Source organism: Cornus florida, unplaced genomic scaffold, assembly GCF_030987335.1.
Source record: "Cornus florida cultivar Cherokee Brave unplaced genomic scaffold, ASM3098733v1 CherokeeBrave_3.0.0_Hap2_Chr03, whole genome shotgun sequence".
In the NCBI taxonomy this organism is placed as follows: domain Eukaryota; kingdom Viridiplantae; phylum Streptophyta; class Magnoliopsida; order Cornales; family Cornaceae; genus Cornus; species Cornus florida.
Window position 1 is genome coordinate 2690849 of NW_026775573.1, and position 72089 is coordinate 2762937.

The 72089-nt window shown below is 32.7% G+C and overlaps 4 protein-coding genes across 8 annotated transcripts; 3 read left to right on the forward strand and 1 right to left on the reverse strand.

The window, feature by feature from the left end:
- The first annotated feature begins 10336 nt into the window (after positions 1-10336).
- Positions 10337-16685, forward strand: LOC132299045 (digalactosyldiacylglycerol synthase 2, chloroplastic). 2 transcript variants are annotated; one of them, XM_059795478.1, is made up of 6 exons: positions 10337-10470; positions 11159-11233; positions 11440-11860; positions 12347-12613; positions 14743-15092; positions 15993-16685. In XM_059795478.1, the coding sequence occupies exons 3-6, from the start codon at positions 11576-11578 to the stop codon at positions 16462-16464; spliced, it is 1374 nt and encodes a 457-aa protein (XP_059651461.1). In that variant the 5' UTR covers positions 10337-10470; positions 11159-11233; positions 11440-11575; the 3' UTR covers positions 16465-16685. The 2 variants fall into 2 exon arrangements, with proteins under 2 accessions (XP_059651461.1, XP_059651460.1); XM_059795477.1 differs by lacking the exon at positions 11159-11233.
- Positions 16686-20391: 3706 nt separating this feature from the next.
- On the forward strand, positions 20392-25954 carry LOC132299046 (uncharacterized). 2 transcript variants are annotated; one of them, XM_059795480.1, is made up of 4 exons: positions 20392-20718; positions 21236-21382; positions 23024-23192; positions 25553-25954. In XM_059795480.1, the coding sequence occupies exons 1-3, from the start codon at positions 20455-20457 to the stop codon at positions 23165-23167; spliced, it is 555 nt and encodes a 184-aa protein (XP_059651463.1). In that variant the 5' UTR covers positions 20392-20454; the 3' UTR covers positions 23168-23192; positions 25553-25954. The 2 variants fall into 2 exon arrangements, with proteins under 2 accessions (XP_059651463.1, XP_059651462.1); XM_059795479.1 differs by lacking the exon at positions 25553-25954 and having other exon boundaries at positions 23024-23518.
- A 17436-nt stretch (positions 25955-43390) lies between these two features.
- Positions 43391-47384, forward strand: LOC132299047 (uncharacterized). The gene is made up of 4 exons (XM_059795481.1): positions 43391-43683; positions 44933-45079; positions 45682-45850; positions 47034-47384. The coding sequence occupies exons 1-3, from the start codon at positions 43414-43416 to the stop codon at positions 45823-45825; spliced, it is 561 nt and encodes a 186-aa protein (XP_059651464.1). The 5' UTR covers positions 43391-43413; the 3' UTR covers positions 45826-45850; positions 47034-47384.
- Positions 47385-58073: 10689 nt separating this feature from the next.
- On the reverse strand, positions 58074-66220 carry LOC132299048 (cell division protein FtsY homolog, chloroplastic). 3 transcript variants are annotated; one of them, XR_009480010.1, is made up of 13 exons: positions 65864-66220; positions 65292-65396; positions 65015-65088; positions 64855-64913; positions 64084-64121; positions 62851-62971; positions 62657-62725; positions 62486-62568; positions 60350-60418; positions 59741-59803; positions 59461-59587; positions 58540-58859; positions 58074-58395 (listed from the first exon to the last, which is right to left on the reverse strand). XR_009480010.1 is itself a non-coding variant. In XM_059795483.1 (12 exons), the coding sequence occupies exons 1-11, from the start codon at positions 66176-66178 to the stop codon at positions 59474-59476; spliced, it is 1110 nt and encodes a 369-aa protein (XP_059651466.1). In that variant the 5' UTR covers positions 66179-66220; the 3' UTR covers positions 58429-58859; positions 59464-59473. The 3 variants fall into 3 exon arrangements, 2 of the variants coding, with proteins under 2 accessions (XP_059651466.1, XP_059651465.1); XM_059795483.1 differs by lacking the exon at positions 58074-58395 and having other exon boundaries at positions 58429-58859; positions 59464-59587; XM_059795482.1 differs by lacking the exon at positions 58074-58395 and having other exon boundaries at positions 58429-58859.
- Positions 66221-72089: the final 5869 nt, after the last annotated feature.

Sequence of the window (72089 nt, forward strand, 5' to 3'; positions counted from 1 at the left end):
CTCAGGTCTAATTTGTTTTTTGTATTTTTTTAAAAAAGTAATACTATTCTTATTAGCCCAGTTCATATTCAATCAATTTTTAGTACAGCTCTTTCTCTTCCTATTAACCCAATTAAATTCAATCCATAGTACGACTCTTCCTCTTCCTATTAATCCAATTAGACCCAATCTATAGTACTATTCTTCCTCTTCCTATCAGCTTAATCCATACTAGGGCTGCAAGTTGGGTTAGCCCAACCTAACCCAGCCCCAACCCAACCTCAACCCGAATTGAGTTGGGTTGGGCCAACCCGAATTGTACCTAACATGGGTTGTGGTCATAACCCGAACCGAATATTTTCGAACGGGTTGAGGTTTTTTTTTTTTATAATTTCTTGTTTTTTGGAAATTTATATATATTATATTATATCTATATCTATACTATTATTAAATGTGCAAAGTGTTTCAGTGTTTTAGTATTTCAGTATTTTAGTATTTATTTATTTATATAAAAAAATATTTATTAATTGATATAAAAATAGTTTTTGTAAAAATAGCTTCTATAAAACTTTAAAAATTACCTAATAAAATCAATCACATTCTATATAAAACTCTTATTTTTAGTTATTTTTTATGGATAATTATAATTTCTGTAAAACTCTAAAAATTACCTAATAAAATCAATCACATTTTATATAAAACTCTTATTTTTAGTTATTTTTTATAGATAATTATCACAATATAACCGGCCCGACCCGGCCCAATTATGATTATGTCATTATCAGAAAAGGACACATGTCATCATCCTATTCATTCAAGAAGCCTATAAATTGAAGCATGGAAGAAGGAGGAAGGGGTACAAAAATTGAGAATTCTAGAAATCCAAAATTCCAGAGTAAAATACAGAAGCTCTGCCAAAAAGTATCAGTATTTATTTATTTATTTATATAAAAAAATATTTCTTAATTGAGTTGAATTTCAGAGTAAAATACATTTCAGTATTTATTTATTTATATAAAAAAATATTTATTAATTAATATAAAAAGAGTTTTTATCTATATTATTATTAGATGTGTAAAGAGTTTCATTATTTATTTATATAAAAAAATATTTATTAAATGATATGAAAAGAGTTTTTACTAAAAAAAAAAAATCTATAAAACAGTAAAATCTACATAATAAAATTTAAATTAACCTATTTATCTGTTTATTATTATCCATTTTTAATAAAAGAAAATCTAATTAGACAAGATTTATTAATATATAAAATATTTAGTAATTGATATATAAAATAAAATAATTTTTATAAAACTCTACCACAAATTAGCTTTTATTATGAGTATCTTAATAAAATTAAAACTAATTAGACAAGGATATATTTAAAGAAAATAAAATAATTTCAATAAAACTCTATCAACAAAGATATATTTAAAGAGTTTGTATAAAACTCTAACACAAATTACCAATTTATCAATTTATCATGAGTTTTTTAATAAAAGGAAACCTAATTAGATAAGTATTATTAATATAAAAAATTATTTATTAACTGATACAAAATGAGGTTTTTAAAGAGTTTTTAAAACACAAATTACCTATTTATCTATTTATTTTGAATTTTTTTTACTAAAAGTAAATCTAATTAGACAAGAATTATTAAAATAAAAAATATTTATTAATTGATATAAAAAGAGTTTTTAAAAGAGTTTATATTAAACTCTAACACAAATTACCTATTTATTTATTTATTACAAGTTTTTTAATAAAAGAAAATCTAATTTACCTAATAAAACCAATCACATTCTATATAAAACTCTTATTTTTAGTTTTTTTTTTATGGATAATTATAATTTTATAAAAATTTAAATATTACCTAATAAAATCAATCATATGCTATATAAAACTCTTATTTTTAGTTATTTTTTATGGATAATTATCACAATATAACCGGTTCGGCTCAGTTATGATTATGTCATTATCAGACAAGGACACAAGTCATTATCCTATTCATCCAAGAAGCCTATAAATAGAGGCATGGAGGGAGGGGTACAGAAATTGAGAATTTTAGAAATCTAAAATTTCAGAGTAAAATACAGAAATTCTGTCAAAGAGTTTCAGTATTTATTTATTTATATAAAAATATATTTATTAATTGATATAAAAAGAGTTTAATTTCAGAGTAAAATACAGAAACTTTGTCAAAGAGTTTGAGTATTTCAATATTTATTTATTTATATACAAAAATATTTATTAATCGATATAAAAAGAGTTTTTATCTATACTATTATTAGATGTGTAAAGAGTTTTAGTATTTATTTATTTATGTAAAAAAATATTTATTAAATAAAATGATAAAACACTAAAATCTAAATAATAAAATTTAAATTAACCTATTTATCTATTTATTATTATCAATTTTTTAATAAAATAAATCTAATTAGACAAGAATTATTAATATAAAAAATATTTATTAATTGATATATAAAAGAAAATAATTTTTATATAACTCTACTATGAGTTTCTTAATAAAATTAAATCTAATTAGACAAGTATATATTGAAACAAAATAAAATAATTTCTATAAAACAGTATTACAAATGTCCTATTTTATTTTCCATAAAACTCTATCAATAGAGTTTCTATAAAACTCTTACACAAAATACATGTTTATCTATTTATTATGAGTTCTTTTAATAAAAAGTAACCTAATTAAATAAGTATTATTAATATAAAGAATTATTTATTAACTCATACAAAAAGAGGTTTTAAAAGAGTTTTTAAAAAACTCTAACACAAATTACCTACTTATCTATTTATTATTAGTTTTTTAATGAAACTAAATGTAATTAGACAATACTTATTAAAATAAAAAATATTTATTAAGTGATATAAAAAGAGTTTTTAAAATAATTTATATAAAACTCTAACACAAATTACCTAATTATTTATTATAAGTTTTTTAATAAAAGAAAATCGAAGTAGACAAGAATTATTAATATAAAAAATATTTTTAATTGATATAAAAAATAAAATAATTTTTTTAAAATTCTACCACAAATTACCTTTTATTATGAGTTTTGTTTTAATAAAAACTAATCTAATTAGATAGGAATTATTCAAATATAAAAATATTTATTAATTCATGTAAAAAGAGTTAAAAAATAATTTCTATAATATTCTAACACGTATTACAAATTATAATTTTTTTAATAAAAGAAAATCTAATTTTCAGAGTAAAATACAGAAGTTCTACCCAAGTGTTTCAGTATTTATTTAATTATATAAAAAATATTTATTAATTAATATAAAAAAAGATTTTATCTATACTATTATTAAATGTGCAAAGAGTTTCAGTATTTAAGTATCTATTTATAAAAAAATATATTTATTAATTGATATGAAAAGTATTTAAAAAAAAAAAAAAAAACTCTATCAAACTCCAAAATCTATCTAATAAAATTTAAATTAACTTATTTATCTATTTATTATTATGAATTTTTTAATAAAAGAAAATTGAATTAGATAAGAATTATTAATATAAACAATTCTTATTAATTGATATATAAAATAAAATAATTTTTCTAAAACTCTACTACAAATTAACTTTTATTATGAGTTTCTTAATAAAATTAAATTAAATCATACAAGGATATATTCAAAGAAAATAAAATATTAAATGTGCAAAGAGTTTCAGTATTTCAGTATTTATTTACTTATATAAAACAATATTTATTAATTGATATGAAAAGAGTTTTTATAAAAAAAAATTAAATAAAAGAAAAAAAAAACTCTATAAAACTTTAAAATCTACCTAATAAAATTCAAATTAACCTATTAATCTATTTATTTTTATAAATCTTTTAATAAAAGTAAATCTAAAGTTTCAGTATTTACTTATTTATTTAACAAATATTTATTAAATGTGAAAATAGTTTCAGTATTTCAGTATTTATTTGTTTATATAAAAAAAATATTTATTTTTTGATATGCAAAGAGTTTTTATAGAAAAAAAACTTTTAAAAAACTCTAAAATCTACCTAATAAAATTCAAATTAACCTATTTATTATTTTGAATTTTTTAATAAAAGAAAACCTAATTTTCTGAGTAAAATACAGAAGTTGTGCCAAGGTGTTTAAGTATATATTTATTTATATAACAAAATATTTATTAATTGATATAAAAAATGTTTTTATCTATAGTATTATTACATGTGCAAAGACTTTCAGTATTTGACTATCTATTTTTATAAAAAAAAATATTTATTAATTGATATGCAAAGAGTTTTTATAAAAAAAAATAAATAATAAAAAAAATGTCAATCAAACACTAAAATCTATCAAATAAAATTTAAGTTAATATATTTATCTATTTATAATTATGAATTTTTTAATAAAAGAAAATCTAATTAGACTAGAATTATTAATATAAAAAATATTTATTAATTGATATATAAAATAAAATAATTTTTCTAAAACTCTACCACAAATTAACTTTTATTATGAGTTTCTTAATAAAATTAAATCTAATTAAATAAAGATATATTTAAAGAAAATAAAATAATTTTTGTAAAACTCTATCAAAAATCACAAATTTTATTTTCAATAAAAGTCTATTACAGTAGACAAAGATACAATATTTAAAGAGTTTCTATAAAATTTTAACTCAAATTTTCTATTTATATATTTATTAAGTGTTTTTTAATAAAAGGAGATCTAATTAGACAAGTATTATTAATATAAACAATTATTTATTAATTGATTTAAAAAGAGTTTTTAAAAGAGTTTCTATAAAACTATATCACAAATTACCTATTTATCTATTTATTATGAGTTTTTTTAATAAAAGAAAATCTAATTAGACAAGCATTATTAAGATAAAAAAATATTTATTAATTAATATAAAAAGAGGTTTGAAAAGAGTTTCTATAAAACTCTAAATCAAATTACCTATTTATCTATTTATTATGATTTTTTTAATAAAAGGAAATCTAATTAAACAAAAATTATTAATATAAAAAAATATTTATTAATTGATATAAAAAGTGTTTTTTAAAGAATTTCTATTAAACTATACACAAATTACCTATTTATTTATTTATTATAAATAGATTTCCAGAAAATATAATAATTTCTATAAAACTCTACTACAAATTATCTATTTTATTTTCTTTAAAACTCTATCACATATAACTTGTTTTTATTTATTTATTGTGAGTTTTTTTTTATGAAGGAAATCTAATTAGACGACGATATATTTAGAGAAAATAAAATATTTTTTTAAAAGAGTTTATATAAAATTCTATAAAAATTACCTATTTATGTATTTATTATGAATTTTTTAATAAAATATAATATAACTAGACAAGAATTATTATTATAAAAAATATTTGATAATTGGTATAAAAAATAAATAAATTTTTCTAAAACTCTACTGCAAATTATCTTTTATTATGAGTTTTTTAATAAATAAAAAAAACTAATTATACAAGGATATATATATTTAAAGAAAATAAATAATTTATATAAAATTCTAACACAAATTACCTATTTTATTTGCATTGAAACTCTATCACATTAGATAAGAATATATTTAAATAGTTTTTATAAAACTCTAACACAAATTAGCAAAACTTTACTACAAATTAAGTATTCACCACGTGCACCGCACATGCCTTTTTCTAGTATATATATATGTATATTATATATTTTTGATTATATTGTTATTAAAGATATATATATATTTCGGGCAAATCGATTCAGCCTCCCCAATCGCCGCCTCCAACTCTCTTCTCGTTCCTAACTCTGAATTTGCCTTCTCTCTCTCTCTCTGCAACTACAAAGTACTAAATCTACAAGAATCAGAATTTCAAAACCTATATATTTCAGTTTATTTATCTGCTGCAATAATCAAAAGTTCAAAACCGAATATTCTCAGTGTTAATTTTATTTATTTATTTAAAACCCAGATGTGGTTCCTCCAAATCACCACCACCACTCGCCGGAATCTGATGCCAACTGCAGAGCTCCTCCTCCGCCGCCACTCGAAGAAGAAACTGTCAAAGAAGTGCCCTGCGAAGTTCTCAAAGAGACGGCCGTCCTCTGGCGAAATCGCCAGAGCGAGGGAGAAGAAACCCAGATCTTCGGCGAGGAGGCAGGTGCCATCGCCTGAAAGAAGAAGCAACATCACATCGAGGCCAGCTCAGGATCAGACAAACAAGACCAGACGACTCAAGAAGAATCAACCCAGATCTCCGGCAGAGAGAGAAAGAGAAAGAAGAGAGAGGAGAGAAAAAGGAGGGAAAAAAAAATAATAATAATTTTGGGTTTTGGGTTAAACTCTTTAAAAAAACACTTTTTATATCAATTAATAAATATTTTATATTTGATATAAAAAGTATTATCTATTTATTTATTTATTATAAATAGATTTCCAGAAAATATAATAATTTCTATAAAACTCTACCACAAATTATCTATTTTATTTTCTTTAAAACTCTATCACATATAACTTGTTTTTATCTATTTATTGTGAGTTTTTTGATAAAGGAAATCTAATTAGACAACGATATATTTAAAGAAAATAAAATATTTTTTTAAAAGAGTTTATATAAAATTCTAATAAAAATTACCTATTTATGTATTTATTATGAATTTTTTAATAAAATATAATATAACTATACAAGAATTATTAATATAAAAAATATTTAATAATTGGTATAAAAAATAAAATATTTTTTCTAAAACTCTACCGCAAATTATCTTTTATTATGAGTTTTTTAATAAAAAAAAATTTAATTAGACAAGGATATATATATATTTAAAGAAAATAAATAATTTATATAAAATTTTATTACAAATTACCTATTTTATTTGCATTGAAACTCTATCACATTAGATAAGGATATATTTAAATAGTTTTTATAAAACTCTAACACAAATTACCAAAACTTTACCACAAATTAAGTATTCACCACGTGCATCGCACGTGCCTTTCCTTAGTATATATATATGTATATTATATATTTTTGATTATATTATTATAAAATAAATATATATATATATATATATATATAGGGAAAATCGATTCAGCCTCCCCAATCGCCGCCTCCAACTCTTTTCTCGTTCCCAACTCTGAACTTGCCTTCTCTCTCTCTCTGCAACTGCAAAGTACTAAATCTACAAGAATCAGAATTTCAAAACCTATATATTTCAGTTTATCTATCTGCTGCAATAATCAAAAGTTTAAAACCGAATATTCTCAGTGTTAATTTTATTTATTTATTTTAAAATGCAGATGTGGTTCCTCCAAATCACCACCACCACTCGCCGGAATCTGATGCCAACTGCAGAGCTCCTCCTCTGCCGCCACCCGAAGAAGAAACCGTCAAAGAAGTGCCTTGCGAAGGTCTCAAAGAGACGGCCGTCCTCTGGCGAAATCGCCGGAGCGAGGGAGAGGAAACCCAGATCTCTGGCGAGGAGGCAGGTGCTATCACCGGAAAGAAGAAGCAACATCACATCGAGGCCGGCTCAGGATCAAACAACCACGACCAGACGACTTAAGAAGAAGCAACTTAAGAAGAAGCAACCCAGATCTCCGACAGAGAGAAAAAGAGAAAGAAGAGAGAGGAGAAAAAAAAAAAATTTAATTTTGGGTTAAACTCTTTAAAAAACACTTTTTATATCAATTAATAAATATTTTTTATTTGATATAAAAAGTATTACCTATTTATTTATTTATTATAAATAGATTTCCAGAAAATATAATAATTTCTATAAAACTCTACCACAAATTATCTATTTTATTTTCTTTAAAACTCTATCACATATAACTTGTTTTTATCTATTTATTGTGAGTTTGTTGATGAAGGAAATCTAATTAGACAACGATCTATTTAAAGAAAATAAAATATTTTTTAAAAAGAGTTTATATAAAATTCTAATAAAAATTACCTATTTATGTATTTATTATGAATTTTTTAATAAAATATAATATAACTAGACAAGAATTATTAATATAAAAAATATTTAATAATTGGTATAAAATTCTACCGCAAATTATCTTTTATTAATAAAACAAAATCTAATTAGACAAGGATATATATATTTAAAGAAAATAAATAATTTATATAAAATTATACCACAAATTACCTATTTATTTGCATTGAAACTCTATCACATTAGATAAGGATATATTTAAATAGTTTTTATAAAACTCTAACACAAATTAACAAAACTTTACCACAAATTAAGTATTCACCACGTGCATCGCATGTGCCTTTTCCTAATATATATATATATGTATATTATATATTTTTGATTATATTATTATATATATATATATATTTAGGGCAAATCGATTCAGCCTCCCTAATCGCCGTCGCCTCTAACTCTCTTCTCGTTCCTAACTCTGAACTTGCCTTCTCTCTCTCTCTGCAACTGCAAAGTACTAAATCTACAAGAATCAGAATTTCAAAACCTATATATTTCAGTTTATCTATCTGTTGCAATAATCAAAAGTTCAAAACCGAATATTCTCGGTGTTAATTTTATTTATTTATTTTAAAACGCAAATGTGGTTCCTCCAAATCACCACCACCACTTGCCGGAATCTGATGCCAACTGCAGAGCTCCTCCTCCGCCGCCACCCGAAGAAGAAACCGTCAAAGAAGTGCCCTGCGAAGGTCTCAAAGAGACGGCCGTCGTTTCGACGAGGAAACCCATATCTCCGGCGAGGAGGCAGGTGCCATCGTCGGGAAGAAGAAGCAACATCACATCGAGGCCGACTCAGGATCAGACAACCACGACCAGACCAGACGACTCAAGAAGAAGCAACCCAGATCTCCGGCAGAGAGAGAAAGAGAGAGAAGAGAGAGAAAGGAGAAAAGAAAAAAAAAATTAATTTTGGGTTTTGGGTTGGGTTCGGGCTAACCTGCCCAAGTTGCAACCTTAATTCATACGTGATATGTAATCAATTTTTACTACTCTTTAGTCAATTCCTCTCAACACGCGGTGGTATTTGGTTTGGCCTGTTTGGGGGTCTAGCAAGGAAATTGCAGTGACTCGAGAGGGTCCAATTTCTAATCTTTTCTAACAAATATAGATAAAAAATCAGTGAAGAGAATACCTAGAAAAAAAATAATCTTTCTGTGATAAGGAAACTCTAGTTACGGGTAATTTTTAATTTTTATCCCCTAAAAAACTTGATTTGATATATGAGACCATTATCATTTTTTTGGTTTATTTTTAAATATATATAGCATATCTTTATTATAAAAATTATTGTGTTAAATCTTTAATTTTTTTTATTATCATTACCTCTCCTACTTTGCAATCTTGACTCCACCCCTAATCACAAACATGCTTGTGAACCTAAGAAGCTAGGTTAAGGATTAGTCATTAGAGAAGTTTGTTCCTCCAAACAAGCAAATAAATCTTGCACTCAACGTGCATAACTGCATATTCTGATCCACACCGGACGTTTAATGCAAGATAGGAGTCTCTTATCCAATCAAACACGTTTCTCTAGACGGAAAGAAAAGGGTAAGGGCAAAGGAAAAGTAAGAGAAAGGAAAAGGAAAATGTTCCATGATGCTAATTTCTATTTTTATTCGAACCACCAGAAAAACAAAGGAAGAAAATGAATTACTATAATAACGATATCTCACACGTATATATCTCACACGTATATAAAAAGGTAGTAAAAAGAATGAAAAAATAGGAATAATACGACCAATCAAAAGAAAAAGAACAAACCGAATCCGGTTCGAACAACTCTTCTACTACCAAAAGTAGCTCAACTCGAATCGGGCTTTGGACACATCGTTGAGTAATCCAAGTTCATCACTAAAAATTCGGCTTATTATATTATCATATTTAGTAGTAATATCATTTTTATATATTCCACGAGAACAAACATAAGAAAAATGAAATAAATGTGGATTCAGGTTTCTATTTACTCATGTGATTTATATAGTTAATGAATTTTATACAATTAACTTTCAAATAATTAGATATGCCTCCTAATATTTATGCGTAACTACAACAAAAATAATGATTTATGAACAAAATTTAAAAGTTATTGAACTCAATTTATGTGACCATCACATCAGATCTGATCAAGGTGACTTCATTATAACGAGCCGGCCACCATACTCACATTTTGCCAAATTCCATCCTTAATCACTATTAAGATAATATATCCCACTTAGGTTAATATAGATCATTTGCAGCTAACTACTAACTACTCTGTCGTTAACACAAGGAACAAACGGCACGCGCTACGTCTGCGCGTCGTTCTTGGCAAATCAAATGTGTTCTACAGCTCTCAAAGTTAAATGTTTTCGTTCTTTTCGATTTGTTATTCTCTATTTCTATTTTTGTTTTTTTTTTTCTTCGTTAAAGACTAATTGCAAGACCAGAGCTACAACTTGGAAAGGAAAAAAAGACCAGAGCTACAATTCATCGACCTTCTCTTTGGTTACCGAGAAAATCTAGGTAAGCAGCGCTAAAACCTCGTTTGCGATTATATCTATCTGTTGTTTACTTGCTTGGAGATTGAAACAGTACAACTTTGCTTTTTTTTTTTTTTCATCGACGAAAAATAGTAGTGTAATCTAATGGGATGATCTTCGGATTTATGCGTTGATTGTCATTATTGTGTGCTTTCTATGGAAATTTTGTTTTAATTTATCATTATTATATTTGCGATAACTTGGTATTTTGTTGTACGAGCTGTGATTGTTGAATTTGAAACTGTGGTTTTTGGTTCTTATATTATCGTCTTGTGGATCACTGTGAATTTTTTTTTTGTTTATTTGTCTGTTTTGTGTTTTTTTCCCCATTCAGTATGTTACTTGCGGCCTACAATTTTAATTATTGTGAAAAACTTGATGTTGCTTTCTTAATTTTGTGCTGGTCTTTGTTGAAGTATGATGCCATTTACAATTTATCAACTTACTGCTAAAGTTATAACCTTTTTTTATTTTTATTTTTCTGTAGATGAGTAAAATCGAGCTGTCTTGCCCCTTTTTTTTGTTGCACACAAATTGTTACTTTTTCAAAAACATTGTAGTTTAATTAATTGCAGTATGAGAAGATGAGCAAAATTGAAAATTTTGATTTTCCTTTATTTTAACAGGTTAATTATTATTGTTTTTAATGTTCCTAATTTCTGGGATACTAGGAAAGATCCTTGAAATTGTAGCAGTTATGGAATTAATCATTACTTGGGCATAAGGAGGTTGTGAGCGCTTCAAAAGTATGCGTTTCATTGTTGTCTTTTCTATACATGTTTTAAAAATGGAATAACGAGATAGTAGTTTATCTTCTTCTTTTTCATAATCATAACAGAGAATATTTAATGAATTAAAGATGCAGGAATAGTATCTGGTTTGGGGGAGAGTTGTTTATATTTATTTATTCACACCAAGTGCACTAATATTTGATTCTTTGTTTTGGTTACAGTTAGTTGGGATGTCTATATAGGCCTTAGCTGGTTGGAGTGATTTCTTACTTTTGCAGTTCAAATCGTCACTTGTGGGTCTCCAGTTCCATAAGTGGTATTGCTAAAAGCAGTTATTACTGTTGAACCTGATCTTGAATGGATAAGGAAGAGAATGTTTCAATATTTACTACTGCAAGCCTTCCATGGATGACTGGAACAGCTGTCAATCCTCTCTTTCGTGCTGCCTATCTTGCAAAAGATGCGAAGAGAAAGGTTACTTTGGTAGTTCCTTGGTTGTCTCTGAAAGATCAACAACATGTTTATCCTGAAAATATCACATTTAAATCACCTTCAGAACAAGAGACGTATGTTCGGCAGTGGATTGAGGATAGGACGGGTTTTGTATCCACCAGTTTCAGTATACGTTTTTATCCAGGAAAGGTAGATTTTTGCTTGAACTCCTCGTTCTTAAAAACATGATTCAGCATGCATCTTCTTCCGTTTAGATCTTATCTTATCCACTTAAATTGTGCCCAGAAGTGGACAACATGTTTTATTAATTGATGGAAAGTACCTGTTTGGCTTTCTGATTGATTCGTTATTAATTTATTATTCAATGTCATTTTTCTTTGGTAAGATTTTGGATCCGATTAGATGAATGGTATTGGTGTTCCTTGGTGCCTGTATAATGTGATTGAGTAATGAAAGTCATTAGCACGAGATCCAACAATGCCCCTTCACTGCTTTGACATAAGGAACTGCTGGCTTAGTGCAATTACCAAAGTAGAGAGTCCTAGAATAGTATGTGTGTGTGCGCGTATAGATATATAGATTCTAATATTAATAAATTCCAAATTCTGAAAAAAGAAATAATAAAATTCTAGTTTGCAACATCACTTATATCATAATTTCATACTTATACTGCAGTTTTCTATAGATAAAAGAAGCATTCTCGGCGTTGGGGATATTACAGCAATCATTCCTGATGAAGACGCAGACATTGCTGTCCTTGAGGAACCAGAACATCTGACATGGTATCATCATGGCAAGAGATGGAAAAGGAAATTCCGCCTGGTTATAGGAGTTGTTCACACCAATTATTTGGAATATGTGAGAAGAGAGAAGAATGGACGAGTTCAAGCTTTTTTTCTGAAATACATGAATAGTTGGGTTGTTGATATATATTGCCACAAGGTATTTTTCTTGAATTTTATTTTTCTTTCTAATGGAATGACCTATCTGCTACTTGTGAAGATGTTAGATTATATTGGTGTGACAACTTTTTCTTTCCAAAAAGCAACTAAATCTCATGTATGCTTATTGCAAGTGAAATATAATCTTCTGATGGTGGTCTCATCTTAATAGTTCTGAATGTACTCATAAAAGGATCGGGGTAGGGTGCTATGCTCATATTAATAGTAATGAACCTTCTGGCAATTGATATTCCTTCAAAGCTAGTTGACATGATGATATAGGCTAGTTGTCATCAAAGAGCCTGAATTTCGGGGCGGGTCACATCCTCTTACAATGTATTTTTCCAAACTACCATGAGCATTTACATGACCAATTCTGTTCCCTGAAAAATATATCTTGGAACATTTTGACTCATTTAATGCATTGCATTGCTTAATGAAGGAGTTTGGATTGCAGGTGAGAATTGGAGCCACTTGACTACACAAGATCTAACAGGAAATGTGAACTAAACCTCAATGTCAGCATTTAAGTTACGAATTAGAAAACAATGAAACAAAATTTTTGAAGTACTAAATTCTTAATGTTTTAAGTATCTGCTATTTTATTTATTTATTTATTTTTATTTGTTTGGTTTCTATTGTCGTTTCTTATTTATATAAAATCCTGTTGGATATATGTGGCTATGTCTGGACAGTTGGTTCTAATTTATCTCCCCATTCGAATGTCTAAAACCATCAACCCAGGTTGCTACACCATTATCCCATTGTTGGAAGAACTTTGCCCATAAATGCTGATACTAATTTACATTCCTACTCTTTTTCTTAAGAACACAGTATAAGCCACTCTCTCTAAATATTTTTTAAATATTGTTATGAGGTATTCCTCTCTATATTTCTTGGAATTTGAATCTCTTTTATATGCTCATCTAGAGCAGGAACACAATGCACCACTTACCCTAGAATAGTACAATATAATTAGGCCTTTTCAGATTGATTGGTTACAAGCTAGAATGTAATGAACTTTTCAATTAGCAGAGGAGAATATATAGGAAACAGCATCAGGTGACGTAGGCCTTTCACTTTCAAATGCCTTTTCAGATTTGTTTGAACAATAAAAGTGTGTTCTTTTTGTTCTTTCTTAATGTCACTATCAATATTTGTTGAAGTTGCAAAGTGTTTATGGAGAACATGGTGCTTGCCGTTTGTAGTGTTGCAACCGGTGGGAATGGGAAAGGGCAGCTCTCTGTCCCCTCACTTAAAATTTCGGTCTCTTATTAAATCCTCCCAAGCCTGGGAAAGGATAGCAGAGGGGGGAATATTTGCCGGGACATACCAAAATTCAGAGTTGACTGGGGTGTGCTAGTTCTGCTATACATGTTTAACAAACCAATCGAGCATTACTCAAATGTTAGATAAAGAGTGCAGTGAGGGGCCTCTATTGAGAGGCTGAACCTATCTCCTTTTGATACATTCGCCATGTGGTACTGTAATATTCTCACGTGTTTTGGGCAAATTTTCCACTTACTATGAGTGATGTTTAAGACCAAAGTGAATATGATTGGCTTAGTGCGTTTTTACTAGATTGGGATATGGGAATATACTCTTTTGGAAGTATTATTCGTTTCTTTCGTTTGTAGTCTCTTTTGATAGGGAGTTTTGCATTTAATTTATCCTCAATGTGTTTCTCTTCTACTGCCTCGTGCAACTACATGGTTTAGATGATTAGTACAAAAAGCAAGATCAATAATGTTGTTAGTAGGAAGTAGGAGATATTGCGCATCTGTATTTCTTGTTCTTCGTGTAGGTGTTACTTTCTTTTACAAGAAAATGATGGAAGGTCTGAAAGATCATAGAGAGGGTTTGAGTAACATCTACAGAAAAAGAAAATATATTAAATGAGAGCCCGAGTGTCTTATAGTTTACTGCTTCTGAATTAATAGTATGATGTCATACTTCCCCATGGATGATAATCATTTTAAAAGTATGTAGGAACAAATAAGACTCTCTCTGACACACAAACACCACACAAACTCGTATCTTTCTTTCGCTTGTTCCCATGCTATCTGTTAATACCTATTTATTCCAGAAAGATGTCTTGTTCACAAGATCTTAGTTGTCATGAAATGGCAGGTGATAAGGCTATCTGCTGCCACACAGGATTTTCCGAGATCTGTTATCTGCAATGTTCATGGAGTTAATCCCAAGTTCCTTGAGATTGGAAAGAAAAAGAAAGAGCAAAAGAAAAATGGACGCCAGGCCTTCAGCAAAGGTGCCTACTTCATCGGTAAAATGGTGTGGGGCAAAGGCTACAAAGAGCTACTTCAACTTCTCCATGATCATGAGAAGGAACTAACTGGACTTGAGGTTGATTTATATGGTAGCGGGGAGGACTCTGCTCAAATTCAGGAAGCCGCCAGAGACTTGGAAATAGCTGTTAGAATTCATCCTGGGCGTGATCATGCTGATCCTCTATTTCATGAGTAAGCTCTCGATCATTCCCTATTTCCTTGTAATATCAATTTGATTTATTTTTCCTGGGAAGACGAAACTAAGAACGCTACAGCTGCAAATAAAGCAATGCACTGCGCAGATGCCAGAGGGTTCTGGTGATATTAGTTATTGCTGCATTAGTAACTCTCAGTTCATGTTATGCTTTTAGATTGGGACCCTGGCTAAAAGTTAAACACCTGCATAATACTTTCTTGTTCTTTGTTTTTCTTTTCTTTCATGTTTTCCAATTTCTAAATACCCATAAAGATTGATAGATCAGATTGTTCTTCTAATTTATTTTATATGAACAGATTGGAATTCTCCTGATTTATTTGATATCTAATCCTGGAATATGAAGGAAATGTGCGGTGTGCTAAAATCTAACCCTACTACTGGTTTCACTTGTCCTGAGAAAAAAGAAAAAGAAAAATGATTTGATTTATTAGGATTTATCAGATGCTACTTCATGGTTAATGACTTCTGAGTAGATGATTGCAATGGTTTTGCGATACATGTTATCAAGAAGCGCTTCTTTTTAGCTCTTAAATGTGCAGTTCTTTTATACCAACACAACATTAAAACTATTATTTATCTTTACCAGAAACCTTCTCCTGCACTTCCCCTTGTTCAGTATATATATATATGTTAAGTAAATACTCACTCCCCCACCCACAAATGCCCACTATGGGGCTCAAACCCCTCACCTCTCCTTTGAGAGAGGAGAGGTTATACCAGCTGGGCTAATGGTCCAGCGGTTTGTTCAATAGATATTGATTGTCAGGGACTTCATTCTTTCATCTTTTTCTTTTATGCTTATAACATTATGCTTGGAAGTTCAAGTTGTAGTGTATTGCCGATTATTAAATTTTCTTTTCTTATTCCTTTTCCAGCTATAAAGTTTTCCTAAATCCAAGCACCACGGATGTGGTCTGTACAACCACAGCTGAAGCACTGGCAATGGGCAAAATAGTTGTTTGTGCCGATCATCCCTCAAATGAATTCTTCAAGCAGTTCCCGAACTGTCGAACATATGAGAATGACGATGGGTTTGTTAGAGCTACATGCAAGGCATTGACTGAAGAGCCTGCTCCGCTAACAGATGCACACATGCACAATCTGTCATGGGAAGCTGCCACGGAACGGTTTGTAAAGGTTGCTGAGCTTGACCGGTCACCAGAAGAGAAACCAGTAACAACCCGTTCAAAGCTTTTTATGTCGACATCTTTGAATTTGCAGAGGAAATTTGAAGCTGCATCTGCATTAGTGCACTACGTGGGAACCGGGCTCGTGGGGTTGCAACCGGATGAACAGCAACGCAGAGAGCTTGGCTTACCACCCCCTCCACCAATTTGGGATTCTTGACGGTTTATTGTGCTGATGCTGCTTTGGGAGTAAATTTGGTAACTATTTGTTATCATATGATGAATGCTGCCATAGGTGCAGTGTATACTGTTGTGTGTTGTTGTCTGTAATTGGAATTCTACAAATTAAGGATGGGACTTGGGTACAAACTTATTGTGGAACGTGGATCATGACGATAGTAATGAAGGAATTGTATATGTAATATAATGTTTGTACTGCAAGCTTGTAGGTGATGTCATGATCATATGTTACATGCACCTAAGTGTCTACATATGCGTATAATATATGTGTGTAATATGTATATATGTGTGCATATATATATATATATATTCGAGTATATATTTAGAGTATATTACTCCTAGAGTCCTACGTTTATTTGAGTAGTGATCCTAAAACTTGTAGTTAAGATGGGGGACGATAAACGATTTAAGACTTATCCTAGTTGATTTCATATATAAAAATTGATCTTATTAACATAATATTGACCTATATAATTTCATTATTTAGGTCTGCATTTTTGTCATCTTTTTAGAAAATTTCTAATTTTTAGGAATTTTAGTTCTAGTTTGAGTTGTATTCGAATTTCCATAATTTTTGGGAGGTCATTTGGTTTATTGACTTGGGACTAATCCCTAATTTTTGATAATTTTTAGATGTTTCTTACTATAAGTCAATTTTAGGTCATCTATACCTATTACATAGTTGTAATGATGTTTGAAAAATATTGTAGTGTATGAGTACGTCATGACAAATTGACAATGATATGACAATGTATTCATATTTTGTATATTGTGTACCTAACTCTAAATATATAGAACAACAAAATGAAAAATTAATCTGATTTTAATAAAAATAGTGGAATAAATTGAAGAGAAAAAAAATAATATCGTAGATATATTTCAGGGATATGATAGCTGCAAAGTTGGACTAAACAATCAATTTTTCATTCAACACTCTCAATCTCTAAATTAAATTTATTCTTTTATTTAAGGGAGAATTAAATTTATTCTTGAATTTAAGGGAGAGAATGGGATCATTTGGTTTCCTCCATGATCTCAATTATCAAATCGAGATTCTACAACTCAACAAATATAGAAAGCACATTTATGTGATTTGCATTAGCAAACGCATATATGAGAGGAGTAATCACAATGTTCACCATTTTTTTGATTTAAAAAATATATAATATAAAAACATAGATTACATGAATGATCACATTGTTCAAACTTTTCTCATTAGGAGAATTTATATATTAACAAGTTTGAAGAATATACGATAGAGTGGTTTAGAGATGAAAAAAAAAAAGAAAGGGTAATTGCACTTATACCTTAAGTTTGTAATAAAGACATGTAGATATAACTTAGGAAGAGTGTGATCTAATTGTCTTCGTAAGTTTGAAAACTTGAACAATAATACCCCAAGCATGATAAGTGTACATAATCATTTAAATCATTAAAGTACAATAATTAGTCCTTTTATTTGACCAAAATGACCCTTAACAAAAAAAAGAAAAAAAAACACCAAACTCCACCACTGTGGCCACTAACGCCAGGGGCGGAGCGAGGAAGAATTTTTAATTGGGAGGCCAAACTTGTAATGTAAAATTAAAATTTTAGAATAATATAAAACCATTATAAGAATTTTTTTTTTTTGTGCATGTTTAATACTCTAGTTGAAATAGATAGATTAGTAATAATATCTAATACTTAAACAAAATTCTAATACAAAACATTGACTTTCCATCTCAAGCGGTAAGAAATATGATTTTTAAATATATATATTTTTTATTATAAGATCATTTTTAATATTCAAATATTAAATATCACCTTCAAGTAATCACACACAAGCTAATATTTTTATTTTTTAGTGTTTACTGAAACATTACTTACACAACATGTCACATTTTTCTTCCACAAAAACAAAGAAAAAATAAAAAGAAATTATATTTGTTTTTTTCATTCTTGAGGGCAATTTTGGTGAATTAATAGCAGGTTATAAAAGTAATTCAATGATTCACATAGGTCAATTCAAAAATCAAATGGCAAGTAAGTATTTTTATCATGGTTGGGCAAACCTAACGAGTGTTAGCGCAATTTATCCTAAAAAATAAAAAATAAAAAAAGAACTAAAATTTTCATAACCGAAATATGAATACACACATATGCATAATACCTTGAAGGACAAGAAAAAGATTTTTGATCTCTTGACAATGCTACGAGAATAATTATCTCAAATGGAAGATTGAAATTTAGATGCTAGCATTGTTCGTGTAAAGTAAATATATATAATAAAATTAATTGTATTTTTTTTTTTTTTTCTTAGTTGATACTCACACACACATGCCTTCACCGAGGATTGAACTGACATTTCTTTGGAAAGTAAGAGCCTGTGATTGAACTATTGGTTATTTTATTGTATTTTATTTAGATTCATTATTCTCTCAAACTGAATTTGATTTTTATAGTTTAAAACTATACAATTATCCTTAAAAAATGTGAAATGTAAATACCAATATTTCTAATAGTTGTGAAGTATGAGAATACTTTCACTGAAAAATAGGCCCTTCTATTTTTCTTTTTAAAAAGGATAAAATGTAAAAGAATCTGAACCATTCGTATAAAAATGACAAGGTTAGTCCAATAGTACAATTATACTCATAATAATAAATTATTTATGATAATTTGTTATTTTTCTGTACAAGTGGAAAATCTTATTGATAAAACAATATTGTACAAGTATACAAATAAGCGAAATCAGAATCTTAAACTACAAAAAATAAATAAATAAAAATCATAATCTTAAAAACCTAATACAATACTTGTATGTTTGGTCAAACAATTGTATGACCAAAAGGAGGAACATTGCTATGAAGTCCAACCATATTTATCCTTATCTAAAATTTACCAGTATGATAAAAAATATAAATCTTAGGAAAAAAAAAAAAAAAAGTTCAGAGGTTATGTACATCAAACAGATATAGCCTATGGGTTGAAATCATTGATGATACTTGTAATGCTCGTCTGTTGGAGAGAGAGATTTAATGGCTCAATGGCTCAATCGTACCGTTTGCCAAAGTGTACACCCCAAAATCTTCGTCTCATGTGTGGAAAGTGTACACCCCAAAATCTTCGTCTCATGTGTGGCCCTTGTGGGTACCTCCAAAGGAATAAATTGAGTTACTAAGAAAATAAATTGAGTTAGGTCTATATTTAGGATTGTTTTTAACTCGGACGAATTTTGAATCATTAAAAGACAAGAATAGAGCTTAATTGGTCCCTGAAATATTTTGAATTTGTCACCTCTTTCCATTCACCATTGCTCCGGTCTAACCTAAAAATCTCAAAGAATTTGGTTTTTATTCTTTGTTTGCCATTAAAATCTTGGTGACCTTCGAAATTCCTTCCTTTGAAATTCCTCACAATTCACCGATCACGACTCCACCAAGTACCTATTTATGTTGTTAGTACCAGTGCCATTGCATATCCTCTACTCCTCGTAATTAGAATAAGATTTATCGAACAAATAACGACGAAGCACACCAAACTTATCAACTTAGTAAAAATTACCTTGATAGAATATCATGGAAACGCATTTGGCTTAAAAAGACTTAATATGAAGATCTTCTTTCTTTATTAAAACGGCTTGTCAATTATTTGTTGTATGTGTTTATTGTATTTAATCTTGTTTTAGTATGATTTTTAATACAATTAAATTTGAAATAATGAGTTGTATTTTAACAAATGTCATGGGTATAGTATTCATTTAACTAATTTGAGTCAAAGTTAACATTGATAGGAGATGCCAATGTTATATTTGAAATTAGAAGGGAGGTTTCTATTATTTAGTTAATCTACAGCGAAGATAAGTGTAATTATTCTAATATAATATGTATATATAATAGGGGTTCTTATATAATTAATCCAACACAAGTAATTGTTGTATCTGTTCATTTGAACACTTCCCCCAAATTTGGGTGACAGGAGAGCAGAAATGGAGAGCAAGAAATCCTCCGGCCCAGACCCTGATTTTTTCTCATCTGCAACCGCCGCCGCCGCCGGTATTTCTGATGAAGACCTTTCAAAATACAAATCTGTGGTCCTTGGGTTCTTCAACAATGTCGGAGTAACGAAACACGTCCCCGAGCGTTACGATTCAAAGCACTTCTACTCCAACTTGATCGGAGGCCTCTTGAAGGTCCACCGTATCGAGCGTGGCCGGATCTCATGTCTCCTCTCCGTGAAGCCTCCCGTTGCTGTAACTCAGTCTCTTATACTTGGCTTCTTATCATTCACTCTTTTATTTATTTATTTATTTGAAGTTCTGCTTGGTTGCTGAGAAAGTTCGAGAAAATAATATCAATCAAGCTTTTAATTTAACTCCGTTTGAATAATACATAAATTTTGTAATCAATAGTAAAATTTTGAATCTTTGTGTTTGCTGTTTGGTTGCTCGGAAAGTGTAAGGAAAGTAGATAAATTAATAAGCTTTGATCCTTAGATAAAATTTTGCATCTTTGTGGTCTTTTTTTTTTTTCGTACATCTATTTTAGGTAACGGACTGAATTATTAAAACTTGGATTCTATGAAAAAAATAAATTCCTACATCTATTTTAGGTAACGGACTGAATTTTTAAAACTTGGATTCTATGAAAAAAATAAACATGTTGATTTTATTTTATTTGGTTTTTCTTTTCTCATCATATTATATATATATATATACACACACATATATATATATGGAAGTTTGATGTTACAGTTTATGAATTGTGTAGAATTTTTATGGCGGATTGCACGGAGCTGCTGTTGCAGCTGTGGCAGAGATGGTGTCAATTGCTTGTGCTAGAACCGTTGTGGGCAAAGATAAAAATCTCTTTCTTGGAGAATTGAGCATATCTTATCTCTCTGCTGCTCCAGAGAATGTGAGTCCCCCCCTTGGCCCCCAATACAATTACATTACTGTATTTGTTAAGAATTTAAAATGAATTTATTTGTTCTGCTCAACCCTAGTTTTAGAGAAATTAAATTTAGAGTAAAGTTTGACCACATTTATCGTTTAACTATATGTGAAAGTTTATTGGCAAGAGATACCCAAGTACTCTGTTTTTAGTATATTTTATGAAAATTTTATAATGAAGGAGAGCTTGATTAAGCGTTCCCATACAGTTATGGCATGATTTTTGATTTGAAGAGGTGCTCCGGATCTCTGTCTAATTATTTAACACCTATCAGGTTCAGTGAAAAATTCTAAAGGCTCAAGGCTAGTTGTGCTTCAAAGTATACTATCACGAGGCATGCATAAAAAATAGCGTTAACTGAGATATGAATATTAAGATGGATGAATGGCAATCCAAGAAAAGATGTAATAAGAAATTAATGCATTTCAGAGAGCTAGTGGTGGCATCTTGAGGATAAACAAGGAAAGTCTATTAAACTGGTTTGATTTTGCACAATGGGACCAATAAATTTGTGAACATGGATGAGTATCTTGATTCGAGTTTAAGGTGATGCAATTACAAGAAAGTACCAATTTGAGGTTGTAGGGTGCAGGTGGGGGAATAAAAAATTCATGTCTTATGATTTGTAAAGGAGATAGTCCCTTGATAAAACTGAATGGTAGGAGAAGATCCTTGTAATCAAATCCTTGGACCCAAGTAATTAAAATTTGAGGTTTTACCTTGAAATGGGAAGAACATGCTGGAAGCCCTCAGGACATTGGTCCGAAAACATGCCTGAAGTTGCTGACCTAGTGTCGGAGGAAATCATGGAATTAGCCGATGAGTTCTAAAAGGAGATCCACAAGTCCAAAAAATGTATCTTAAAAGCCTTGACCGTGATTGCTTTTTCTCAACTGTGGTGGATCGGTAGAATCAAATAGTAATGAAAAAAGTTATAAAATAAAGAAGGCCATTATCTTTACTCCTACTAGGCATATGTTTAATCCACTTGGGTGCAGAAAACTACACCTTTTGTGCCCTGGGTGTAGCCTAGTCCACCAAAGCATACACCTCATAGGGGTCTGCTTACTTTTGTTTGCCTCCAGTCATTTTATTGCATGTCTTGCCTCAAGGCATGGCTGAAAAATGCCTTCTAAAACAAAGGAGGCTGGGGATCACTATGATCCCATAATTAATATATTTACACATATGTATGTATGTATGTGTGTGTGTGTGTGTATATATATATATATATATGTATATAGGAAGGCAGTGGGAGACCAAAAAAAGAAATTACTTGTTTACAGCTGAAGTCTTGACAAATATTGAATTAGTTATCACAATTCTGTTGTGTGTTGCTTTTGCTTTGACCCCAATGACCATAATATCAATATAATATCAGTGCTCCCAGGTCATGGGCATTGACTTGGACCTCCAAGGTGAAAGTACGGAAGGCTAGAACTGAGCCGTAATGACTTAAATTTATGATGTCTAGATTTTTGTTTTGAATTCATCATATAACTGTGTAGTTATGGTTTAACCTCATATTCATTCATGGCATTGACTTCATTATTATTATTATTTCCTAACTGCTTTTCCTGAATGGGCTATTTTCTACATTCACAGGCAGAATTAATAGTTGATGGTTCTGTAGTAAGGCGTGGAAGAAACTTGACTGTAACTGCAATCGAGTTCAGACTTAAGGGATCTGAGAAGTTAACCTACACTTCTCGTGCTACCTTCTACAACATGCCTGTTGCAAGTTTGTGAAGATTCCGTTACTTTAGGCATCTTGGTATATATACTCGTCATTGTTACATGCTGGTATTTTTTTTTCCTAGTTGGTAGTCACACACCCCCTTCCAAGGAATTGTTTGCACCTAGCAGGAATCGATCCCGAGACCTGATGCTTCATGATGCACCACGGTCCAAGTCTTTTCCAACTATTGGGGTTGTTACATGCTGTTATTTCATATATTATTCGTTCAGCTTCAATGGACATCCCATTACATTATTTGATATGTTGCTTATATGTGGTGCTAACAATCTGGTATTTTAATATCCTATATACAAGTATGTATTTGTACTTGGGATGCATAATGAGAAGAAATTTCTTAAAAATTGCATTTATGTTGAAGCGGAAGATATTCGATGCAAACTAATGAATATTCTTATGTTCTATGAAACTGTCTTTATAATTTGAATCTTCTATGTGAGACATGTCAACTATAGATGATTTATGCATCCATTATTTGTTGGCATCGAATAAATACTCCCTATAATGAGGTATTAGTCCAGTTCATACCTGAAAATAAGAGGTTACAAACAAATGATATATGAAATTCAATTTCCCCTTCCCCTATATGGAGGGAAAAAAAACATGCTGTATATCTTGTGCAAAATTAGATTTACGCGATAGTCTAGTCATTTGAATGGGTCATTACCTTGAAGATAGGACATTAAAATGAGTATTCTCTAAGGTGCTATTTGCCTTTTCTTATATTGTTCTGTTTGTATGAACTTTTCATGTCTTTCTTTTCTTTCTTTTACCTTATCTTCTAAAGGGATTGTCTCTATTACAGTTTCTGGGGTCTTTTGGTTGCTTACTATGGAGTTTATGTCGAGTTTAGTATTTGAGACTACTTTCTTCATTTATCTTTGCATTTACGTTTTACTGTAATTATGCATTATGGGCTATTTGACTTACTGAAAATGATTTTCATATTCTAGAATTCCTTTATTCACACATCTAACAATAAGCACATGATAAATGTTATGCACTATTTGCAGAGTTACTATTACACTAAATTCCAGTCAAATACCAATTTTTTATGGGTCGACCTTTGTGGAAAGAAGCTATTATTCGACCGATGGGTTGAATTACCAATTGCATCAGGAGATCTATTGACCTCTTTGAAAAACATGGCTAATAAAGATTTTGGCTTCCTCGACAAGGTTACATATTCTCTATGCATTTAGCCCTCATTGCTCACAACTGGGGTAGATTGGTGGTGGTGGAGGTTGGTTTGTGTTGATGTCGACTTTAACCAAACTAAGTAAAGACCATGCATTCTGAGAACTGTGAGAAGTTAGGTCTGTCGACTCTGTCTCTAGTCTTCCCCTCCGAACAACTTGATGAGACCAATTAATAGTGCAGTCACTTTGTTTTTCCCCCCTCGCCTTGAATCAAGCTCATTGGAAAAATCATCTCGGGGGAGAAACATGCCACTACTACAGTGGTGCAAGCAACCTTCATGCAAGCACTACCTAGATGCTCTCCTAATTATATTACAGAACTTGTTAATAGAGCCATTAGACTTTAGCTTCCGATTGTTGTGGGATAGGGGTATTTATTTTGCAAAGCTTCACTACTGACAGTACCGTGCCAGAAGAGATTTTTTCGCTTTGCTGATAAATCGGGGATGGTGACCTTTGAAATTAGTTGCAAATGAGTGTTGTTTTTCATTCAAAAAATATTTCCCAAAAAAAAGAAGAAAAAGTTTGCAGTAACTGTTGTTAGGGATGGCAAATTTTCCATCCTCGCCGGGTCCCTGCCCCGCCCCTCCCCTCCCCGTTTATAGCGGGGATGGGGACCCTTTTATGTAAACGGGGATGGGGATGGGGTAAATTTTGAAAACCCGCTGGGGGCGGGGATCGAGTAAACCCGGCCCGCCCCGTCTCGTACGGTCCCGATTAAGTATTAAATTACTAATATACCTTTACATTTAATAATTTATTACTAAATTAGATTTATTATATATATGAAAATAAGAAAAATTATACTTTTTTTTTAAAAAATAATATATGTTAATCGGGGCCAGGGCGGGGATGGGGATAAGAGGTCGAGGGTGGGGGTGGTGGTGAAATTTTAAGTGGGGGCGGGGATGGGGATTGAAAAATTTAGTGGGGATGGGGACGAGGAATGAGATCCCTGACCCACCCCGCCCCATTGCCATCCGTAACTGTTGTTAATATCCTTGCTGAGCTTATCTATCGCAAGTATTTACTGTTTAAAAATCACATTTTATGGGGTAACGGGATGGATTGAAGTAACATGCTGTTGATTTTACTCAGATCATGACATAATTTCTTCAAATCTGCAGTATTAATACTAGTTTAAAGTCTCTGGTTAAAACAACTTTGTTCTTTGACCAGGTGCATTTGCAAATAAAGAGGCATGGAAGTAATGTGACCAACTGCTTTGGTTTTGAGAGGCGAAAATTTGTTTGCAGAATTATACAATGCCATTTTCTACACACTGGTTGCAAATATGTAAGATAATTATTGATCAACATATTGTTACTCCGTATATGGTATCAGTATATATATTTCAACTTCCAACGGTCAGTGATATTTATTGGTAATGGAATGTTGCTTTTGGTCTTTTGGATTTGAAGATACTTAACCCATCGTTGGATTTGAAGATACTTATGTTGGGATTTATATGTCCTGACATAGCAAATTTCTGTTTGGATTAAAGTGACATATGTTCCTGGCGTTCATAAAATATTTATGTTTTATACAATTGGTGAATTCAATGTATTATATTTCGATTCATTATAGAATTGATAGTGTCCATTTGATTACAAGAGATATTTATATATATGTTTGTGATGGCAATCAATGCATGATATATAAATAGTAATCATAAATGGTTCATAGTCGGTAATTATGGATGGACTCATAATTAATTAAGATTTGAACTGGATCCGCGTTAGGTTGAGATATATTGCGAGAGCCGTCGTATGCAATTGCTCCCTATCACCGTCATGGCATTTGACTCTTAAGTATGAGAAAATTATAGACTCTTTTATTAATTAATAATTACTTTGATTTGTTCGGCGGATTCTTCGGGATCCTTAGACCGACACTTTGGGTAGTTATGTAATTAATAGTTTGAGGGTTATATTTTCAATATTTGCATCATTGCTACTTGTATTTATTTTGTATTGATTATGGTTGATCACAAAGTAAATTCGAAGGCCTTCGTGTATTTTTAGACAAAATGATTTATTATATATTTATTTATTTAAATTATTATTTTTGTCAAACAAATATTTTATTGTGATCGAGCCAGAAATAATCAAAGGTACCAAAATAGATATATTAATTAAGTAGTCGGACTGATGGCTTTATTTATCCGATAACTAATTATGCATAGAGGGGTCAAAGTGCAATATTGACTTAGAGGTTATTTATTATTTAATTAGAGTTCAATTAATTTCTTTTAGTGGAGTAAAAATTAATTTATGAATTAATTGAATTGGGTCCATGGACCGGGCCAATTATTAGTTCATTGTAGCCAATAAAATAATAGGCCCAATGGATTCTCACTCATAGCCCAACTTGATATTGGAATCATATTAGATTTGAGACATATGAATTAGAGATGGAGAAGGATTTGTTGTTTCCTTTTCTTTATTTTTATATTGCCTATAAATATACATGGTCTATGTATATTTTAGGGGGTGATTTTTATGAGAAGGAAAAAGGAATAAATTTTCTCTCTCTAGAAAATTAGGGTTTATGTTCTCATCTAATGGAGGCTTCCACAAGCCTAGTTTTCCAAGGTAATTCATGGAGGCTTATGAGTGATTCCTAAAGGCAAAATAATTACCAAGAAGATGGAGATCCAAGGAGAAGGCATCTTGCTAAGGGATCTACAATAAGTGAGAACATTCACTTTAGAGGAAAGTTTTAAAGGTTTACTCAGACCTTTGATGTAAGTATTCAATTCATTAATTGAATGATACATCATATTTTTATTTTTGCATAAAACTTGTCTCTATGTGATGAATCAAGATCTATGAATCAAAATCCCTCGAAAAGTTTTTAAAACTTGCACGTTTCCCAACAGTGGTATCAGAGCATGGTTTGATTCATTACTAGAGATCATGTTTTTATCAAAATCATCATCATGGATCCAAATTATATATATATATATTGATGTATGATTTAATATATTGATACATGATGATGTATGTATAATTGTGAATGGATGATGATGTGTGTTTGGGCCATGGATGAAGTTTATAAGTTAATTGAATGTAATTTTATCTTTGGATGACTGTAATTAAGGCTTTGACTTAGCCGTTTGAAAGTTCAATGATGTAATTTAATTTTTCCATTGTATTTCAAATTGTAAATTTATTTAAAGCCATGTAATCTTCATCAAAGGATGCTATGAAGCTTCAAGAAGGTCAAAGAGGGTTAAATTAGGCTTCAGGAATTTTCTGGGATTTTTTAGAAATTTTCTGGAATTTTTCTGAAATTTTTAGGGCCTAAATTTAATTTCTAGAAATTTTTATTAATTTTTCTGGAATTAACGGCGGTTTTCCGGTGACCGGAGGCTCGCCGGCGGCAAGAGGCAGGACCGGAGGAAGAGATGGGATCCGGTGCAGCGTAGGACCATGCAACCGGATCCACAACCGTTGATCAAGGGCTGCAATCAAGTGCAACACCAACATAATACACCTGGCGCGTGAGGAGCACGCGCCAGGGTCATCAGTTTGCTGGCGCGTGAGAAGCACGAGCCAGCACAAGTCAACTTCTTCCACGCGTGCGTGCAGGCGCATGGAAGCGCGTGGGGGCGCGTGTCTTGACCTGGCAGCTCCTCTAGGCGCGTGGGAGCGCGTGTGGGGTCCTTCGGGCTTGTTCAAGGCACTGTTATGCTTCTTCAGGCGCGTTCTTGTCTCCTACGGGTGTTTGCAAGTGGATGGAAGACCCTCGGGCAATACGTAGAGCAATTAAATGCTAAAAGCTAAATCCATTGGCCATTTAAATTGTTTGTCTGTGGTTTAATTATTTATTGATGTATGTAATGCATGGAATAGATAATTGATTATTAATTATTATTCATGCATTGGATCCATGATATTTATTTAAATGGTTTGATTTACATTAATTAAATTATGAAAATTAATTGGATTAGATTACTAATTAATTTGAGGGCACTTATTGGGAAACGAAAAATTATTTTTGTAAATTATTTTTAAAGTGTGCTTCAAATTAAATATTAGTGAATCATTTAAAGTCCAAATAATTTCTAAATTTAATGGGATTAAAATCAAGACGTTTTGCATGCATTATATCATGTAAATTGAAAACCCTAATTATTAATGACTAAAAATTGAGTGGGAGCGGAAATTTTTATATGTTGCCCTATGGCCTTCGCTATTAAAACCATTGTAATTAGATCTTCAAAAATAAGGCCCCACGTATGATTTGAAGAGTCTTAATATTACAAGAATGGTTATCTCATGAAAATAATAATATTAAATGTTCATTGTAATTAAATCTTTAAAAATAAGGCCCTACGCATGATTTAAAGAGTCTAGATTATAATGACAAGATATTTTATATTTTATTTTTCATTAGAACTTTAATAACGTTATACACTCAATCTAAAATCAATAGTGTTAGCTCCCCAACGGAGTGGTCTACACTAAGTGATTTTAGAAAGGCTAAACATAATCGGGAATTATTTCATATAGATAGACAAGACATTGTCTTAAGAAATATGGCGATGATGGGATTTACCCGTCAATAACAATAATGAACTTCGCCAACCCAATAAGTTATTGGTGTATTGGTTATCCGATTTTTCATGCAGTGGTTAAAGGACCCATATATTATTTTAATGGAAGTTCTCACCTAATAGCAAATGAATATCTACAATAGTAATAATGAACTCCTCCAACATGATAAGTTATTGACATATTGATTGGTTGATTTATTATGCTACAGAGTTGAGGGACCCACATTAATTAAAAGGGATTGTTCACCAATAATGATAATGATCTCTTGTTCGATTGAGATTTATTATATTATGTGGTAAACAAACTCATTTTAATTTTAAATATGCATGACAGTATTAATAATTCACCTTGCATATTGTATGAATGCATTTATATTTAGACTAATTATGTCTAATCCATTTTATCTGCTTGCTAATTTCAATGTATGTGGACTTCATTTATAATGACTAGAAAAGGAATTTAGATATTTTATTCACAACGTGGTGGTACAAATGTATTTACTACTCCTAAAACCTAATCTTTTTACTTTGAGATACCCAAGAGAACATTAATGCTTTGAATAAGTGAAATAAGGCAAATGAGATGAATTGGTGCAATATTCTAGAGTTTACCTCGAATACGCTCCAAAACTAACATTTACATTATTTTATTTTCTTCAAGTATCATGTTAAATGTCAATAAGATGTTTTGGTGAGATTAGATAGAGAGTATGCTAAAGTACTATATCAGACTTGAATAGCATCAAGATAGCCTAAGGAACTCCAGTATGAAATCGAATTTTGGAAAATGATTGTTTATTATTTAAAATTAGCTGGAGATCAATAGGGCTGACTTGGGTGGTAAGTTTTAAGTTGACATGATTATTGCCTTGTTACCAAACTCGTTCGACTCTGTTAGAGTGAACTAAATAAGGAATCAGTTTGAGTTCACATTCACTGATATTCTTATAGAATTGGTAACAGATGAAGGGATAATCAAGAGTTTGGGCGTTCCTATCAATCTAACCTAGTCTATACAATCTTCTTCTAGGCCCAAGTGGACGGGCAAAGCAAAGAAGAAGGATGATAATAGGACTAGGCTAGCACAAAACATAGGTATCTAAAAGGTTAAAGGGAATAAGACAGTATATGTTGAGGGCGAAAGAAACTGTTTCTTTTGCCGTTAACTAAAACACTATAGGACGAACTGTCTAAGCAATGACGTGGCATAGGAAAATATATATTTAATCATTGAGCTATGTTATGTGGTTGCATCTATTAATTCCTGATGGATAGATTCTGGAGCCACTAAACATGTTTGCAATTCATCGTAAGGATTTCAGGAATCCAGAAGCCTTGATGATATGGATATATATTTATCTTTTGACCTGATGCCAAGGTTGTAGTTAGGTTAGTGGGAGTATTACATCTGAAATTAGAGAGTATGAGGATATTAATATTAGAAAACTATCTTTATGCACAGAAGTTAGACGCAATCTAATTTTTGTTTCACTTATGGTTTATAAAAACTGTGTTGTTATTTTGTAAAACTGGTTTTATAAAATTAAATAGATATGCTATTGCTTCTGGTGCATTGAAAGATGGTTAATATACTATAATCACAAACTCTTAAGATTTGCAGGATGTAAAAACTAATGTTACATCTTCTAGATTGAATGTTAAGAGAAAAATTGTTATTCTTGACTCATTGTATTTTTAATGTCTATTTTTGGGTTGTTATCAATCAAAATAAGATTCAAAGATTGGTCAAAGAAGGTTAATTACCTAGTGAGGCAGGGGAGCCTAAACCAAACTTGTGAACCCTATTTTGAAGGATAGATAACTCTTAGGGCTTAATCAGCCAGATGAAATAGACATAAAGGACAATTGGAGTCGGTACACACTGACACGTGTGGTCTTATGAACATCCAAGCAAGATTACTCACGTTTTGGATAAGTTTATCTGATGCAACACAAGTCTTAAACTCTTGGTATATTCTGAGAAGGTTAAGACTGATGTGGAACACATATTAGGTAAACTTATCAAGACACTTCGATCTGATCGAGGATATGAGTATTTATTGGGATAGTGCAAAGACTATATGGTCAATGAGGGTATTATGTACCAGTTTTCCGCAATTGACGCTAATGTATTTAGGTGTCAAATAGGAATAACAGAATTCCACTTAACATGGTTAGATCTATGATCAGTTATGCCACATTATCTCTTTCATTTAAGAGTTTAGCGTTAATGACATCGATGCGCATTATGAACTGCATTCCATCTTAGTCTGTCTCAAGGATACCGTTGAGCTGTGTTTTTGACTAAATCTTAGTTTGAATCACATGCACGTATGGGGTAGTCTTGCACATGTGCGTTTGATATGGGCAAGTAAGTTGGAAGCAGATCATAGGCATGCTAGATTTGATAGCTACTCTTAAGTCACTAGGATGGATTATTTTATGATCTCAAAGATAAAAGTTGATTGTTTACACTCACTGTTTATCTATAGGAGAATCATATTATGAATCGCATACCTAGTAACATAATGTTAGAGAATATGGTATGAGTACCAGAGGTACCACACGTGAACACACTTATTATAAAGATTGAGAATAATATATGAATTCTCTATTGATGCGTCAGCATCATCTAGTACACAGATTCCTGCATCGGTACATTAATGTAGTGGGAAGATTATCATCCAACCGATAGAATCATGTTTTTAGGTGAGACCATTATGGACATCTCTGTTAAACATGAGTTGGACCCAGTAAGCTACACGGAAGCGTGAACCGATATGGATACAGATCGTTTTGGCGAGTTACTATGAAATCAGAGTTGGAATCTATGTATTCTAATAAATTCTGGGATCTTGTAGAACTTTCTAATAGGGTGATACCTATGGAAGGCAAGTTAATCTACAAAAAGATATCAGAAGATTTCTTAGTGAATAAATCATGAGTGTACAAGGGAATGTCATTATTTTTCTTAATTCTATGTATTGATGACATCCTACTCATTTATAATGACGTGGAAGTTTTGTCATCAATAAAAAGGTAGTTGTTCAATTACTTTTAAATGAAGGATTTTCAAGATGTAAGCTATATTCCTAGGATCAAGCTTTTGCAAGATCAGGTTAAAAGGAAAATAGGCTTATCTTAATAATCCTACATTGATAAAGTTTTGATCAGGTTTGGTATGCATAACTCAAAGAATGAGTTCTTGATTTATTGATATGGATTGCTCTCTCTAGTAAGTAGTTTTTCAAGACTATCAAAGGAGATTGAGCAAATGAGACTGGAACAATATGCTTCGGCATATGAGAGTCTCATATATGCCATGGTCTATACCAAATAGGACATCCGCTACATAGTAGGGATAGTCAATAAAGATCAGTCCAATACTGGACTTGACAACTAGTCTGTTGTGAAAAATATCATTAAGTACCTAAGGAGAATCAATGATATCATACTCATTTATGGATGTGATGATATGGTCCTAGTCAGGTATGCTAGTTCTGATTTTCAATCAGAAGTAGATACTATGAGGTTCATGACTTAGTGTATGTTCACTTAATGGAAGGGAAATCAGTTGGTAGATTGTTAAGCAGATTTCAACTGCTGACTCAAACCTGCAGGTGGAATATATTGCAGCCTTAAAGGCAGCTAAAGAAGCCTATTGGTTTGATCTCACTGATTTAGAGGTTGTGGAGCATACTAGCCTGCCTATCGAGCTATATTGCGACAATAGTGCAGAAGTAGTCCAAACAAATGACCCAAGGTTCCATAGATGAACAAAATACATTGATATGAAGTATCATGTTCTACATGATATTGTCCGGCAAGAAAATGTACTTGTGGCTAGAACATTGCATTGGAATACAACTTTGTTGATCCATTAACAAAGGTGTCATCGATCAATAGTTTTGATCAACACCTGGATAACATTAGAGTTAGATGCAATTTGAATTGGCTACGAGGAAAATGTACTTGTGGCTAGAACATTGTATTGGAACACAACTTTGTTGATCCATTATCAAAGGTGTTATTGATCAATAATTTTGATCATCATCTGGATAACATTGGAGTTAGGTGCAATTTGAATTGGTTATGAGGGCAAGTGGGAGCTGTTGGGATTTATATGCCCTGGCATAGCAAATTCCTGTTTGGATTAAAGTGACATATGTTCCTGACGTTCATGAAATATTTATGTTTTATACAATTGGTGAATTCAATGTATTATATTTCGATTCATTATAGAATTGATAGTGTCCATTTGATTACAAGAGATATTTATATATATGTTTGTGATGGCAATCAATGCATGATATATAAATAGTAATCGTAAATGGTTCATAGTCGGTAATTATGGATGGACTCATAATTAATTAAGATTTGAACTGGATCCGCGTTAGGTTGAGATATATTGTGAGAGCCGTCGTATGCAATTGCTCCCTATCACCGTCATGGCATTTGACTCTTAAGTATGAGAAAATTATAAACTCTTTTATTAATTAATAATTACTTTGATTTGTTCGGCGGATTCTTCGGGATCCTTAGACCGACACTTTGGGTAGTTATGTAATTAATAGTTAGAGGGTTATATTTTCAATATTTGCATCATTGCTACTTGTATTTATTTTGTATTGATTATGGTTGATCACAAAGTAAATTCGAAGGCATTCGTGTATTTTTAGACAAAATGATTTATTATATATTTATTTATTTAAATTATTATTTTTGTCAAACAAATGTTTTATTGTGATCGAGTCAGAAATAATCAAAGGTACCAAAATAGATATATTAATTAAGTAGTCGGATTGATGGCTTTATTTATCCGATAACTAATTATGCATAGAGGGGTCAAAGTGCAATATTGACTTAGAGGTTATTTATTATTTAATTGGAGTTCAATTAATTTCTTTTAGTGGAGTTGAAATTAATTTATGAATTAATTGAATTGGGTCCATGGACCGGGCCAATTATTAATTCATTGTAGCCAATAAAATAATAGGCCTAATGGATTCTCACTCATAGCCCAACTTGATATTGGAATCATATTAGATTTGAGACATATGAATTAGAGATGGAGAATGATTTGTTGTTTCCTTTTCTTTATTTTTATGTTGCCTATAAATATATATGGTCTATGTATATTTTAGGGGGTGATTTTTATGAGAAGGAAAAAGGAATAAATTTTCTCTCTCTAGAAAATTAGGGTTTATGTTCTCATCTAATGGAGGCTCCCATAAGCCTAGTTTTCCTAGGTAATTCATGGAGGCTTATGAGTGATTCTTAAAGGCAAAATAATTACCAAGAAGATGGAGATCCAAGGAGAAGGCATCTTGCTAAGGGATCTACAATAAGTGAGAACATTCACTTTAGAGGAAAGTTTTAAAGGTTTACTCAGATCTTTGATGTAAGTATTCAATCCATTAATTGAATGATACATCATATTTTTATTTTTGCATAAAACTTGTCTCTATGTGATGAATCAAGATCTATGAATCAAAATCCCTCGAAAAGTTTTTAAAACTTGTACGTTTCCCAACAACTTAACCATCATAAATCATTATATTTTTCTTCTGAATCACCTTCAAATCAATTTTTAGTAAGGATCTAAGTCTCATAGAGTGAGAATCGTAGTTAGTGTGTTTGCAATGTCTGAGAGTGACATCAATTTAGAATAATTGTGTAACTTAGGGGTATGGATCAGTTCAAAATTGAAATTGCTTCAAACTGTTGTGCAACTTGAGTCGGCCAATCAGAGCCTAAAGTTATTTTTTTGGCCAACAATCTTTACAGTTAGGATTGGGTTGGGCTTGAGTTGGACCCGAACTTATTAGTCCACAGTTCAATACAGGGTATTTACAATCAAATGCACCAAATAGTGAGGGGAAAAAAAAAAAAAAAACGTTAATCAAAAGTGAGGGGGAAAAAAAATGTTAATCAAAAGTGAGGCAATTCCTAAATGATGACCTAATCTTGAAATTCAAAAAAAGGAAAAAGTTCAAAAATTCCGAAAGAATGAGTTTTTAACAACAAACTTTAAAAAGAAGAATAAAAAAAATCTAGAAAAGTTAGAAGAATTTGAAAAAAATAGATTAAAAATTTGATTCATAGAATTTAAAAATAAAGATTCATTTCATTGACACCCTTTCAGGTTTGACAAAATATTACCATCAAACATCTTTTGAAAATAATTATCACCTAAGACCATTTTTACTTTTTCGTCACCATCTCCGTTAAAAAGATATTTAAGTCATTTTATATTATGTCAGAGTTGTGCATGTAAAGATTGGGATATGAGTGAAGCAAAAGTTTGTAATATCAATATGAATGAGAGTTATTTTCAAAAGATATTTGAAAGTAATATTTAGCCAAACCTTTATAAAATTAATCCTAAAAATAAATTTAAGAAAATGTAACGTACCTAAATACTACAAATATGGTTAGACAAATACAAAAAATTTGAAGAATCAAATAGCTTGGTGATTTATATCAAATTTAATTCAAAAAAGAAAAATGTTTCATGAATATGAAAGATTATTGGTAAAACATCATTTTCGTAAAATTAGTTGCGACAGCGTAGCATAGCTGGAAAACCGAAAACTTCATATTTATATAGTTGTAACGCTTAAACATTTACGTGTATATTATATTCAGAGTTATTATATATATAACACATATTTGTCTAGACATATCCTCGGGTCTTATATTGGAGGTTTTTTATTTATGTATAAATGGATCAATTAAAGAAATAAGTCTGACAATTCATTGCAATAAATCGCATAAATAAAGAAGTGGTGTTTACACTTACATGTATTATGCATAAATAACCAATTAAAAATATTTGGTGCAACAATTCTGAGCAAATATCATTACTTCCTTATTGCATTATTTCTTTTAAAAATTATAAAATTACTCTTTCAAGTTTAAATATATATATATTTAAGTTTGAATTTTTTTAAAATTTTAAGAGTATTTTATAATTTTTAGTGTAAAGTGTATATAACCCCTTGAACTTTTAGCAAAAAACACAAAACTCCCCTAAACTAAAAAATGCCCCCTGATCTATTAAAAATTGTACAATTTAATGACAAAATGAATAGTCTCTGGCATAAGAGGTCACCGGAGATGTTTGATTACAAAATTACCCTTTTATAAAAGGACGCCGTTTTAGTGTTTGATTGGCTTCTATTGCTAATGTGTCAAACAAATTGTGAACAGCCAATAATATTTGGACAACTCATTATCACTTTACTAAAACTTCAACGCCAAACAGAGTCAGTGCCGAACCCAACCAGTGAAAGTTAAGCTTTGAAACGCTAACTCATCCATTGCAACACCAACATAGCTACTGTACGAACCTCCCCCCACCTCCTTCTCTATAACTCTTCTGTCTAACCTTCTCTTCCCCTCTCTTTCCTTTTCATGGCCGGCGATGGAGGCACTGCTCCGGCAGTGGTCATCGGCGTCGCGAAAAAGCGACCGCAAGGTCACGGCTACGTAGGTGCATCACAGCTTGGAAAGGTTGACTTCATGGCTACCCATGTCCAAAACTACTACTCGGTGACGTAGTACAGGTCTCCAAGTCACTGGACGACGAAATTAGCTGTCGTGAAGAGCAGCGACCTTGGGTCGCGATTTGAAGAGGGTGGTATCGCTGGTCAGCAACCCAATAATTTTAGAGAGGGACGGTGACCATGGGTTGCCGTCCATAGTGGTTTCCGGGTCGCGCTCCTGCGACCTGGTGATACGAGAAGATGGCAGCGCTCCGGCGTCCTATTCTGTCTCTATATATATATATATCACGATATTTACTGGAAAACGGATCTGATTGTTGTCCTAGGGTAGCATGGTACCGTTCCTCACTCGATTCCAAAATGTTTAGAGGAAAAAATGACCCGTCTTTGATATAATCGGAGTTAGAGCGATCGGAATGGAGTCGCCGGAGACGGAGAGGATGACCGGAATCGCCCGGCGACCACCACCACCATCAACGTGGAGAATTTTCCTCCTACCGAGACCTCTGCATCAACAACTTCGGATCAATAATCCGTGCTCACCACCAATCCTCACCGCTCGCAGAACCGAAAAATGGCAAACCCAGTTCGGTACTGATCTTCCCTTGTCCACCGTCGTTCTTAATCACGTCTTCTATTGTTGCTGCCCGTCAAGCACCGACATCCTCTTCACCATCATCGGTGTTCGTGGCTGAGGCGAAGGGCAATTAAGGCCGTCTGATGATCGCTCGTTCCCACTCTCTACGCTCATACCTGTTGATTTCAGCACCACCGCAAGCACCGCCGTTCATCCCGCTCGGTTGAAAGCGGCGGGTTGCTGCTCTTTGCGGTGACCATAACTCTGTACCACCGTTAATTGTCGAAGGAGGAAACAGGTCGCCGATGGTTGGAGCGACCGGTTTGGGGGTTTATTACTCACTCACTCTCTCTCTAATAAGGGCAAAATTGCCATTTAAAATTTACAGCATAGGTCACATGCCTCACGTGCCTCTTTCACAGATAAAATAAATCGGAAAAGCGATTCCTGGGCTTTTTTGCAAAAATAAAGATAGTTTAGGGAGTTTTTTGCTAAAAAAAAAAGGTTTAGGGGAATTTTTAGGAAAGGAGCGTAAACTTCAAGGGGTTATATGCACTTTACCCTAATTTTTATGAAAAGATATGAAATGTGTTATTTAAACTTGGTGGACAATTATATGAAAAGATATGAAATGTGTTATTTAAACTTGGTGGACAATTATTTCATAACAATCCGGCAATATAAATAATAATGACATACTAGCGCTCACTGCTCACTTCCCTCGAACTTTGGGTGACAGAATAAAAGATGGTGGTGGTAGGTGAATCTGCTCACTTTCCCAAACTTGTTCGGTGACAGAAGAGAGAACCAGAGAAGAGATGGAGAGAGAGAAATTCCCTGGCGCTCGAAACTCGGATAATTCCTCGTCTGCAACCACCGCCACCGCCATTTCCGATGACGTCTTTTCACAATATAAATCTCTTCTCCTTCTTTTCCTCGACGACGTCAGAGTATCCAAACACATTCCACAGCGTTTCGATACAAAACACTTCTACTCCGATTTGATCGGAGGCCTCTTGAAGGTCCAACGTCTCGAACGTGGCTGAATCTCCTGTCTCCTCGCCGTCAAGCCTCCCATTATGGTAATTCAATCTCTTCTACTTGGCTTCTTCTTATCATTCACTCTCTAATGCAAGTCAGAGTCTTTTCGTCTTTTCTTTATTTGAAGTTCTGTTTGGTTGCTGAGAAAGTTAGATAAAATAATAGCAGCAATCGAGGTTTTGATTTATCTTCATTTGAATATTGAGTAAGCTTTGTAAGGAAAATGTAAGGAAAGTAGTATTTGAATTGAACCCATGAGTTATGTCTAAAACACTAGCCGAAGGATTAGATAGGTTTCAAGTGGGACCCAAGTTAAACTACGTAAATAAAAACCCTTCACCTAAATGTTATAGGTTTGAATTATGGGCTAGACTAGAGTAGCATTGTTACTAGTTTATAAGTTTTGATCCTTAGAAGAAGGAAAGAAATTGAGGATATGAATCTGTATGCTGTTCTTAAATTATGTAACATCTAAAAGGCTTTTTGAAAACTCTATTAAGTGGTGAAAAAAATTCATTTTCAGTGGTTAAGGCACAATGATTTTGAAAGAACTGAGCTTATTAAAGCTCAGATTCTATGACTATGTGGCTTAGTTGAGTTGAGTTTGTAATTGTTTTCTTTCCAACAAGAAGAACACAACAAGAAAAAACATGTTGATTTGATTTGATTTGATTTTTTTTGGTCAAGCAAATGGAAGTTTGATGTTACAGTTTACGAGTTCTGTAGAATGGTTATGGTGGAATGCATGGAGGTGCTATTGCAGCCGTGGCAGAGATGGTGTCAATTGCTTGTGCTAGAACCGTTGTGGGCAAAGATAAGGAGCTTTTTCTTGGAGAATTAAGCGTATCTTATCTCTCTGTCGCTCCAGAGAACGTGAGTCCCTCTCCCCAATACAATTACACATTAGTTTATTTTCGGTGCTATGTGGACTTATTTGGGTTACTGGTGTGTCCGGTAGCATTGTTCTTCGCATCCACCGTGTCTCTAGCCGTTTTATTGTCTTTTTCCAATTCGTTGGAAAAGGATCTATTTCATTATTTGATATGCAAGTTGAGCATTATTTCCATACACCCTTCAGCTTGAGGGGAGTGTTAGAAGATGTTATATTTGGAAATATTATTATAGGACCCTTAAATGACTCCTTGACAGAATATTTGATATGAGAATATCATAGAAGAGATTTTAGCCTATGCTACAATATTGATTGGAGTGATTTATGGTATTGATTTTAGAAATCTTCCATTAATGTATTTTCCATATTTATCATCTCTATTCTTTCATCTATAAATAGGGTGATCATTGTATACAAAGATTAAGAGAGAATATATTATAAAGTGATGTAGCCCTTTGGGCTCTTTGTGCCATGCATGTAGGCTCTAGTGGCTGAACCACGTAATATCCTTAAGATGTAATAAGAAATTAATGCATTTCAGAGAAATTTGCGAACATGGATGAGTAGCTTGATTCGAATTTAAGGTGATGCAATTACAAGAAAGTACCAATTTGAGGTTGTAGGGTGCAGGTGGGGGAATAAAAAATTCATGTCTTATGATATGTAATGGTGATAGTCCCCTGATAAAACTGAATGGTAGGAGAAGATCCTTGTAATCAAATCCTTGAACCCAAGTAATTAAAATTTGAGGTTTTACCTTGAAATGGGAAGATCATGCTGGAAGCCCTCAGGACATTGGTCCGAAAACATGCCGGAAGTTGCTGACATAGTGTTGGAGGAAATCATGGAATTAGCCGATGAGTTCTAAAAGGAGATCCACAAGTCCAAAAAATGTATCTTAAAAATCTTGACCGTGGTTGCTTTTTCTCAACCGTGGTGGATCGGTAGAATCAAATAGTAATGAAAAAAGTTATAAAATAAAGAAGGCCATTATCTTTACTCCTACTAGGCATATGTTTAATCCACTTAGGTGCAGAAAACTACACCTTTTGTGCCCTGGGTATAGCCTAGTCCACCAAAGCATACACCTCATAGGGGTCTGCTTACTTTTGTTCGCCTCCAGTCATTTTATTGCATGTCTTGCCTCAAGGCATGGCTGAAAAATGCCTTCTAAAACAAAGGAGGCTGGGGATCACTATGATCCCATAATTAATCTATTTACACATATGTATGTATGTGTGTGTGTGTGTGTGTGTGTGTGTGTGTGTGTGTGTGTATAGGAAGGCAGTGGGAGACCAAAAAAAGAAATTACTTGTTTACAGCTGAAGTCTTGACAAATATTGAATTAGTTATCACAATTCTGTTGTGTGTTGCTTTTGCTTTGACCCCAATGACCATAATATCAATATAATAACCACGCTCCCATGTCATTGGCATTGACTTGTACCTCCAAGGTGAAAGTACGGAAGGCTAGAAGTGAGCCGTAATGACTGAAAATTATGATGTCTAGGTTTTTGTTTTGAATTCATCATATAACTGTGTAGTTATGGTTTAACCTCATATTCATTCATGGCATTGACTTCATTATTATTATTATTTCCTAACTGCTTTTCCTGAATGGGCTGTTTTCTACATTCACAGGCAGAATTAATAGTTGATGGTTCTGTAGTACGGCGTGGAAGAAACTTGACTGTAACTGCAATTGAGTTCAGACTTAAGGGATCTGAGAAGTTAACCTACACTTCTCGTGCTACCTTCTACAACATGCCTGTTGCAAGTTTGTGAAGATTCTGTTACTTTAGGCATCTTGGTATATATACTTGTCCTTGTTACATGCTGGTATTTTTTTTTCCTAGTTGGTAGTCACACACCCCCCTTCCAAGGAATTGTTTGCATCTAGCAGGAATCGATCCTGAGACCTGATGCTTCATGAGGCACCACGGCCCAAGTCTTTTCCAACCAGGCCAACCTCTTGGGGTTGTTACATGCTGTTATTTCATATATTATTCGTTCAGCTTCATTTGACATCCCATTACATTATTTGATATGTTGCTTATATGTGGTGCTAAGAATCTGGTATTTTAATGTCCTATATACAAGCATGTATTTGTAGTTAGGATGCATAATGAGAAGAAATTTCTTAAAAATTGCGTTTATGTTGAAGTGGAAGATATTCGATGAGACCAATTAATAGTGCAGTCACTTTGTTTTTCCCCCCTCGCCTTGAATCAAGCTCATTGGAAAAATCATCTCGGGGGAGAAACATGCCACTACTACAGTGGTGCAAGCAACCTTCATGCAAGCACTACCTAGATGCTCTCCTAAGAACTTGTTAATAGAGCCATTAGACTTTAGCTTCCGATTGTTGTGGGATAGGGGTATTTATTTTGCAAAGCTTCACTAGTGACAGTACCGTACCAGAATAGATTTTTTCGCTTTGCTGATAAAACGGGGATGTTGACCTTCTGAAATTAGTTGCAAATGAGTGTTGTTTTTTATTCAAAAAAAATTTCCCAGAAAAAGAAGAAAAAGTTTGCAGTAACTGTTGTTAATATCCTTGCTGAGCTTATCTGTCGCAAGTATTTACTGTTTAAAAATCACATTTTATGGGGTAACGGGATTGATTGAAGTAACATGCTGTTGATTTTACTCAGATCATGACATAATTTCTTCAAATCTGCAGTATTAATACTAGTTTAAAGTCTCTTGTTAAAACAACTTTGTTCTTTGAACAGGTGCTTTTGCAAGTTGGCGAAGCGATAAAGAGGCATGGAAGAAATGTGGCCAACTGCTTTGGTTTTGAGAGGAGAAAATTTGTTTGCAGGATTATACAATGCCATTTTCTACACACTGGTTGCAAATATGTAAGATAATTGATCAACATATTGTTACTCCGTATATCAGTATATATATTACAACTTCCAACAGTCGGTGATATTTAATGTTGCTTTTGGATTTGAAGATACTTAACCCATCATAAATCATTCTATTTTTCTTTTGAATCACCTTTAAATCATTTTTAGTAAGGATCCAAGTCACAAAATTTAAATCACATACAATGAGAATAGGAGCCAGAGCTCTTGCAAGGCAAGGTGTGAGAGTGACATCAATTTAGAAGAATTGTATGACTTCGTGTATGGATTAGTTCAAAATTGAAATTGCTTCAACTTGGGTTAGCCAATCAGAACCTAACCTGATTTTTTCGACCAACAATCTTTACAATTAGGATTGGGTTGGACTTGAGTTGAGCCTGAACTTAATTAGTCCACAGTTGAATACAGGGTATTTACAATCAAATGCACCAAATAGTCCACTCAAAAAAAAAAAAAAAAAAACGCTAATCAAAAGTGAGGCAATTCCTAATGATGACCTAATCTTGAAATTCAAAAAAAGAAAAATTCAGAAAGAATGAGTTTTTAACAACAAACTTTAAAAGGAAGAAAAAAAATCTAGAAAAGTTAGAAAATTTGAAAAAAATAGATTAAAAAATTTGATTCATAAAATTTAAAAATAAGGATTAATTTTATTGACACCCTGTCAGTTTTGATCAAATATCACCATCAAATATCTTTCGAAAATAACTATCACTTAGGTTCATTTTTACTTTTCCGTTAAAAACATTAAAAAGACAACTTTACCCTATTTATTCCTAAATACCAAGTTACTTAAATGACCATTATACCCTCATTATTAAACCCACCTATCACCACCACCTGCATAGCCGCCAGTACACGAATTCAGCGAAAAGATAACATATATATATATATATATGTATAACATAAGAAACAATAAAGATATATAATATGATTTGTAAATTTATAAAATATTTAGGAATATTTTGATCTTTTTATCTAATTATTTAAGTTAAAAGATTTGTTTTGACAAAGTCAAATGATATTTAAGTCATTTTGTATTGTGTCGGAGCTGTGCAAATAACGATTGAGGTGAGTGAAAAATAGAACAAAAATTTATAATATAAATGATAGCTATTTTTAAAAGATATTTAAAAATAATATTTAACAAAACTTGAAAGGAGTATATGTAAAATTAATCCTAAAAATAAATTTAAGAAAATGTCTCTCTAGAAAACCCAAATAAACGTACCCAATGCTACAAATATCGTTAGACAAACAAGGAAAATTTGAAGAATCAAATAGCATGGTGATTTGACGAATCTTTCATGAATATGAAAGATTATTGGTAAAACATCATATAGTACACGGCAGACAATACACTAGAACATGCACTCTTTCCAGGCACCATGATGACCATCGGTACAATATTTGACAGGTGAGCCCATAACAAATACCACACATCACATCACGAGCCGACAAATAGACATATAAGACATATTTGTCTATTAGTATATACATATATATGCACATATATATATATATAGACAAATATAAGAATGATATACTAGTGCTCACTTCACAAACTTTAGGTGACAGAAGAAAATAAATGGAGAGAGAGAAATCCCCTGGTGGTCAAAACCCGGATATATCCTCGTCTGCAACCACCACCGCCGCCGCCGCCATGTCCGATGACGTCTTTACAAAATATAAATCTGACGTCCTTCGTTTCTTCAACAGAGTCGGAATGTCCACACACGTCCCGCAGCGTTTCGATACAAAGCACTTCTACTCCGATTTGATCGGAGGGCTCTTGAAGGTGCAATATCTCGAACGTGGCCGAATCTCCTGTCTCCTCGCCGTCAAGCCTCCCGTTACCGTAACTCAATCTCTTCTACTTGCTTATTCTTATCATTCACTATCTAATGCAAATCAGGGTTTTATATTTTATTTTATTTGAAGTTCTGTTTGGTTGGTGAGAAATTCCAGAAAATAATATCAATCAAGGTTTTGATTTATCTCCGTTTGAATAATGAGTGAAATTTTGAACGTTGACTTTTGGTTGCTCGGAAAATGTAATGAAAGTAGATAAATTTATGAGTGAAAGTTTGAATAATTCTCCTTATTTAACCATGTGATTGGAAGAGGTATTAAATGATTCATTTCAAAAAAACTCAATGGTTAATTATAAAGAGCGTGTCACTAGAGAACTCTCTTTGTTACTCTAACGCTGTGCTTTGGAGCCTTGGAATTGAAATTGGAATTGGAGAAAAAAAATCGATTCAATTTTCGGAGTTACTTTTTTTTCAATTCTAAGGCTCCAATTCAATGCAGCCTACTAACATAGCCTGAGTTTATTAGTTTTAAACGTAGTTTTGATCCTTAGAAAAAGGAGAGAACATGAGGATATGACTCTGTGTATGCTGTTCTTAAATTATGTAACATCTAAAAGTCAAATTTTAGAGTGTGGCTTGTTTAGGAGAAAGAGCTTCGGCCTTCTAGTTCTAGAAGAGCGTTTGAGCTTCGGCTTCTAGGAGCCCGTGGGATTGACTGAGAGGGAGGTGGTGGTGTGTGACTGACATATATGGACAGTACCAATATCGATGGAGTCAAAAGAACCACCAACACTAAGCCGTTGATCTCTTATCTTGCAGCCCATAAGTGCAATTCTTCCTCACATCGAGGATGCCACTATTGATCTTCTTCGAACGTGTTGTCAAGGAGCCGTTGATCTCGGGGTTCTTAACATTTTGAGTTGAATTTTTGATTGCTCACACATTAGATAACAGTACTTGAAAGATTGAAATCCAGTTGAAGTTTGAATCTTCAACCACAGGAGATGGATAACTCATTGAATGCTGAAGACAGATATATATATATATTTCTTTTTCTACATCTGTTTTAGCATTAAAACTCAGATTCAATGACTATGTGTCTTAGTTGAGTTGAGTTTGTAATTGCTTTCTTTCTAACAAGAAGAACACAAGCAAGGAAAAACACATGTTGATTTGATTTTATTTAGTTTTTCTTTTCCCATCTTATATATATATATATATATATATATATATATATATATTTAATTTGTCAAGAAAATGAAAGTTTGATGTTACAGTTTACGAGTTCTGTAGAATATTTACCACGGATTACATGGAGGTGCTGTTGCAGCTGTGGCAGAAATGGTGTCAATTGCTTGTGCTAGAACTGTTGTGGGCAAAGATAAGGAGCTCTTTCTTGGAGAATTGAGTGTATCTTATCTATCTTCCGCTCCAGAGAATGTGAGTCCCTCCTCTACCCCATTACTTCAATTACATTGGTGTATTTTTTAAGAATTTAAAATTAATTTATTTGTTCTGCTCAACTCTAGTTTTAGAGAAGTGAAATTTAGAGTCAAGTTTGACCACAGTTATCTTTTAACTATATGTGAAAGTTATTTGAAAGGGCCTAGATACACAATTACTCTGTTTTTTACTCATATGAGGCATATGTTTAATCCACTCTGGGAGGAAAACTAGTCCACCAAAGCATACACTTCGTAGGGGTCTGCTTACTTTTGTTCACCTTCAATCATTTTTTCGCATGTCTTTTCTCAAGGAACACCTGAAAAATGCCTTCTAAAACAAGGAGGCTACTCTGATTGACTGATCCCCTAATAAATATATATATATATAAGAAGGGAGTGGGAGACCAAAAAAGGAAATAACTCATTGACAGCTTGAGTTAGTTTCGACAAGTATTTTATTACTTATGATGTGTAAGTTTTTGTTTTTGAATTTCTCATATAACTGTCTAGTAATGGTTTAACCTCAGTTCATTAGAATTATTATTGTTATTTCCTAATTGCGTTTTACTGAATGGGGGCTGTTTTCTACATTCACAGGCGGAATTAGTAATTGATGGTTCTGTAGTAAGGAGTGGAAGAAACTTGACTGTAACTGAAGTTTCGTTCAGACTTAAGAAATCTGAGAAGTTAACCTACACTGCACGTGCTACGTTCTACAACATGCCTGTTGCAAGTTTGTGAAGATTCCATTACTTTAGGCATCTTGGTATGCATACTTGTCTTTGTAACATGCTGGTATTTTATATATTATTAGTTCAATTTTATTTGACATCGCATTACATTTTCCGATATGTTGCTCACATGTTGTGCTAAGAATCTGGTTATTTTATATATCCTATATCGATCCAAGCAAGTATTTGTACTTGGGATGCATAATGATCAGATATTTCTTAAAAATTTCTGTTAAGTTGAAGAGGAAGATGTTCGATGCAAATTAATCAATATTTCTTTTGCCTATGAAACTGTCTTTATAATTTTTGAATCTTCTATGTGAGACATGTCAACTATATAGATGATTTATGCATCCATTACTAGTTGGAATCGAATAAATACCCCCTGTAATGAGGTATTAGTCTACTTGATACCTGAAAGTAAGAGGTAACAGATCGACAAATGATGTCTGAAATTCAACTTCCCATTCCCCTATAAGGAGGAGAAAAGAATCAATTTTAGACATATATGCGATGGTGTAGACATTTGAATGGGTCATTACCTTGAAGACAGGACATTAATATTCTCTAAGGTGTTATTTGTCTTTTCTTATATTTTTCTGGTTGTCAAAGCTTTTCATGTCTCTCTTACCTTATCTTCTAAAGGGATTGTCTGTATTACAGTTTCTGGGGGTCTTTTTGTTGCTTAAGATGGAGTTTATGAGTCTATTATTTGAGACTAGTTTCTTTCTTCTATTTATCACTGCTGCATTTCCTTGAACATATTACAAAGGTTTGTGTTGATGTCTACTTTAACCAAACTAATCGAAGGCCATGCATTCTGAGAAGTCTTCGCTTTTTTATTCAAAAACAATGTGAGAAGTTAGGTCTGTCTTCTGTCATCTGGTTCTGAGGATCAGAAAGGATTTGAACCTTAACGCTGATTGAGTGTGGCAATTGTTAACCATTGTAGGTCCGGACTTGGGTCCGATATTGTCTGTAAACCTTGAGGCATCGGTTCCTACCCTCATCAGTTAACTAAGCAGTCTACCTTCTGAAATTAGTTGCAAATGAGTGTTCTTTTTCATTCATTCAGCAACTGTTGTTTTTAAGCTGTTGAGCTTATCTGTCGCAAGTATTTACTGTTTAAACGTTGTATTTTATGGGGGTGACGATGGATTGAAGTAACTTTGCTGTTGATTTTACTCAGATTATGACATGGTTTCTTCAAATCTGCAGTATTAATACGAGTCTAAAGTCTCGCGCGGTGGCAGAAATGTGACCAACCGCTTCGCTTATGAGACAAGAAGAATTGTTTGCAGTATTGTAGAATTCCATTTTCTGTCACTTTCTACACACTGGTTGTAAATGTATAAGAGAATTGATTAAAATATTGTTATATAGTGTCAGTACATTTCAACTGCAAACAGTGAGTGATTTTTATTAGTAATGGAATGCTGGTTTTGGATTTAATTCCGGTTGTTACCAATAAGATTGGATTGATGGACACTACTAGCTTTTTATATGATTACAAGTTACAACTGCTAATAAGGAAAAGAGAATATATAAAATATTGGGTATAGATTTTTTTTTTTTCAACTTGTGGGGCTAGTGTAATTGGCTTGGATCATATAATATTCGTCAATCACTAATTGATACTTGCATTTATTCGTGTCTCACTAATAATTGACCATACTACATTCAAACGCTATGGTACCACTCAGGACTACAACTCGGATGAGGAGGGGGCGGATTTGATGTATAACTTGAGCCTAACCCACAAAATGCCCAACGCAACCCTATTTTCAATCCGAGCCTAACCCATCCTTCCACTTTTAAATTCTGACTTGCAACTCGGATTTAGATTCTATGTTAAAAATTAGGATGAATTCGAGTTACTCATATAACTAATCTTTACATCAAAATTTTAATATGATCTTGAATTAGTTTTAAATTAAATTACTCTTAAACAAAAAAAATGTTTAAACACATTTTATAAATTTTGAATAAATTACAAACAAATTCTTACAAAATTAATTGTCTTAAATGTCAACATACAATAATAAGTTAAGATTTAACAAATGAAGTTAAAAAAGGTAATCGTAGTTTAAATATTATATATAATGTATTTAAAATTAAAAATATATATGAAAATAATATTAGAATTCGGGTTTGGATTTGTACGGGTTGCTAGTACGGTACTACCTCAACCCAAACTCAACTCTAATTAAGTTCAGGTTGATATTTTTCAATTCAGACCCAATCATATTTGTAAAAATAATTGTCCAAGCCCACGAAAAATCAGGCGAGCTCGAATTGGGTTCGGGTTGCCCAACCGAAGTTGCACCACTAGTATCACTCAAAACTAACTTTAGGAAACTGCAGGGTAAGCTCAATGCAGAGGATTCGCACCCCCTTGAGTCTGAACTCAACTGCAGTTACAGTCAAGTTTCTTCCACGCCTTACTACAGAACCATCAACTATTAATTCCGCCTGTAAATGTAGAAAACAGCCAATTCAGGAAAAGCAATCAGAAAATAATACTAATAATAATAATAATAACAACAATGCCATGAATGACTACAAGGTTCAACCATAACTAGACAGTTATACGAGGCATTCAAAAACAAACTAGACAACATAAATCTGTGTCATTATGCCTCAGTTCTAGCCTTAAGTACTTTTCTACTTGGAGGTCTAAGTCAATGCCAATGACCTAAGAACCCCGTTGTAACATTGATATTATGGTCAAAGCAAATTCAGCGCACAATAGAATTGTAATAAGTAATTCAATAGTTGTCAACACTCAAGCTGTAAATGAGTAATTTCTGTTTTTGGTGAGGTGTCTGCTTTGGTGGACTAGGCTACACTCCGGGCACAAAAGGGGTAATTTGGACACCTAAGTAAATTAAAAATATGCCTCATAGGAGTACATATATTGGTCTTTTCTAGAGTCTTCATGTGGATATATATTAGGGTAGAACATTGGAGATTATTATGGAACTTTAAAGAAGTGTTTCAATATCTTAGATTATTATTTTTAATTATTCTAGATAATCGATTTGAGCCATTGATTATATTTAATCAAAGACCATTCATTTGGATGATAGATGTATATAAGTAGGTAAGATGCCTTATTTGCAATCGTCAATCCTCATCTTCAATTATAGAGTAAAGAAACTTTTTTAAGTGATGTGTCACAACTCATAGATTAACTAGTAAATTACAACAACCCTTCCAAATCCGTCAAACGTCCAATTAATAAGAAAATGATGACAAACTATATGTGCAACAACGCGAGCTGCTTTTCAATTGAGAGAGAACAGAGAGAGAGCTTTTCGATAGAGAGCCTAGGAAACCCTAATCCATAAGGATTCAGCTCTAAAATCCATCCAACGGTTCTCCAACCTAATTGATAAGGATTCAGCTCTACCCTAATTTAATTTTTAGAGTTTTATGTAAAATTACACTAATTTAATCTAAAATATTTTATGTGTTTCACCCTTTCCTTTTATGATTTATAGATTAAATTCTACATTTTTTATGTCCTCCACACCATTCTTAGATTTTGAATCGATCTTGCTTTAATATGGGTGCCTAAGACCTTATAATGGAACTTCAGAATTTGATTTGGTGGCGCACATTTCGACCTCTTTGTGTAAAAAATAATAATAATAATTTTTTTTATATATATTTTTATTTAAAAATAATAAAAAGAAAAAAGAGATTGTATTTTACTTATCTTTTATATTATAAAAAGTGGAGTTCAAGTGTAATTTATGGGACAATTTTGAGTGTTTTTAACTGAAAATTGTGTCATACCACTTTTAATAAAAGCAAGTCGAATGTGAGTACATTTATATATGGATTAAGTATTACATTTTATTTATTTATTTTTTTGACTATACAAACAAATATTCTTTGAACTCCACTATACAAGAAATATACCGTATATAACTTAAAAATGTGGTCTCCACTTTTATTAAAAAAAAAATAAAAAATTATGTCTATTCTAGGACATGTATATATGAGGCTATGCCAAAGAAATAAAACACCTCAATTTAGGTGTTTTTATTTTTAATTTTTTTATTCATACATCCACTTTACTCTTTTTGAAACTCGGACTCTTACCATATATTTTAGATAGAAATTCACCTTATTTATGTGTTAATAAATGATTCTGAAGCTCAAGAATAGTACCGAAAAAGAATATTGGTATGTGTGCATTTGCTTCAACTTTCGACCAAAAATATATATATATATATAAGTAGGCATCTCCTTCTTATGCTGATATATATATAGAAGTATGCATCTCCTTCTTATGCTGATATGGTCCGACAATTGCATGACATGTGTCCAAAAAAATTTAAAAAAAAAAATTAAACTTAAATTATGCAGATCTTTTCACGGATCATCCAAAAGAAAAGAGGATTTTTTATTTTTTTTTATTTGTTTGAGTTTTTCACTCACACGCTTGTGTGAGTCTAGATAGACCTCTCTCTCTCAGTCACGATTCTCTATTCCCACCAAATCGCCATTGATAACCACCATCTCCTTAATTCTGAAATCCTAATATCATTATCTCTTCTGTCAGCCGGCCTCCATGCTTGTTGATCTCCTCCATTCTCAAACTCTAATACTTTAATTGCAAACTTTAGAGTTTAAAGATTATTTAAGACAGACGGGTATAGATATAGATGCCAATCAGCAACAAGAGAATTGATCCTTCGTGTCTAAGCCGTTAACTAATTCAAATGGAAAGCAATCCCAAGAATCAAAGATGCACACCACTAGAGCGTAACAAGAGTACCAGGGCATGGATGGCTACAATCAAATGCTGATTCCGCTTTGAAGGTAAGGCCTACTGGAATTTGGAGGCACATTCATTGCCTATGTTGCAATCCTATCTCTTGAATGACACAAGATGACAACTATTCATCTGAAGGCGAATTGACTTCTTTAAAATTTCTATAAAATCGTTGGGGGTTGATTTACCAAATTTTTTTTTTTTTTTTGGACTATTTGTTTAGTTTCTTATGTAACGAATTGCAAAAATGAATGGTTTTCTTTCTATATTAACATTTGGGTGATCTAATGTTTTGGTATATAAATTTCCCCGAAAGGGAATTCATTTGTGGATTATTTATTAGATTAAAGCTACAATTTGATTGTTAATGAATTTTTATGTTCAATTTTTTATCTTTGAACTCAAATATCTCGTTTGGGATGCCAATGAATTGGAATGTAATTCATGCCTAAAATTCCTCAGTAGTTTTGTTTTCGTTTTGAGTTGTGGTTGATGCCTCTTGCAGCTAGTTTGCTGAGTTTAGATTGGTGGCCACTTTGGTGTTTGAGTACTTAACCTTGGTACATAATTTATACTGTTGGGGATCAAAGATAGTATTTTGGAATATTATGCAAGCATTTAAGCGAACTTTGGAATATTATACAAGCATTTAAGCGAACGAACATGGGTATATTTTATCTGCATTAATCACTAAGTCAATGTCTTGTGACCATCTTTTGTGTGTCTGATTATTAATAGTTCAAAAAATTTGTAACTTGAGGCACATTCTTGTACTTTGGTAATATAATAATCCATGACAGTAGTTAGTGTTTAGAAACAATGGTGGCATCAGTGCAAATGATGGTAAAAATTCATAGAAAGAAAGTCATTTTGTCGAATCTTAAATTTCAAATTGTGCTTGAAAGGTACGGAACCTGCAACTACTCATAAAAAGAAATAAGAAATAAAACAAAATAATGTAATTTAAATTAGATTACCTTAAAATTTAAACACCAAATAACATAAGTAGCTAGATCATGAAATTAAAGGAGTTTAATACAAATGAAAAGAGTACAATAGTGTTAATTAAGAAGACAAAGTGTTCTCATTGAATTGGCCAAAAAAATTCAATCTCTTCCCTTGGAATATAGGGTGTTGTTGCTGTTGCGGGATTCAAAAATTGAACAACCAAGTGTAGACACAAAAAATAACATATGCGCGCAACACGCATCCTCAAAGCTCCGTATAGTACTCATATTAACTAACTAGAAGGAAAACTCTCAAGCTTGTTGCCTTCTTCTGCACTTTGTGCAAGGTTCTCATAATGTGACAATGCCTCCTACAAGCATTGAAAAACTTTAATTATAAGAAAGTTAATATAAATAAATCATTGTCATTTTTCTTTAACAATTTCAATCAGTTACTTACATGATGCAATTGAGTGAAATGTATTTTGCCTCGCCAATCTGTGGTTACTCCAAAATTTTCAGAAGTTGATTTCATTATTGAATGGCTTATGAAAGGCATTTCTATTCCAAGGCCGATATGAGATTCCTGTCAAATATAAAGTACATATTAATTACGCAATAATTATAAACCATTAAAATTAAGAGAAAATATATTGAGATTAAAATTTGGTTTCAAAGTAAACCACTTTAACCAGCCAAACGAAAAGAACCCTAGGTATGTTGATTAAAGATTTAGTTTGTTCTTCATATTCATTCAAATTTTGTCCATCATCTGATGCATTGAAATAAATTCTTGATGGACGGAAAGATATTAGATTATACAAGTCCATAATTGTCTATCTGCTGCTACTTTTACCTGATCATTTGGCAGTCACGCAATAAAACTGACCTGGGTACAGATAAATGAATTTTAGCGACTGTAAACCCTTATTAATATACTATTTTCTTCTATATTCTCTTAAATAAACATGTAATAATTAGTCATTATATCATGAAAGTAATCAAAATGATTTGCAAAAATTAGCCTTCACAGTAGATAATTCAAAATTTACTCAATGGAAAATCAAGCAAAAAACATAATTTTTTTTTGTTATTTTATAATTTATCTACATATGACAAATAAAAATTTTATTACCCGAGTAAAAATATCAAATGTTTGTTGAACTCCATGGCCAACTTGCTGCTGTTCTAAGTTACAACAACTAGAAATAGACTCCTATATCACTCATTTAAAAAAAAAAAAAAAAAATCCCCTCTAATCAAGTGCGCCTATCAATCTACCACGCGACTGTGGCTTTTCTTTTAACCCCAGAAACTCCTATTGGAACACAATTGTTTGGTGGAGCTATCAATTCAACTTGCTCATTTCGACCAACTGAACTTTCAAGACCACTTAAATTGTTCGAGTAAAGTTCTTTATTCATTTTCTCCAAGTTATTAAGCAGCACAAGAGCATACCCATTTGCATATGCATATAATTTTTCATGTTCCGATGCTAAAGATGAAATCTCACTAAAATTACAATACAAATGACTGTAACGCTTTCCCACATACACTTCAGGACTATCATTAGCTTCAATTCCATGATAGTTGGTGATAGTCCTTGCCTTTGCATCTCTTGTCCATCGTTTCATGATATATTTGGACGGAATTCTTTTTATATACTTCTTATCCAACACTTTCAATGCATAAGCACATAAAATTCCAATAAAAGTAAACTTCATACAACTACAACTAATTGTTTGCCAAATTGAACCACATGCTCTTGAGATTTTCCAATACAAGATACTTTATATTCCACCTTTGTCCCTTCTTTAGTCATTTTGTATATAATGTAATCACCCAACGTCATGTACTCTTTCTGAAACAATTGAAAAACTTCTGGGGTATAAATTTCTACACCATGACGTAATGTCTCCACACTGGTCAACAGTGTAGGCATACTTTGCATCGTCTTGAAATCGACAGCTAGTTCTTCATACCGCCGATCATTTAAAACCCTTTCATAATGCTCAAAGAAACGCAAAAAATCATGTTTTGGCTTCAAATAATTCTTCAACACATTGTTCATGCTTTCACTACGTTGGGTAGTTTTCATGTTCGCAGTGAAAGTATGTCGTCCATAAACCATTGCCCATTTTTCTCTTACTTCAAATAATTCTTTCAACCATTTATTCTCTTTGAGACAATGTTTTTCCAACATATTATTCCATGCCAATAACCACTCATCTTCATCTTCACAATCATACACAGTTGCCAAAATCATGAGCAAATTGGTTTGAACAGCGAAATACATGACTCAAATTCTTTGCAGCATTTTGATAAATATGCCAAACACATAGTCGATGTTGAGATTCAATAAAGACATCCGATATTGCTCTTGCCATTGCAGCAGATTGAATTGTGAGAATTGTCTTAGGCTGTTTTCTAGACATTGCACCAAGGAAAGTCTCAAACAACCACCTAAATGATTCAAAGGTTTCATCATAAAGTAAAGCTGCACCAAAAATGACTGTTTGCTTATGATGATTCACCCCAATAAATGGTGCAAAAGGTCGACCATATTCATTTGTCCTATAAGTAGTGTCAAAAGCACACAACAACTCCAAAGAGGCTAAAGTCATTAACTGAGCGTGCATCATCCCAAAAAATATTAGTGATCATATCATCCTCATTGAGTTATATTGAATAAAAATATGATGAATCCTTTAGCTGCATGTTATGAAAATATTGTAATATAGCTTCGACATCTCCTCTTTCCATAGCCATCTTTCGCTTTCTATGTATGTAATTTCGGTTATCCTTGTATATAAAACCAAGATGCTCTCTCCCCCATCTTCTCTGCTCATTAAATCCATAGTTGATTTTATCGATATTCCTGACTTGTCCGTATCTTTAGCATGGGCTTTTTGAGCCTTGGAAATACTTCAATTAACTCTCAACATATGTTTCATGGGAGTTCTTATTAACTCGTGATTATGGATTTTGTTCAATGACGCAACCTTGAATTTTTCACTGTTTTGAATTAGGCATGTCATATGAGCCAAACAACCAACTCTTGTAATAGGTTGACGGTACAAATGATTTTTTATCCATTTGTCCTCTTTTCTCTGACCTTCTTTTGAACAACAAAAACTAACCCTCGTAATGACACCTTTTATATTTTTTCTTTGATGATTTCTCCTTATATTGAAGCCAAGTTTACTACCATAGTTGAGGTAGAACTTATATGCTTCCTCATTGGAATTAAACTTCATTCCAAGTTCTGGTTCATCTTTTTTTTTCTTGCATTTCTTTTTTCAAAGAACATTCATCAGTGGGAGATGAACCATGATCAACTTGCATACTAAATTTGCAATTATCCGATGACTCACCACTTAAGTTTACATAATCCATCTCTTCCATTAATCTGCAATATAATTTAATAATTAGAATTGATTTGTGACTATTAAGAACTGAAAATCAAATAGTGAATTTTTTTTCTATAACAATTAAACAAAATATCCACAAATTACCTCAAAAAAAAATTTTAAACTAAAATGCTATTGTAACCTTTATTTTTCTAACTTCATGAGTAATAATCGAAATGGAAGGCGAGCACAAAGAACTATAGATTAACTGATTAAGGACTAATGCATGCTTTAAATGGTTTTATATTGTTTCAGGTTATTTTGTATCCAGAACTAAATAATCCTTCAATTTTTTTTTAGCAAAGAGAATAGAACTCTAATGTGAAATCACAAAAAAAAAAAAAAAAAACCTGCTACTCCACAATGCAAACCCTTGCTTTTCTATTGCGTTTGTTTATTTATGGTCCACAACTTGATGATCATTTATTTTTTAGTGAAAAGAACAGAAATCTAACATAAAATCACAAAAATAATCGAAATGAAAGGAGAGTGCAAAAAACTATAGATTAATTGATTAAGGACTAATTCATGCTTTAAATGGTTTTATATTGTTTCAGGTTATTTTGTATCCAGAAATAAATAGCAAAGAGAATAGAAAAAATCACAGATACTTTTTCTTTATCTAATAGTTCAGGAAGGAAAACTCCTTTTTCTAAAGGGAAAGAACCTAAATAAAAATGGTAAAATCACAAAAATTCGTCCTTTATCTAATCTCTCAAGAACTTTTTTTAAGGGGGAAGAACCTAAATAATAATGAAAAAAAATGTTACTCCACAATACAAACCCTACTGGGTTTAAGCTATTAGAAAAATAAAATTACAAATGTGCTAATATAATACTATCTCCGTCCCAAAAAAAAGTGTCCTTAATGGGGAACCGTGTCAGTTCAATTTGTGAGAGTTATGGTTCTCTAAAAGTGACACTTTTTATGGGACGGAGGGAGTAGTTGAACATACCTGCTTCAAGAATCAATCTTGTCTAAATGCAAAACGTTAGGGTTTTGGCAAGTGTTGGAGATTAGCAAGCAGTGGAGGTGGTGGAGGGCGGCTGGCAGAAGAGATGATGATATTAGAGCTTCAGAATTAGGGGGATGGTGGTTATTAATGGCGATTTGGTGGGAACAGAGAAGGAATCGTGAATGAGGGAGAGGTCTATCCAGACTCACACGCATGTGAGAGAAAATCTCAAACAAATAAAAAAATAAAAAATCCTCTTTTCTTTTGGATGATCCGTGAAAAGATCCGCATAATTCAAGTTTAATTTTTTTAATTTTTTTGGACACATGTCATGCAGTTGTTGGTCCATATCAGCATAAGAATGAGATGCCTACTTATATGGCCTAAGACAAGCTTTTTCCATATATTAATTGTGCATGAGCACTTCTAGGAAAATAATAATCCGTTTCATCATTTCGTGTAAAATGAGAAGAGAATTGGTGTGGATTTACTAATGGGCCTGGCCGATCAATCCGCTGAATCTCCTTCTTGGTATCACAGGATGTGTGATATTTAAAATCCCCCATACCGTCAAAGCAGTGACGGATAGACCCCTGCTCGCGCTAGACTCTCTTTCTAAATCGAAAATGCTGTGCAAGTCCTTTACTGTTTAATTGGATGTTTGACGGATTTAAAAGGATTGTTGTAATTTACTAGTTAATCTGTTAATTGTGGTTACACCTACAACCGAAATGGAAACCGAGTGTCACTTAAAAAGTTTATTTACTCTATAATTGAAGATGAGGATTGATGATTGCAAATGAGGCATCTTACCTACTTATATACATCTATCATCCAAATAAATGGTCTTCGATTAAATATAATCAATGGCTCAAATCGATTGTCTAGAATAATTAAAAATAATATTCTAAGATATTGAAACACTTTTTTAAAGTTCCATAATAATCTTCAATGTTCTACCCTAATTTATATCCACATGAAGACTCTAGAAAAGACCAATATATGTACTCCTATGAGGCAAATTTTTAATTTACTTAGGTGTCCAAAACTACCCCTTTTGTGCCCGAGTGTAGCCTAGTGTGGAGCAGACACCTCACCAAAAACAGAAATTACTCATTTACAGCTTGAGTGTTGACAACTATTGAATTACTTATTACAATTCTATTGTGCGCTGAATTTGCTTTGACCATAATATCAATGTTACAACGGGGTTCTCAGGTCATTGGCATTGACTTAGACCTCCAAGTAGAAAAGTACTTAAGGCTAGACCTGAGGCATAATGACACAGATTTATGTTGTCTAGTTTGTTTTTGAATGCCTCGTATAACTGTCTAGTTATGGTTGAACCTTGTAGTCATTCATGGCATTGACCATTAGAATTATTATTTTTATTATTATAATTAGTATTATTTTGTGATTGCTTTTCCTGAATTGGTTGTTTTCTACATTTACAGGCAGAATTAATAGTTGATGGTTCTGTAGTAAGGCTAGGAAGAAACTTGACTGTAACTGCAGTTGAGTTCAGACTCAAGGAATCTGAGAAGTTAATATACACTGCTCGTGCTACCTTCTACAGCACACCTGTTGCAAGTTTGTGAAAGATCCCTTAAATTTAATATATTAAACATGGCTTTCTTGGTCTGTATACTCGTCTTCGTAACATGTAGTTCAATTTTATTTGACATTCCATTAGCATGTTCTGATATGTTGCTCATAAGAATCTGGCATTTTATATATCCCACAGTCAAACCATTTATTTCTACTTAGATATGCCCGATAATGTAATGCAAACATTCGAATGGGTCATTGAAATGAGTACTCTCTAATGTGTTATTCGCCTTATATTTTTCTAGTTGTACAAGTTTTTCATGTCTTTTTTCCTCCTCGTCTTAACTTATTTTCGAAAGGGATCTACTGTATTACAGTTTCTGGGGGTCTTTAGGTTGCTTATTATGGAGTTTATGTTGAGTCTCTTATTCGAGACTAGTTTCTTCTATTTCTTCCCTTGTTTTCCTGTATTGTATGCATTGTGGGTTATTTGAGTTGCTGAAAATGAATTTCATATTCTACAATTCCTTTTTGACTTCATATACATATCTAACAATAATAAACACACGAGTCAAATGACAAAGGATATGATAGTATTTGCACAGTAACTCTCACACTAAATTCCAGTCAAATGTAACTTCTGTATGTTCCCACCCTTGCGAAAAGAAGCTATTATTCAACCGGTGGGGTGAATTACCAATTGCATCATGAGCTATATTAACCTCTTTGGAAAAACAAGGCTAATAAGGATTTTGATTTCCTTGACGAGGGTATATATATATGGATCGGGTAAGTGTTACACACCTTGCACACACCAGGACTCGAACCATCCCCTCCTCTTTAAGGATAAGGAAGGGTATACCATTGAACTAATGGCCCATTGACTTATAGGTCTGTATATTCGTTGTAGAAGCAACTGATTACAGCGACTGACTGGAGATAGAACACAGAGAAACATGAGAACCATAAGGAAAGAAAAACTATATGCTTAAAATAAGTATTTATCGAGTAATACATCAGTTATTGTTTCACTTGATATATTTCATTTCAAAATGGATGAGCTTGTAAGTTTCTTACACGAAGGCAGTAACAAGCTGATCAACAGGGAATGAGGTCATCTTTTGGTTTATCTCTAGTGTTATCGCTACCACCAGCTAATCCGAAGGGGAAGAAAATAAAAAAAAATTGGGTACAGACTCAACTAGAGCAGGTAACCTGCACACTGTAGTCATGCAACCAGTTTGTAACAGGATTTGTTCACCGTACAGCATCAGAGTTTCTAATCTCTGGTATAACCCATTGCTTCACTCGGACATCAGAAGAGTGTACACACTAGCGTGGGCTTGCTTTGTTGCGTTTGTTCTGCTATGAACTTCTGCTGCATTGTATAGACGAACCTGTTGAACAAAAGCCAGTTAAAAAAGAATTTTCAGCATGATGGAAGACACCCCTGGAATAGTCGTGTACTAGAATTACTGTTACATTAGTTCAGTAACTTCCAAAATCACATTCTTGGTAAACATCACTGTCAAAAGAATCTACTTATCAGAGCAGTAGGCCTCCTTTTCAATAGAATACCCATTATTTATGCCCACAAAGCATAGTATATAGTTAAAATGAAGCTACTTAACAAAATCGCCATAAATCATTCTAGTAGGGATCAGTAGTAGTTCAAAATTGAAGTTGCTTCAAACACGAGCTCTGCACCTTCTCAAAATACTACTGACATAAGAAAATTGAATAATAGTATGCAAGATCACCTTGAATACATATTTCTAGCTTAATTTGGTCTACTAAATTTCAGTGTAACAATCATGAGATTCTCTCATGCGATTGAGCAAACTTTAGATCTTAAACAAACAAACAAACAAAAAAGAGGCTAAAATGAGATTTTACAGGAAAGGATTAGCAGATCTGCAAGTACCAAGAATTTGTCGGTCACTGGTATATGGGTGTATACATGGGAATAACGGGACAAACAGAGGTGTAGATACTGACCACTTTTTAAGCCTCATGAAAATATGGCATTAACAAATTCCTCTGCACTGAAGGGTTGGAGATCTTCTACTCCTTCACCAACACCCACAAACTTTACAGGGATCCCAAGCTCATCAACCACGCTAACCTGCAAGCAGAAATTACAGTAACATGTACTTCCGATGTCAAGAAACAGGAAAAAGAAAAAAACATGCCCCAACATTTGAGGGCCATTAAGGAGTTGAGCATTGCTACAAAATGAATGAACCTAAAAGAATGCTTGGAAAGATTGCGACTATACCACGCAACCACCTCTAGCAGAACCGTCAAGTTTTGTCAAAATCAAACCAGTTATTCCAACGACCTGCAATTGAAGTTTCCATCAACAAGATACACAACTTCCTTCATTGTGTAATGGAAATGGAAAAGTTAACATTATAGCAGAAGAACTCATGTTGCCTGTCATAAAATAATAAGAAACTCCGCAGAATGAAATCTCATGATGTTATTGCACTCGAGAATATAAAAGGTGATGGTGCTGGGTGGTGTTAGTGCATGAGCTGAAGGGAGTTGTCATGCTGGTGCTGGTAGAATGGTTAAAAGAAGTAGCAAAAGCAGTGGCAATGATGGAGATGCCACTATCCTAAATTTCACTAAGAATTTGAAAGAGACCAGATCAAACTACTTTACTCCTATTTTCCTTCATCATTTGGCCATCTTTGTGGGGTGGCATGGCCTTGGCCAGTGGAGATTGAATAATAATTGTGTAGCCATATGATTTGGTCTATGATAGCAGACACAAGACACCATATAAAAAAGGGGCGAAAAAAAAGAAGCAAGAATTCTTCAATCGAAAAAAAAAAACCTTAGAACCACCTTAATCTAATAGGCAATAAAGATGGAATATTACTTCATTGAACTCCCGTGCTTGTGGAAGCATATTCAAACCAGTTGTTCCATCCAGAACTAGCAAGATCTCCTGTAAGCATTGTAAGATAATTGCAGATAAATCTGGATGTCTTATCACAAAGGAACATTTAGAAATTCAGTAACAAATTCGGCAATGTCAGAAATTTCTTATCACATAATACAAATATGACAGCCAAAACCTATGTAATCCATCTTGTAACATGAACAGCAGACCATAGAAGATATACAAAGGAATGGAATAACACTCACTGAAGTGAAAGGTTGAAACTTGAAACAAAAATTATAATTACAATGGCCTGTCAATACAAAAAGCTAATTGTCACTTGTAAGGCAACCAAAATGTGGGTCCAGGGATTTGAAAGAAGGTTGGGGGAGATAAAAACTAATTATCAAGTACAACTTCAGAACCTGAAATACATTCACAATTTACTGTAGGAGAAAGTTATTTACACCAAGGTGCAAACTCTAGGAAAGATGTCGTCAGGTATTCTCAGTAATAAGTAAATAATTGAAAATTATTTGAGTTACAAATGTTCAAAGATTGATTATTTCCTCATTGAGTGACATCAATAATATTCACCAATGAGAATGAATAATGTGATTCTACCCAAGATGTGAGATCTCCATATTCGGCTTTTCAGAAGACTGTCCATGATCAATTATCAGAAACCATAGTTTTTAAAATTCACCTTTTATCATGTAACAATATATTTTTTTTTTGATAAGTATCATGTAAAAATATATGAAACTCCAGCTTTTTATCATTTAACATTATACAAAACTCATTCACTTAGTGTTGAAACTCTTAAATATACACATAGTTAAAAGTTGATATCTAATTTGCATCAATATCTTGTGGATTATATCTTCCATGCAGCTTACAGCTGCTAACCCACTGAGACAAACAATGGCATAAGATTTATCAGCCACTTGTTCACACTTTATCTCCCAAAAGGAAAATACTACTTCAGTCATCAATAGTATGACTGAGTTTTCAACATAAATTACAATATGGTAAACTCCACTGACCTCCGCTGAGGTCTGGACACTCATTCCACTTGCCATCATAGGTTCTAAAAGGGCATTGACTACTCCTGTGATTACCTATTGACCTAACGGAGTTACAGATGAATGCAAATACCTCATTATCTTCACCCTTTAAGACTTCTTTATTAGAGCGATGTATTTCTAATTTGAAAAGATTAACGAATTTGCAACCCACCATCAGCAACAAGCCTTCCCTTCAACAATGAGTTTGATAGTGCACCCAAACCTTCCCTTATGGTGAGATTGTGGTTGAACTGTTTTTTTGTGAATCACCAGGTTAACTCCGAGTTATATGTGAATGTTTCAAGAGGAATTGATTCATGCACTTGATTCCACCATGGTTAGGGCGGCTAATGGCTATACTGGCAATCATTACTCATTAGACTAGCTAAATTGCCTACAATCCAAGTTAAATTTAATATCAATAACCACAAAGACAAATTGGATTGAAATCCGGAGAGTTTTGAGAGAGGAGACCAGAAAGAGAGAAAATTGGTGGGTTAAAATGGTGGAATGTGTTGCTAAATTAGCAAACAAGATGTGGCAGCCATGGTATTTATGGTTGCGGTAGGTGGAGACAATGGTAGGAAATGGAGTTATGATAGGAAGGAGAAAAAAAAAAAAAAAAAAAGGAAATTCCGCTTTTATTGAACTTTTTAATATTAATTTATTCATTGAGACGATTATATATATACACTAATGTGGTAAGACAAGCATTTCTCATGAGAAGGTAAAACAAGAGTGAGGGTGGTGGTGGATGAAAGTGGGTAGTCATTATGTAATGATGGAAAGTAAATGGTGTAGGGTTTAGAGAGAGAAAGTAGAGGAAGGAATTAAAAAAAGGGGATCAAGAGGAAGGAGACGGTGGAAATAAAAACTGTTAGCCTACTGTGACAATTAAGGAGGTCAGGTGCCTATTTCTAAAAAGAAAGGTGGCCAAGTGAAATGGCCTTGGAAATGGAAACCACATTTTCAACTCTAAATGCATTGTACTAACAGATAATGAAATATATATCACATGTTGCCAATAATCAGATAAAAGAGAAAGGTCCCAAACAGTTAAGCTTACATTAGGTGCTCCAGGAACAACTTTACTGACGGCTTTTTTGCATGCAATCAATTCTTCCATCAGGCTGTAGTTAGTATGGAGACCTGAAGAAAGAAATGCATGGTCTTGCTGAATGACCACCTAAAGAACCATAAGCCAAAGCAGCTACACATAAAATTTCTACATGCTTACGTCCAGATGTGTCACACAAAACGATGTCAAAACCTTGTTGTTTCCCTTTTTTCACAGCCTGTGAAATAACTATTCAGAAAGAACTTCAAGATTATGTGTTAGTAGTACCGTGTCATTTTATGACTAGGGACAATCTGATTATAGAAAAAAGATGCTGGAGCAAATCCATCAGACTTTCTAGTTTAAATGTCTACCTGATGATGCTTTGGCCTTCTCTTTTTCAGCCACAACAATCTCACACCCTGTTCTTTCAGCCCAAATCTCCAGCTGATCACTGGCGGCTGCTCTAAATGTATCGCCAGCTGCCATTAAAATCTGGCATAATTTCAAAAAATGAACAAAGATTAGAGAACTGTCATAAAGACTTAAACATGACATTACCTATAAGTTTAAAAGACTTAACATCAATGCGTTTGTATATCAGAACCACTTGTGCTTTTGAAACAATTGTTAGCATCCACCATGATACTTCAAAGATTCACTTCCCCTCCCTGGAAGATACCTAAACTCGACTCAGACAAAAACAAATATTCATGATCTTAGAACCGACAAAACCAACCCAACCTAACCTAACTATAGCTCGTCACTGGTATCGGTCCCAAATCAAATGGTCAAATGATAAGTTCATTTCCCAGGACCAGTGGAGAAAAGGACTTCCTTTATTGATTTTCGCGGATTTAAATCTGTACTGCTAAATTGTGACAGCACAAATTGATCTATTAGTTCTCAGTTCTTAGGCAGGGTCTATTCACCATAGTATTTTCTTTTTGTTTTTCAGTGAGTGATTGACCACAATATTAACCTAGAAATGAACTGACTTTACTAGGTAGCTCTTGACCTCTTGTTTAGAACATATATAATTACATATATCTTAAGAACACAAAAACTAAATGGCATATGGTTCAGCTGGATCAGTCAAGTTTCAGTTTGAATTTCATGTTGCAACCCAGAGGAAGCCTAGAAGAGACAGCATCTAATTTGCAGCCCATTCTTATACGGAAATGATATTTTTTGCCCTCGAGTCTGCACAGGATAATTAATCCTCAGACAAAAGGATCTGAAGAGCAAATAAGAAGCACTAAATGTTTTAGACCATTTACATTTTATTCTCTAAATGGATTTCAACCACCTAAAACCTTCGTAACTGATTAGTTTTATCCATGAAATGATTTAATGCCAACAATAACATGAAACAATCAATAATCAATCTCAAAATATTGCAATCCTAATGTCAAACTAAGTTATAACTATATCATATTCATGTTTTTTGAACTCAACAATATATTAAATTCAATTAGGTGCTCAGGACAAAATAGTCAAATTTTCAGTTGCCATTTCTAGGAAATCATTAAGCTCAACTTCATGGCAGTGCAACAAAAGCAATGCCAGAATAAAAAAACAAGCAATGCCAGAATAATACGTCTCACCTTAGCTCCTTCCTTCTTCAACTTATGGGCCAGCTTTCCTGCAATTGAAAAGTTCACCAGGTATTGTCATTTCTACACTCTTCAACATTTGAGATAAAACATAGCACTTGGCCATTAGCCCAGCGAGTAAAAGCTCTCCTCCCTCAAAGAGGAGGTGAGGGGTTCGATCATCATAGTGGGCATTTGTGTGTGTAAAAGAGAGAGTATTTACCTAACCAAAACAAGCATTTGAGATAAACAAAAGCTTCATTTATCCCTCTTTTTTTTTTTTTTTTTGATAAATAATGTTTCTAGAATATAACTTTTTAAAGAACAATAAAAAGTATTCTGCAATAAAAAGTATTTGGTGTAAAAATTGGTTTTCCCTACAAGTTCATTAAAATGCATTAGTTCATCATGTCCATCATGATAAATAGGCCCTTAATATTTTTCCCTACAGTGACCTTCTTGCTCATTGTTATTAAATTGACATCATTATCTTCTGATTCTTAAGGTGCAATTTAGTTTAAGTTTACTTTTGTAAAAAAGAAACCTCTACTTGCTTCAGTTTTAAGTTGGAGACAAGGATTTGTTTATAAAAACGAGGGCTGCCAGCTAGCAGACGACAACCCTCCTCAACCTCTTCGGCTCTATAATGTTTTTTCATTCAATCCTAACTCTCTCCGCAAATAAAATATCTTTCTAGTTATACATGTTATATGAGAAGAAAACCATTTGGTTTCCAAATGAATGCTAGGTTGTATAGGATCTGTTACCAATTCATTTTCTTACCAAGAGATGTCGTCTTCCCACCTCCATTGACACCAACAATCAATATCACAGCTGGTTTCCTAATAGTATATCAAAAATGAACCAACAGATTCCAATTATAAGCCAATCCAACAATTAGCACAAGAAACAATGTCAAAACCTGAATTTTAATATTTCAAACCTGAATCCAAGTTTAAGCTCTGTTTTATTATCTATCTTAACTAACAAATCCAACACACTGCTCTTCAAAGCATCCTGCAACCATCAAAATCCGAGTTACACCATACATTAGCATAACACTATTGAACACTGGTTTTGAATATCAAATACACCAATAAAGTCAATCATTCATATGAATCTAATACAACTTCTATGTCTTAAACTTAAGTCAAAGAGTTGGGCAAGAAAATGTAGTGCAAGTACAAAATGCATTAAAAAAAAATGTTGATATAAATTACCTTTATCTCGCTCCCTGATTTGAGCTTCCCAGCATATATATCTTCCCGCAACCTATCCACAATCTTAAAAGTGATCTTTGGCCCGAAATCAGACACCAGCAAAGCCTGAAACAAAGAAACCCCCAAATTCTCAGATACTAATCATCACTCTCGCCTTCAATATCGAACAAAACATTACCAATTCACAAAAACTTAAATTTCATACTCCACTAGTTTCTACAGTATCTCCTTCAATTTGACACTCATGTTTCTGAGAATATACATTATTATATATACACACAAATTCACAAAAACTTAAATTTCACATTCCACTTGTTTCTACGGTCTGAGCTTCAATTTTTGACGCTTTTGTTGGTTAGAATCACATACACACATTTATATATGTGTGTGTGCATGTGTGTGTGTGTATATCTCATCAACCACAAGCCAAATAACATTTTACTGAGAAAAAGAAGCTTAAAATTTATTTATTTTTAATATTTTCAGCAACACATGGAGGCATAATTTCCAAGTGGAGACGGAAATTTACGCCAGTAGTGTTATTTTTTTTCTCGGGAAACAAACAGACCTACCTCTTCTAATTCGTCGAGGACGCGGTCGGTATCGTTGAGGTTCCAGTAGAGGAGGAGCTCGTCGATGACGGCGAGGTTGTCCCGGGTTTTTGAGAAACCGGAGAAGACCTTCTCGACGTCGCTCTTAGCCTTTTCCTTGATTAACCGGCCGAGACGAGTGAAGAACCCGGTCTGACCGGACGCCGAGCACCTGAACCGGGAGGAACAGGCCTTGGCGGTGGAAATCTGAGAGAAACGATGATTGTTGAAAAGCACTGTACTGATTGTAGGATTAGAGGAGAGGAGATGATGAGAAGAAGGAACACAAGAAGCCATTTTTCTTGAGCTTCTGTGTGTGAACTGTGTATGAAGCGGTTTGTCAGAACAATAGATAAAACGCTCCTATACGACGTCGTTACTTTTCTCCATTGATTTTTATGAGATTGTTATCTTATTTTTCTAATAAGTCCCCCAACAGTGCAGTGCCCGCACCAAACTCCAAATTCAATTGAAATTATCAATCAATTTGTATCACTACTTGTACAAATCAATATTTGATAATATTTTGTACAAAAAATGTTAATATCATACTCGTGATCTAAAAATTTGGAGAACATTTCTCAAACTTTCATCTTCTACGAACTGATTTTCTTATTGTATTAATTAAATTGGGAATTAAATAAACCATAAACCTACATAATAATTAAAAAAATGATATCTGAACCGTGACTTACAATACTAGCTGTGAGGTAAAGTCATTTGACTAAGGTTTTAAACTCTGTGTTTAATTGGTCTAGTTGAAGAGCTTTTAAATCAAAGTTCTACTCAAAATATGCCTAATTTTGAGTTTGCCTTATTAAAGATTCTCCTAACTCGAATGGAATTTTAAAAGAGAATGGGAATTGATGAAATTTCAAGAAAAATATTGTAACATAAGAAAATTCAGAAAATTTTGAATGAATTTGATAAAGCCTAAAGTCAGGGGCGGAGCCAAGAATTTGGTTCAGGGGAGCGGAGCCAGAAATTTGGTTCAGGGGGACATGTTAACATTGATAAAATAATTTTTTTTCAAGTAGGTCGAAAATATAAGTGTAACAACAGTGCATTAGAATCATGAATAAAAAATGAATAAGAATAGAAAAAAGAAAAAGAATGTTATTGCACATAAATTATGCTTGAGTACAAGAAAAAAGAAATTTTTAAGAAGAAAATGAAATTAAAAAAAAAATATATGAGAGAATTTTGAAGGAAAAAATAAGTTTTAATTGTAGAAAGAGAATGCAAAAGTTTTTTTAAGATGGCAAAAAGAAATTTGAAGTATAAGAAGGAAAAGGAATAGAAAATTAAAGACATTTTTAAAAATAGATAATTTTATGGAGATAATTTATAAATATTATGAGGGTATTTTTATAAATATTTACAAATTATACGCATAAAATAAAATAAATTTTAGTGGATTCAGGGATAGAAGGATTATTTTGATAATTTTAAGGGGAGCATTATGTCAATTTTTATAAATTTATGTATAAAAAAATAAAAAATTATAATGGGGCAGCATGGGCAGGGGGGCAGCCCCCTGGGCACATGCTGCCTCCGCCCATGCCTAAAGCTGATTGTGCTCAAAACCAATCCAAAGATGGCCAGACGTAGTCCATTTCAAGAAGTAACAGTTAGATGTGACCTTTATTATTCATCTTGTATTGGGCTCTTGGGCATCTCTCGCTTTTGGGCTTTGTTGTAGTGCTGTGTTGTTCTTCTTGAGCAGTTTGGGCTTTTGTTCTTTTTCTTTTTTGGGCCTGGCCCATCCCTTTCTATGGTTCTATGCCTATACAATTAGCTTGACTTTTCGAAAAAATAAAAATATATGCATAATGTCATGTCAAGTCAAGTGGCAAATTTTTTTCCCCAAATTTTTTACTTCAAATGATTCATTCATTCCCATTATTAGTGCTCCAATTTACAATATTTTGTTGAGCAAAAATAGCCAATAGTGAAGGGATTGCACACTTAAATCTCTTGAAAATTTTCATTGGATAATTTAGAGAATCGAAGCCCAGCCATAGAAAAAATATATAAATATATATATAAAGTAGGTTAGAACTCATGGAAGGCACTCTCCTCGTACCATCGGTCTATTAGTGGATTTGGTGGATATAATGGTGAGCACTCAGTCGCACTGGCACGATCGTTATGCGTTGTTCAACAAGATAAAAATAAAGTGAAAAAGAATGATTCTTGCTCTCCGACAATTAATTGATTAACAACATCCCTACTATTTTCGAAAGTTACCTGATTAAATTAAGGCAGCTGATGAAACCATAGGGTAGGTAATATACAATTAATAGTTTAGGTAAGTGTCTGTGTTCAATTAATCTGGCACAAAACAATTTCGAATGGAAATATTAATTTTCTGAATTGACTATCATTCCAATAACTTTCGGATCATTTTCCCAAAAGTGCTCATACACACAATTAATGTTGTACCTTTTTTTTTTTTTTTTTTTGGAAAGTTAAAGGGAACACATATATTGTTGGAGCGTATTCTTTTTCGGTATTACTTTTGAGTTTCAGAATCATTTATCATCACATAAATAAGATAAATTTTTTATTTAAAGTAGATGTGAAAGATTTGAGTCTCAAAAGAAACAAAATGGATATATAAATAAATAAATAAAACTAAATTAATAACAAATCAATTTAAATATGGGGGGTGTTTTATTTCTTTGGCCTAGTCTCATATATACATGTCCTAGAATAGACATAAGAATTCTTTATTATTATTATTTTTTTATTTTTTATAAAAGTGGAGAACACATTTTTAACTTATATGCAGTGTATTTTTTGTGAAGTGAGTTCAAAGAATTTTTGTTTGTATTGTCAAAAAAAAAAAAAAAAAAGAAGTAATACTTAATAATGAAGTATTCATAATCCATATATACATGTACTCGCATTCCACTTGCTTTTATTAAAAGTGGTTTGACACGATTTTCAGTTAAAAACACTAAAAATTGTCCCATAAATTACACTTGAACTCCACTTTTTATATTATAAAATATAAGTAAAATACAATCTTTTATTTAATTTTTTTTTTTTTTAAATAGATAAAAAAAATGCTGAAACTATATTACGTTCCTAAATAGTTTTTATTTATTTATTTTTTATTTTTTGACACATAAGAGGTGGAAATGTGCACCACCAAATCAAATTCTGGAGTTCGATTTTGCATGAGAAGGTTTTAGGCACCCATATTAAGTTAAGATCGATTCAACATCTAAAAATTGTGTGGAGGACATGAAAAATGTGGGTGTTGGGTGATCGAAACGGGACCTACCCAATAGATGATCGAGCAACTAAATTACATCATATATAATTTGTATAAATATATATAGAGAGAGGGAGATTATGTGTGTGTGAGAAAGAGAAAGAGAGAGTAGATGAACAACCAATAATGGGTAGAAAATGAGTGGAAATCCATAACTTGTTTTTGGGAATGAACCCGGAAGAGAAATGGTAAACACACTTGAACATGTCTTGTTCGATTTAGAAGCTAAGAGGAAATATATCTAGAAACTGTGTGCGCTTTTACCGTTGACAGGGTCATAATTTGTCTTCGTAACGGCTCTTTTTTCCGGGTTTAGCTAACATGTTGTCATGTGTACAATTAGGCCCATGTGTTTCTTTACACATCTAATCATATTTCCATCACCAATTTACCATTAAAACACAATCATTTGCCTTTAATGTGTTGGTATTACGAGTGGTACACGAGATAAACGGGTTTGAGTTCGGGTCATAAACGGAATGATACGATTAACTCGTTTATTTAATCGTATCGAGTTAGGGTTGATGGTCTAACACTTGTAACTCATTTATGGCCCGTTTAATTCAACATATTATAATCGTAAATATGACATATGTAATATGTTATGGATAGTTAAGTCATATCAATATAAACTTGTCTATGTTTTATGATTTTTCTTCTTATTTTGAATATTTAAGTTAATTGTGAAAAAAAAATATTTATTATTTGATTAAATATTAAATGTCTCGTGTTATACCGTTTAATAAATGGGTTAAGTTAGTGTTAAGGGTTCTTGACATAATTATTAAATAATTAGTTTTAGATTTACCTATGTAGTATAATACTCTTACATCAATATAATTATGACCAACGAACACGAATTGTTATCCTTACCAATTATATGAATTGGTCCCTTAAGGCAATGTTGGATTCGCTTTCTAAAATAATTATCTTGAAATTTGGACCAGTCGTAGCAAATGACCGTAACATTTGAACCAAACTCTATTAGACCACATGCACCTACTCTAGTTAGGTACAGGCCGCCAAAGCACAGAGTTTTTATGTTTGACAATGGAATGGATAAACAGTCAAATCCACCACTAGTATATATATATATATATATATTATTTCTAATAATTCTACTATTTGTCACTACTCACAATTATGTTTTGGGTAAAGTGTAGAAAACCCCCTTTGATATATAGACTTTGTGCAAAACTAGTCTTTACTTTTTGAAAATGTGCATACAAGTCCACAAAATTCAAAAAAGGTGCAAAACTATTCCCTCTGACCACTTTTTGGTCAAAATTGACATAAAATAAATTTAAAACCCTAATTTACCCTTTTATCTTCCTATTCTACCCTTTTGTTGAGTTGACTCAGTGTGTCATCAAAACCACATCACAAACCCAAATTTGTTGAGTAGACTCAATTACCTAACAAGTTCCACAACGGCGGCACCATCACCACCATCCCACAGTATCCCCACACCTACACCAGCGATGCCACAATCGGCCATGAAAAACTATATTCATTGCGGCTGCAGAAAAGGGGAGAGAATATGAAAAGAGAGAGAGAGAGAGAGAGAGTAAAATAATTGTTTTGAACGCTAGGAAGGCTCCGGCCCAAATTCTCAATTTTGTTCCAATTCATGATACATAATTTTTCATCTTCTTGTATGGTTTGATGAGGTTTTATTATGAAAATTCACTATAACAATTAGTCTATTTGGGTAAGAGATATTTATGGACCATTATGCCTGCAATGATGGTGGTGGTGGCTCGCCAGAGAAGATGGTGGTTTGGCCAGAGGAGAGAGAGAGATCATCTCATTTGATTTTTTTTTTTTTTTTGCTTCTTCCTTTATCTTGGGCAACTGTTTTTCCTAATTTGTTTATACAAGTGTCATACTTTTAACCCAATGTAGTTGATGGATGTATAATTTAAATATCCATAATTAAGGGAAGATTGCCAAATTAATGCACTATCTCATAAGATTAAAATAGGCTCTACAGATTACAATAAGGATTAAAGATTATGATAAGGATTAAAGATTATGATAAAGATTAAGTCTACAGATTATGATAAGGTAACTCTACGTGACATCTTGACCTAAACCTTATAAAGAAGGCGGGTCAAAGTTTTGAGGTACGCAAAAAACCCTAACTCAAGTTCTTGATTTCTCTTAAGAGATTAGTTCGCACACTGACTTGTTCATCGGAGCCTACTCCACCGGTAAGACACCGGTGCTTGTAGGATCACCTTTTCTTCTCTCTATTCAGGAAGTCAGATCAGATCCGAGTTGCGCAGAATCCATCATCAACAATTGGCGCCGTCTGTGGGAACAATTTTAGTTCTCTAAACAAAGCATGGTTCGATTGCGATCTGGTCTGGCTGCTGGCGAGGACGAAACATTACAGACTTCTAATCAAGGGGACTCGACGAGGCAACCACCTGTCATCCTAAATGATCAGGAACGCGTCGTAGCGTTGGAACAATAAGTTTAAACCTTAAATAAGGGAATGAACCAATTAGTCCAGCAAAATGTGATGATTTTGCAACGCTTAGCCGCCCCCAACGAGGTGGAGAACAGTGAAGTACCCAACAATGACTCCCGTAGGACTGACAACGACGTTGAGCCTAGTCAAATAAGGGGTCAATAGAGAAGCCATCACCATCGGTCTCCTGAACGGAATACCGCCAGGCTCAGTGGGGATACCTCTGGTTATGTTGGCGATAAGAACGTCACTCATTTCGATCTACAGATGCAAGATCTGAGAGTTAGGGTCAAAGACGTTATGCAAGTGATGAAAGGAAAGGGCCAGACCGCAATGAACGATCTGGTACAGAAGACCAACATAGCATTTAGCCTAGTTATTATGAGTTGTCTTCTACCTAGAAAATTCAAGATGCCAACTCTTGAGAGCTTCGATGGGACACGAGACAC

Excerpts from the sequence above, each read along its gene's own strand:
- LOC132299048 (XM_059795483.1), bottom strand. The coding sequence starts at position 66,178 with ATGGCTTCTTGTGTTCCTTCTTCTCATCATCTCCTCTCCTCTAATCCT. Across the intron at positions 65,089-65,291 it reads AATCAGGGAGCGAGATAAAG|GATGCTTTGAAGAGCAGTGT; the intron begins GTAATTTATATC and ends TGATGGTTGCAG. Across the intron at positions 59,588-59,740 it reads CTGCTAGAGGTGGTTGCGTG|GTTAGCGTGGTTGATGAGCT; the intron begins GTATAGTCGCAA and ends TTCTGCTTGCAG.
- LOC132299046 (XM_059795480.1), top strand. The coding sequence starts at position 20,455 with ATGGAGAGCAAGAAATCCTCCGGCCCAGACCCTGATTTTTTCTCATCT. Across the intron at positions 20,719-21,235 it reads CCGTGAAGCCTCCCGTTGCT|AATTTTTATGGCGGATTGCA; the intron begins GTAACTCAGTCT and ends TGAATTGTGTAG. Across the intron at positions 21,383-23,023 it reads TCTCTGCTGCTCCAGAGAAT|GCAGAATTAATAGTTGATGG; the intron begins GTGAGTCCCCCC and ends CTACATTCACAG.
- LOC132299045 (XM_059795478.1), top strand. The coding sequence starts at position 11,576 with ATGGATAAGGAAGAGAATGTTTCAATATTTACTACTGCAAGCCTTCCA. Across the intron at positions 12,614-14,742 it reads TTGATATATATTGCCACAAG|GTGATAAGGCTATCTGCTGC; the intron begins GTATTTTTCTTG and ends ATGAAATGGCAG. Across the intron at positions 15,093-15,992 it reads GCTGATCCTCTATTTCATGA|CTATAAAGTTTTCCTAAATC; the intron begins GTAAGCTCTCGA and ends TTCCTTTTCCAG.
- LOC132299047 (XM_059795481.1), top strand. The coding sequence starts at position 43,414 with ATGGAGAGAGAGAAATCCCCTGGTGGTCAAAACCCGGATATATCCTCG. Across the intron at positions 43,684-44,932 it reads CCGTCAAGCCTCCCGTTACC|AATATTTACCACGGATTACA; the intron begins GTAACTCAATCT and ends CGAGTTCTGTAG. Across the intron at positions 45,080-45,681 it reads TATCTTCCGCTCCAGAGAAT|GCGGAATTAGTAATTGATGG; the intron begins GTGAGTCCCTCC and ends CTACATTCACAG.